The 72,089-nt window shown below is 45.2% G+C and overlaps 3 protein-coding genes across 3 annotated transcripts in view; 2 read left to right on the top strand and 1 right to left on the bottom strand.

Moving 5' to 3' along the window:
* Positions 1–28,829: 28,829 nt before the first annotated feature.
* T265_00021 (hypothetical protein) lies at positions 28,830–51,879 on the bottom strand (the record flags this gene model as incomplete). Its single annotated transcript, XM_009163678.1, has 7 exons — positions 28,830–28,920; positions 32,126–32,239; positions 33,803–34,037; positions 37,353–37,588; positions 46,817–47,053; positions 47,098–47,233; positions 51,071–51,879. The coding sequence occupies 7 exons, from the start codon at positions 51,262–51,264 to the stop codon at positions 28,900–28,902; spliced, it is 1,173 nt and encodes a 390-aa protein (XP_009161942.1).
* Positions 51,880–56,368: 4,489 nt separating this feature from the next.
* On the top strand, positions 56,369–65,838 carry T265_00020 (hypothetical protein; the record flags this gene model as incomplete). Its single annotated transcript, XM_009163677.1, has 5 exons — positions 56,369–56,772; positions 56,895–56,964; positions 65,169–65,342; positions 65,376–65,627; positions 65,665–65,838. The coding sequence occupies 5 exons, from the start codon at positions 56,369–56,371 to the stop codon at positions 65,836–65,838; spliced, it is 1,074 nt and encodes a 357-aa protein (XP_009161941.1).
* A 2,471-nt stretch (positions 65,839–68,309) lies between these two features.
* The window catches only part of T265_12435 (hypothetical protein), a gene marked incomplete at both ends in the record, with an annotated part of 5,701 nt that continues 1,921 nt past the window's right edge, over positions 68,310–72,089 (top strand). Inside the window, 2 exons of the mRNA XM_009163851.1 lie at positions 68,310–68,337; positions 70,981–71,213. Coding sequence (XP_009162115.1) covers positions 68,310–68,337; positions 70,981–71,213 — 261 coding nt within the window. The remainder of the gene's footprint in view (positions 68,338–70,980; positions 71,214–72,089) is intronic.

Below are 72,089 nucleotides of genomic sequence, written 5' to 3'. Positions count from 1 at the left end.
ATGAACCCGATACGATGCGCCTATCAGAAACAGCCACAGATAAGCGCGGAAATGTGTTTCCATTTTAGCGATCAAAGATCTAGTATAAACGCCGTGCTTTCGCAGTTGGGATTATAGACAACTTAGTGGTCAATCTAAATGACCACAATGTGGTTCCGAATGTGAGATGTTATTCCGGTCTACTTATGCGCATCCCTCCACAAGCACGTTCATAAGGCCACCCACAGTGTGGGATGGACAGAGGCTACTCTACAGGTGGTAGTGTGTGCTTTGTTCCACTTTGAAGACTGCGACAGACCAAGTTAGTCACATTTGTGAATTTCGGTTGGACGTATACTTTTTTGGTACAAAAGTATGTAACTCGAACAAGGTTTAATGGGAAAGTATTTTGTAGACGTCTCGGATTACTCATCCTGCCTTAAACGTTCCGGTGTGTGTTCGACCTCAGTCGTAAGAGCGTGCGGATAGCACTAGGGTACGCCAAGTGTGTGCGGTGTCGAAGTTCCTGAAATACGGGAGGTCTCCATGGTTCTACTGATGGTTTCAATCGCTGCAAGGCAAGGGTGCACGACTGCTTTTTTTCGTTTTCTTTAGTGAAGCTGATGTCGTAATGTGGTACTTCAAAGAATTTTTGCGGCTTAAAATGACAAGTGTACTGTCGGTATAACATGTTTTGGTCTATCTCACTAGACGGTTGACTCAAACTGTTCTCTATTGCAGCTGCAGATGTGCCGGAAAAATAAGGTCTTATTCCTTTCAGTTGTATAAGATGTCGGATCTAAACCCCACGTCTTTATCTCATAACTCTCAAAAGATTACGTACTTCGTCTTTAGGAGTGTTAGTGGGGGGAGTACATACAGTGGCCTCTTTCCCTATTCAAGATNGTGCCGGAAAAATAAGGTCTTATTCCTTTCAGTTGTATAAGATGTCGGATCTAAACCCCACGTCTTTATCTCATAACTCTCAAAAGATTACGTACTTCGTCTTTAGGAGTGTTAGTGGGTGGAGTACATACAGTGGCCTCTTTCTCTATTCAAGACCAAATACACGGTCTTTTTGACGAGTGGGACAGTCCAGTCTGGTATTCGTTGGGTATCGTTGACGGCTCAAAATTGGTTTCACCTTTCTCCGGACTCATCAAACTTGTGGTCTACCTGAACCCAGATTGTGTGCCGCAATTCGCCAAATACACCCAATCACATCTAATTTGATTTTGACGAGAAACACATTTGGGTCCCTTGCTTATGATATTGTCTACCCGAATGTGCTACACAAAGGGCGCCTTATTTTGGTCATTTTTTTCTTGGAAATATGGTATTTGCATTCATATCTCATAAAAGCTCTACATCAGCTCGGCGGCCGTCTTCGCATCTTTTTGACTGATCTGAACGATCTTCATTTTCCTTTATGTTTCGTTTCATGGTCTGAGGATCTGGGTCATTCAGTTCAGCCACCAACGGAACTTTCAGTGAGCGACTGATTTCTCAATTCTGAACTGTTTTCAGCTCCGACTGGAATGACTAGATTAACTAACTCTGCGCTTATGCTCCGGGAGGAAACCTAATGAGCCGTTGGAAGTTTCATCTGGTGAGCTTACTAGACGGTATCCCGAATGTGCACCAGAGGTAACCAGCTTGTCTTTTGAGCATAGTAACCTACCAAAGCTAAACAGAAAGCAATAGGAATGACCGATATCCCCGTCTCCGCCGTAATTAAACTTGTATGTGTTCCGCGGTACTGAGCTGAATGGATTTCCTTTTTCAAGGGGAATGAACTGAAGATCACCGTATTTATATACGGTAGTCCTCTCGAAAAAAGGTCACTCATGAAGGAACGGCACAAATGCTCCTCTGGCACCGGCCGACCGTAGGTGCAAAAAGCGATGTAAATAGCTTTAACTTGGATAATGCAATTATGCACTGAGTCTAGCGCCTTAATATCTCAAGTTCCTTTTGTAGTATCCCTCAAGACCTACCTTCATCATCCATGAAAACGAGAACTACCACTGCGACGTTTTTGAAATTTGAATAACCAGCCATTGCTATTGCTAAACTCTTCATATCCAACAGTCCTGGCAACCTCTGCGGCTTTATGCTTGAGCTGTTGACAAGACATCGTCACCAGTATTATGTAACTGAAGCTTTTCTGGACAACCAACATTAGTCAGTGTATATGCTGACCCTGACCTGGCAGCTGAGTATGAAGAAGATTACGAAAGGTTTGGGTGCTGTCAGTACTACTCGCCTTCCAGGATGAGATTGCGTGATCCTCAGTGCGCCTGGTTGGAGACGCCGCAAGGTATGGCTGCCAACTGATGTCGGTGGCGTTCTTGTAATCCAGATTGCCTGGATGGGTGTTTGGAGATGTGAGCACCTCGGAATGACCGTGGTAAGCTAGCATCAATTCCATTCCCTATCCACCTTTATTCTTTTCTTCACAATAAGACTTTCAAATAAATCATGTTTGTACGGCAGCGAAGCATCGGTGTAGAACATGCTGTTGATGATGATGATGACGATGATAGGTGTATATGTTACGCGGGATAATATATTAGGGTGAAGGGTGGTCTCTATTCTCGAAGACGGCATACTAAATCGTGCCTTTTTGAGCATGTGGTTACATATTCACCGGGAGAGCGGCCTTCATTTGGAGAGATCCCTCTTCAAGTAGCACTTTGCATCAATATGGTTCGGTATGTTTTCTAATGACCCTCGCACTTTGTATATGTAGCGTGGGAGGTGATGCAACCATACGTCATGCATTAAAGGGTGATGAGCTGAACAGATTGAGAAACGCTGGCTTACACGATGACACAGAAATTCCGCTATAAATAGAAAGAATGCATTAGGTAACTCGCCTACGAAATTAGCCGCGCTTCTCGTGCTAGGTTTGATTTACCTTTGGTATTCACATGATCAGTTTTACGCAGTTGTGATGGTTACCAAAATGGGCTGATTTACCTGTTTCATCATGGATGAGGAAAAAAGCTGGTGTGCCTTCATGAGGACACTGGCCTCCCTTTGAAGGGGGTCCATTTTAGAGTGACCAATGTAGTACTCGGAGAACACTTAGCCAGAGTTTGTGTTTGGATACCCTAACAACTTTGAAAACGAACTTGTGCGTGCCGCGGGTAGTCATGTGCCCACTTGATACCCCAATATAAGAAAACCCAAAATACAAATTTTTGGAGTAGAGGTGGGACCTCGAGAACACCCAAAGTGATCTTTTTTGAGAATTGTTGTCTCAAGGGGTAGCAAGTTGTGCCAAATCTCTCGGGACCAGAGGAAAGTGGCGTTAACAGGTGGGGGGGGGGGCTACCGTACATTAGGTATTTGACGGATGATGACGCTGAGCCGTGTATGACACCGGGGGATATGCTAGACTAAGTTTCTGTGTTACAGCAATCTTCAGCGGCTGAGGTATGAATTGTGCAAAAGCTGTCCAAGTCTGATGAAAGTGGCCTCAGTAAAGACCACATTATTTGGCCTATGAAGCCTAGTTCAGTGATGGACTCCCTCACAGAAGAGACCAACTCTCAGGATCAACCTTTTTCTGCCGCTTTTGAATAGGTTTAAAGAGAGAATACAAATGTACATTTGTATCCTTTTGAGGAACCAAAACTTTTGGAGAGATTACTTGTGACCGATCCTGGTCGGTCGACTCTTCCTAGAATAAGAATGGGTAGTAAAGTTGCTCCCACTTACAGAGACTTTCAAAGATGATCTCTGTCGACAATTTTCCTTTTCTGTGTGAGGCCCAGCCACTGAAGGGCTCACAAAGGACCAGACACGGTTGCTCTCATCTGGAGGATGGTATTTCATTTGTTAGATTCTTACAACAGAACGGAGTCTCAGTATGGTCAACACTAGCCAGCAACAGCTGACGAAATCCGTGTTGCTATGACAGCATCTTATCTACTGAGTTTGACAATAAACCACGTGGTCCATATGGCAGTCACAATACCGTAATGGGTTATCTAATATTAGTTGTTGATGCGTTGTCAGGCCTGCGTTTGACGTAGTGCTGTGCTATTGTGAGAGTAGTCCCATTCATCTTATAGACGTAACACACTACTTATATGGTTGCTCAAATCTCATCAACAACCCACGACCGGTTTCGCTTTTCTTAAGGCTCATCAGGTAGGTACACTCCCAGAACTTTCTTCAACCTTATGTTTTACTTGAACGCAAATTGTACGAAATCTGACTAATACATTCATCTGCTTACCATTTTGGTTTTAACGGGAGTCTCAACTGGAACCCAGTTGTATCCCTTGTTTACGATATTCTAATTCAACTGAATATGCTGCACCAGATCGCCTCATATTTGATTTGGTAGGATATTCGAGACGTCGCAGTATAATAGCACATTCGGTTGAAGAAGAACATTGTAACTGAGGGGTTTAGCTGGGTTTTAGATGAGTCCCTCGAAAACCAAACTGTTATGCAGATGGGTGTATTAGTCAAGATCCTATTCACATTTGACATAGACCAGTTCATTAGCAGGGAACCCGCCTTATGTTGGCTCATAGAGGATTTTCGACTCGAGATGTATCCCGGAAAGTGAAAATGCCTAAAATTCCAAAATAATCAGGATGGATTTCAGCACAATCGGAAAGTAAGATTGCATTATCCATGATGCGTACAATAGTCGAAGTATGGACCTATACCGTTTCTGAGTAAGCAGTATCGGTCAATGGGTAGAATATACAAGATATTATTTTAAAATAAAGTACTGAGGTCCCATAGAGGGTGGTACTTCTTCGGAGGGATTGATCAATAGACCGTATTTTTCGTGGAATAATGTTATATGTTTACCGAGGATGCAGCCTCTGCTTAGAAGAGCATCAGTTGAAGACACTACTGCATGACACTTCGTATCGCTATAACGGGCGTGTTTCCTCAACAATATTTGTTCTGCTTTTTACGTGTTATATATAAAATGGCGAGGCAATAATGCGCTAGGGGGGTGGTGGGATAAAAAAGGCAAAAAATACAAAAAAAAACCTTGGGATTGATTTTGCCGCGTTCCTCACGTTAGGTTTCGCTTACGACAGGCGTGTGTAGAGTCGGGTTTCCACATCACATGGTCTACTAAAATGGATCTTAATGTGTGTACTTAATTGTGAATGGGGAAGAATGCCACTACATTGTCTTCAGGACAGTGGCCTCTTTTGGGTAGGTCTATTTCCGATGGATTACTCTGATGTTAAGTTTTTTTTATGGCTAAAACTCATGTTTGGAGATCTCAGCAGCACTCTCAGTTTGGCGAAAACACTCCCTCCACGAGATGGCAGTGAGTCTGACTTCTTCAGGAAAATCTGCTTTTGTTATCTAGCTTTTTAACAAAGACGTAGTGGGGTCAGGGCCTACAATTTATCCCGGAGTGTCCGGGTGGCTCCTGCGTAGGTTATATATTGTTGCTGATTTTAGAGGGGATGTATGAGCGGAAGAGACAAGGTGCTCAGCCGTCTTTTATCTGTCCAAAGAATTCAATACTATCGAAAAGGATGTTTAACCGGTTCAGTGTCACAAACCACTTGGCTGAATGATGTTTGGAGCACTTCGGTCATTGAAAGTATGAATAACGGGGAGATAAACGATAACTGGTTTCCGGGCAGATCACGTGTTCTAGAAAGACAGCTACTTTCAGACATAATCCGGTTTCCCGAATGCTTCATTTTTCAGACACAAGGTCTAACCGCGGAGCTATTGTTTCTTCTCGTATGTTCCAAATTAGGTGTTTTCGTTTTAGTCAAACTCCGTCATTTTATGCCGACCATCCTTTTTGCCTAGTAGGACTCGCAATCCCGAGTCCGCAAATAGCTGTTACGAGCTGGCCATATATTCCATCAACCTCCTTCTAGTTAAATGCTGAAGTTTGATATTGAAGGATCAGATCAACCAGCTTTGGTTTGAATGAAATACCAGCTACACCGTAACCCGTTGTTAGGTGCAATAACTGACTGTATGAATGTTTAAAGTGGATTACATTTCGACACTGTCAGATTTGCTGCTACGTACAGGGCCCAGTTTGGAATGTCATCCTTTGGATGAAGCCGCGGTGGATAGACTCATGAATGAACTCTTTGAGCCAGCAGACATGGGGGGGGGGTGAACCATTAAACATTTATAAAATGTAGTGAACTTGTCGTGTTGATCAACCTCTTCAACAAGTTACACAGTGATACTGAGTTCGCTATAGAAAAAAGGCAGAAGTTGCTCCTTCTGACTTGCTGATTTCAGGAGGAGGAACTGTTCCCTCAGCAGAACTACCCATCGTAAAATCAACAATTACAAAAAGTCCATCCATTTTAAAAGCTCTGCTACACTAAGATATGAACAATTTCTCATGCGAAAATTGACTTTCGAAAGTTGTTTCAGGTATATTTAGACCTGAGTGAGGATACGCGATTACGCATCCATCGAATGACTTTGTATCCCCATAGCGTTGCACACTTTTAGGGGAATCTTTCTTGCTCAATCAAAATATGGGATTAATTCTTATCGGTATTCGCGCTCCAATGGTAACTAACTTATGAACCATTTTTTCGCATCTGAATACATGGAAACCGAAATACGATGTTTGAAACAGATGTCCACCTAGCATTCATTAGACCCTCTTCAAAAGTGTACAAAATGCAAGAAAATACACTTTAACCTGAGGAAATGAATTGGGAGTATCCAGCTAGTCATTACTATTTAGTTTCACACAAATGTTTATCGGTGCGAGCCAAATGTTGAGGTGAATATCGGTTCTTCTTGGGTACCCTTCAGGTTACTAACATTGAATTCGTGTTGAATCAAGTGGAACTGAAAACAACCGCAACTCGATTGCGTAATTTTCAGAACGTACAAGGAAAACTTATTCCATTTTGGAGAGTTGTAAATAGTGGAATATAATCTGGGCAGCCAAAAGACAGCTTTTGCAGTGTAGCGTAATTCAGTTAGTTCGCTTCATTGACTGACATTTCCTCAGTCTTGCCTGGGATGTTAGTTGTTATCAGTTGGTCTATTCTTAGTGTCTTTCTCATGTCCTGGTTAACCGAGGAACACGGTTGTTTACTACCCGGGTCACATCCGCACTTCAAGTGGACGAAATGCTCCCGCACGTTTCGAGGTACGTAGTGTGGACACACATGGGCATCCCTGATTCAGTAAGGTACGGTATTGCACGCGGTGGAACTGGCCACAGTGGCTGCATTTTCGACATCGCTCTAGTCTCGAACTCGACAAAAGGCATTGAAGTTAATTTTAGTGATACTGTTAGCGAGTGAAATTTCTCGATTTCTCTTCCACGTGTTCGCTGTAACGTATGATAACGTACAAAATATTGAAACTATAAAGTCTGTTGAATGGAACCAAGTGGGATTTGAAGCGATTTGAAAAGGGAGGGGACAATTGTTCACATTCACATCACTCTCGTTTGAACAGTCGTCCTCCTGTCCTGGCGCAATTATTTTGGTGAATTCACACCAAAAAAGCGGGGAGCCACTGGACTTGGGTTCCGCCCTGATTAGAGCTCATCACCAGAATAATTGTGCCAGGACAGGAGGACGACTGTTCAAACGAGAGTGATGTGAATGTGAACAACACACATCTCGCAAACCCCACAAGAGGTGATAATTCTCGCCAAAACTAGGTATTTCAGATAATCCGATTATTACGGAAAATGAACGCCTTTCGCGTTTGTCTCACCAGCCGGTTTAGCTTGTCCAGCGTGGTAATCTGATGTGTCTACCAAAGAGGCTTTACCAAAGACATTGCACGTGCCTGTTCGCAATCTGCTCTTTTTCGCCGATGCTAACAATGACCAGAAATGAACGAAGTAAAAAGTATAGCGCAAGCTGAAACTGGTTTTATCATGGTTTGTGATATGGGGCCTCTTTTGCGCACACAAACACGTACGAAGACACCGTGGATGAGGACAGCTAAACCAGAAAAGTGACACACAGGCACATTGTGTGCACACCCGATTGAATTGAGAACAGTCGGTCGGCGACCAAGAATCAACTTGAACTGCACAGACTAACCAATGGAACATATACTCTGCATTGAAATGTTACGCCTATCTGGTCCACACTGTGAGATAGAGCCTTTTCGTGTCACTGCAGAAATAGGTCATTACATGGCTGCTACAGCAAGACGAACCATCAAGATGCGATGTATGCACGTCTAAGGGCGCTGTAGGTCGTGCGGCAAAGTGATGCTGTAATTTTCTGGCTATACGTGTTCTCACACGCTTCACACGGTAGTTGCGGGTCAGAAAAAGGGTTGAAATGGACCCCAAGATTACTTTTCTTCACGATTGTTTTATAAATCCCTACGTGATAAGAAAATGATAGCTTTCATTCAGTCGGATAGAAAGTTAGAATACAGATCATTATTTCATCGTCCAGACGAATTCGATTGTTAGTTCTACATGAAGCAGAAAAAGTGAGGCGGTCTTTTGAGAATATTGGAAAACTGCTGCCTTACTGAGCGCACTTGTTCTTCAGGGGGTAGAAAGCCCACCAAGAGACGACCTCGTTCAGTTATCGAAGGGACTTACACATCAGATACAGACTTCTAAGAGGAACAGCTGCATTCTTAGAACACTCCTGATTTCCGTCTCTCACCTTCATTTTGTGCAACCTGAGCGATGACAAAACCTTTGCCTAGTGTTTAGTTAAACCAGACGAAATAACACCTAAGAGCAGAACACTCCTATTTATGGTCCGCAACAGCATTCGGCGTGGCGGAAAATTGCTCTGTGGTCCCCTTGAACACGGGCCAACCGCCTAGAGGAAGTTAAAACTCCTCCCCCTCATCTTATTAGAGGAATTACCAGATGCTTCCTGAGATTCGCTGAATGGCTAGGCAGTCAGAAAGTGCAAGGTTAGAAATGTGAAACGAGGACTTATCTTTCTAGGCTAGAGCAGATCTTATATATTCTATCCTATCCTTTCTTGCATTCCAAAGGCATGATTTTCTACTCCGTAAGAAAAACTTCTCAGAGAAGAGGATGTTTTTCCCAGTGCGTACGCTAGCTTACAGTTGAATCAAGTTTATCTGGAAATTCGAAGTTGGACAGAGTCTTCTTATTCGTAACTTATTCCTTGCACTTCATACAAGGAATGGAGACCAGAGCTTCACAAGGAATTTTGAGATCGTACAAGCATGTCACAATAATTTGAATTTGGACGACGGTGACACCGAGCAATAAGTTTGCTGAGATCAAGCGGAAAATTCTATGGAATGATGATGCAGTCGACATCAGTATTCCCACTTTCTGACTTAATGAAATGCATTCTTAATAACGATATTTACTCAACTTAGTTCCCGTCAAAACAACCACCAAAGGTACATGACGTGTATTAACGCCCGAGACCAGGTCAAAACATATACAATGCATCGTTTACAAAGCGCATGCGGCGAAAACATTTTGCAAATTCTGATGCCTTTTGGATGCATTGTTGGAAGCCGGCATTCGGCAGATGCTAAACCATGACTGGCTGTTGGGTCAAGGCTTTCGACCAATCAGAGCTCGCCATGGTGCTGGACTGGCAAGCGGCCCGATCTTTTGGCCAGTGGCGTGCTGGATAGATGGGATTTTTGACTGTAGCACTGCCTATCTGTGAGCAGTAAGGCGGTATTGGTACTGAATTCCACCTAAAAGCTTCCCTGTTACTTCCCAGTTTAGCGCTTTTCCTAACTGGGTTCACAAGAGCGCACTCGACACGATCGATGAACGAAAACTTACCTAGAGTTCATTACAGGTTTTACCTGTTTTGGGCTCATCAGGTAGGCCTAGTCCCCAAATTTCCATCGGTCTCTTTTTCACTTTACCATCGAATCGTGCGTCTGCTTGGCGACTCACTGACCTGCACACCCGGGAGTTTTGATGTCGTGCGGTTCAGTGGCTCTGGTGTATCTGGTGTGCTAGTAGTTTTCAGTCTTTCTTACACCAAGCATTATTTTCATCATTCGGCCACAATTCAGGTCTCATTCCAGGTCGCCGAGCTCAAAAGATTTATCCTAACTGGACGAAAAAGATGCTGATAATCGTCCAATTTATCCATAGCAAATGCAGAGTTCTCTCGGGTTGGCGTTAGTGGATCTTCAAAAACCCTATCGACATGAACCTTGGCTAATGAACAACCTTTAACCGTTTTGTTTCCAGTAGATAAGCAGAAGAGTTCATTTTGGGTGTAGATTGAAGTATATTTTGGCCAGTTTACAGTCGGCGATGTGATCGATTGACTTAATGTCCATACACTTCAGGACAACCAACTGAAGGTCTTATCGGGTTGTCGAGGTGATCATTACAGTGTCAGCAGACATCTGGTAGTTGGAACAAAATCCAATCCATTCCTGTTGCTTGTACTCCTTTGTTATAACCTATCTCAGTAGATTCTTTTTGCTGGTTTGGGTTTTATAGTGGATTTATAATGTGAGGACTGTGTCTGGAACACTAGGCTTTTTTTCACCTAGTGCATGCTGCATTTCTAATCATCTAATAAGCATAGGTGGACCACATTCATTATATTAGGCGCCTTCCTGACTAGGGCCCGTGTGATCCTGCTTGTGATTAGGAACCCTGTAGGACACAACATGCAGCCGATCCCAGTGAGTCCAATTTTGTCGTTTCCCGGGCTGCCTGTCCGTCTAAAGCTCACCTATCGTCGTGTACTGGGTTTAAGTCGGGTGAGGTTTGCAAAGTTCACTAATTTGGTCTCGTTGACGGTGCCTTATTTCGACATGATGCTCACATGTGTTTATTTTAATGCTGTCCAAAAGTGTAGGCACCTTATCCATGATCATCTTCCTCAAGGACATGGGGTTTGTTCTCACCAAGTCCCTACCTTTTCCTTTCCACTCCTTTCTAAAGCGCTCTTTCGCGTGGTTTAAGTATGCATTAATGGTGTATTGATATCACTGATGTTGCTGCTGGTGGTGGTGAATAGGAGTCATTTGGCAGTGCGTCGTATTGCTTCGGTGTTTAGGCCCTGAGCAAAGCATTGCTTGTACTTTTGTGTACCTTAGTGACCAACGAGTGGGCCATTTGGATTCTCATCCCCATTCGATGCATGATTGGCTAGCCCCCTAATTGGTCTGCCCCCGGATGACTTTTACTTTTGATCTCTAACATTTCACCTGTCTGTTCCACCATTGCCATTGCCATTTTCTAGTATGCCTGTCTGATGGTCGGTCTCTTTTGCGTTGCGCGATAAATTTGGTGATCCTTTGCTTGTGGTGGCAGGCGGGGCTCAGTATTCGCACAATGGAACTGAATTTTTGACAGCAATGACTTGCCCCTGTTGGATTAAAGCAATCGGGCAATTGAGTAAAGAGTACCAGTCCAAACTTTCGAGGCCCATTTAGGCGTCTCGGAGTCATAGTGATGCTGGGAGATTATTCCACCAGACTTTTCCGCAAGAGGTATGATTACTTCAGTGGACAATGAAATTCGGTGTGCTTCAAAAATATGTGCGTAGATTAGGATGGTTTCTGGTTTGAGCACATACGCAACGAAATGCAATATTTTGGCACAAAAAGTGTTACTCCGCACGCAGAAGTTTTGCACCTGAAAGCATTGTGCGGCTAATGGGCGCCGGGGCAGGCAGAATGGGTCAGTATTCATGTATTCGTTGATTTTGTCTAGGGTTACTAACGAACACGACAGCAGTCATCTATGCAGCTTGATCTATCAATATTCCCCTCGACTGTTAACCTATTTGGGCATGCAGTTCCCAAGCAAGTTCATCTGCGGGAGAAATTCGCCTGTCTTCGCAGACAAGCTACAATTCCTTCATGAATGCTTGCTTCAAAAAGGTCCCAACTGTAAATCAACATTAGACCGTCTGAATGTATGGACACTTGCCAGACAATACGCTCAAATTAATTATCACTGTCGCTCACAACTGATTAGGAAAATATGAAAGAGTCGAATCAGTGTGAAAAAAGAACAGGCTGTTTTACTGCCATGGACCGATGGGGACTGGTGTAGCTAGAGTCAGCAATAGAACGGCGAGTGAACAACAAAAATTAGACTTCAACAGTAATGGGAACTAAGGCGAAAAAGCTCACGATGAACAGCGGACTAATCAACAAGAGTGGTTAAACCAAAAACACATCTAGTCGCACTCCTTTAAAGCTGAACAAGATTTTATAATTAAAGGACACGACTTTAGGGTTGAAGGTGGATCCCACACAGCTCTCTCGGCAAACTTGGAGCAAGCCTTGAGAACTAACGGCCGGATAGCTTCAACATTTGATTCGACGAACCACCGTACCTGTGCTAAAACTGTCAAACCGAGACAGAAGGATTAGTCAGTCACTGTAATGTCCGCCGGCAGAGGACACATCACAGTGCTGCTGGACAAGCCAGAATACATTCAGAAAGCAAGGAAACTACTGAGTGGCAAACACTTAATGACCTGTCGATCAGGACTGCACTTCGAAACTGGTCAGCCACATCAAAATGACACTCAGAAAATGCGAGCAACGCACGAGGTAACCAGTGAAGAAAGATTTAAATTGAAAGCGTACGACAGCAATGTCACTTAATTCTACAGATACACGAATGAGGGACTCTGCCCCACTACCTTGTACTCCAAGTTACAAAAGACTTATGGAGAAGAGTGAAGCATCTGATTGCTGGATCAGAACACACATTGAACAATGCTTAACAGTTTGGCAAAAAAACTGTAGGTTACTAGAATGGAGGATGGTAAAATAATGCTTTCGTTTAATGTGACTTCTTACACGTCAATCAACCGTACTATTGCTAAAAACGGCAGTGGATTTACTTCTGAACATCCAAGCATGTACGCGTATGCAAGCGCCTGGACACTTGCACGGATGCTCACCTTTAGTCAGTCACTCACTCATGGAACATCTTTTAGACCATGATTTGCGTACTAGCCGGAACAGCTTGTGTGCATACTGAGTTGCACTTGCCTTTTCCGTCTCTTGAGCTTTCTGGTCTCACCAAACCTCTCTATCCATGCATAGTCTACGTTTAAGCTATAGTACAATCCACTGTTCAACCAAATCGTACTCCGAACCAGAAAGAGTAGAATGGCCCGGCATCAAGATGTGATGGTGAGCGTTTTAAGATGAAGTAGTATCCTCGTGCGCGCTCGGAAACACCATAAGTGGAGTTCCCTGTGTCGAGTATAACCGTGGTTATTCCATCCCAGTTGTAGTCAGTCGCCTCCGAGTAGGCCACTTGTAATGCATTGCGGAGTAGGTTCTGGTATGCTTCTATGACTTGTGGCTCACGAAAATTTTCTACTGCTAAATGGGGAGCTCGTTTCTCGGGTTTACCGGGAAAGTTAATTAAAAATGACATCAAAGTTGAATGTGAGGTGAATCGATTTGCATATTCCAAAAAGATCGCTAGGCAAGGATTGAACCTCTGATGGTGACCTGGTCAGTTTGATTTCGAGACTACTCGGCGGTGGACGGACACCAGGTAGCACGATGGTGTCCACTGTATCTAAACACAGCAGTGCTGAGAAACACAGGGCGATCAGTGCAAAGTTGCAAAGTACGTTCACCGCTGCCAATGCATTTTGTGTTCAGACTAAACCTACACCCACGCGCGCTTCTAATGAACTGAGGAGTCCTAACGGTGCCTCGAAATCTCCCACTATCATCCGAGCTTTCGTGGTGGACAAGGGGGTTGTCAATTATCGGTACAGACTACGGTCCAGAACTACAGTTTGCTGGTGTATAAAGAGATTGAATAAACGTCCAGTATTTCAAACTGCATGATTTTATCGAACTAGAAAGCTGGACATTATAGAAGCGACTTTTTGCAGGTATCCAGTCGAACAATGAAGCCTCGGCTACCGAACTTAAGTCCATACCAACATCGGCGTGACCAGCTACAGAGGCTTCAGAATCACTCGTAGTTCGTAGTCTGTAACATTTGGATAAAGAGTGTACCGTGCTTGAATGAGTTTCGCGGATGCAACAGAAGTCGGGCGATTGAGCCCCCAGGGTACGCACAAGAGCAGCTTGTTGACCGATCCGTCTAAGCGTTGTCACGTTCTGAATAGCAAAGGCGGAGCGATAGATGTGAGCGGCTGGTTGTAGTGTACCAATTCCATAGGCGTCTGACTAAAATGCTTACGGCTTGGGTCCACATAAGAATTGTTGTCAAGTGGTACATGACGAAAGTTGAGAAATAACAATGAAGAAAATGGGAGGCGTCAGCAGTCACACGTTCCCCATTATCCACCCTGCTATTTACTGTGAATAAGGTGACTACGCGATGGTCGCTTTGGCGTGGAGGCAGTTTTAACTATGAAGTTCATGGATGTACGTGGGCTGAGATATTTCCAGAGCACCAAAACTTAGACAGAAGGACGATTGTGGTCCTCAGTCAAAGCCTTTGACTCAAAAGCTTGGCCGAAAGACAGGGTAGTCGTTTGCTTGAGATCACTCGAGTAGCCGTAATTTTGGGGAAAATTTTACCATGGTTGTTCCAGCCCCAAACCTTGGGGTTCAGGAGACTGTGTTTATCAGGCATCATTCTATTGACCAACTTGTTAAAAGAATCTCTGTCGATACTGCACGAGCATTCGCTAGTACAGCTTAATGGGGTAAGAAGTTACACAAACCATTCCACCACTATAATATCCGGTCTTTTCGCAACGCTAACTCACTAGGCATCAATGACATCGGCAACGAGCCGTATTCAACCAAAATTTCCACCTCAGCGAACAGGACAACAGATACCATCGGATTTCACCCGAATTTACTCTGGGATCGAGTTACTGGAACCTGGTGTGTTCGCACAGCGATTTCGGTATTAGGCTGAGAACGGGACGGAACAGAACCTGGTGCGCACCTGATGCATGGCACCACAGCTGACTAGAACAACGGCAGTGAATGCGTACGCAACTGGAGCAATCAGACTTAGGATATGGTACACGTCTGTAATATGTTTAGTGCATTTATACGCTGCTGACCGACAAAGTTGTAAATACCGATCAGAAGGATACCTACCTAAGCAAATAGGGTTTTTACGATTCCACGACATGGACACCAGTCTTTGACCCAATGTTCTGTCTGTGTTGACCTCCTGGTAAACGTCATTACCCTGGGATAAAAACTAGATTAACATCCGACCCCACCTGTCATACTGTCATGGTTCCTTGGTCGTTGAGCTCTGATCTCTCACCCGTGAGCAAGTGTCCTGTTTGTCCCATAGTTCCATGGAGAGATAAAGCAGTAAAACCTCATTTATGCGGCTTATTTTTTACGAAGTGAATCAGTGCTTGAGAACGATGCGACTAATTTACTTGCTTCTGGAGTCATTTGTTCTGTTCTTGAAGCTACCACGGTGCAGGGCGTAACGAACGGATAATTATTCGAAGCGTAACTAAGCTCAGATAACAACAACAAGATACGACCACTTATCTGGGTGACATACTTTGACAACAATAATAAAGATACTGTTAATTATTAGGAACTCGGTAAAAATCGAGTTATCGTGGGTTACCCCATTATGTGTAACTTCGTTATGACCTTCAGTCCGTATGTAAACTGTGTGGAGTTCTACCGTGTGCATGCCCAGGCCGAATTATCGATCAAACCAATGCAATGGTGATTAGTAGTGCAGCATTTCAATGTGATGGCCAACTTGTATATCTGTACCAATGGGGCATTTCTGTCGTTGGGGAATGCATGGTTTATTTTGGAAGCCAGGAACTAGTTTCTGTTCGTTTCTATGGGTTTGGATTACCCGATGAAGGTGGGCCATCAGTTACTCGGAAAAGGGCTCCATTGGAACTTATCCGCCAATATATGTTTATCATAAATTTCTATACCTATTGACCTATCGTGGTGGTTCCTTTAGATGAATCCAGCTGATCTCACAATCCTCCAAGCAGACATGAACCAGCACGACTGTTTCGTTTGCAGATACTGCTTCAACACTGTCCCAATGGGAATGTGGCCGCTTGGGTATCTGGGCGTGGAACAGGAAATACTATATAAATTGTAGAAGGTAATGAAATTTCTTGTCTGCTTGAATGGTGAAGAATGGCTTACCAATCTTCACCTTTTTCCTTAAAAATGAGAGCATTTTGATTCGGGAAGCACTTCTTCCACTGAGAATTCCGGTGAACAGTTTTTCACGATTTTCAGACGACCAACTTACCCAGCCTTTCGGTAACAATAGGTGTAAACCTTCTGAACCAAAAGTTTTTGAACTCCGAATACAAATTAGAGGGATCAAAGCGTGCACACGTGTGAACGTTAGTATTTTCTCCGACTATTGCTCAAATCGCGTCATTCTGTCCTGAATTTTGAATAAAAGATGAGTTGAACCGATCATTTTATCGGCTGACACCCGTAATCAGGTCCACACTCCGCACATAAGGCGTTTTGCTACCCAAGACCTAAAGTAGAAGGCTATCAGAATATAACTCTTGGAATGGATCGACTGGCTAGCAAACTCCAAAATTGGCTGGTTAGTAAACGAAAACCTCTTACAAAGATCCTCCTATATTGGGTGGGTGCTGAGTTTTCACGCCTAATGATGCGACACGTACCAATGAAACTAAGTTTCTCACAACTGGATCTAAGTGATCTCACTTTAAATTCTCAGTTTTCGGATGCATATTTGAGCATAAGAACAATATAAGTCGACATAGGCATTCATGGAAATATTCGCAGGTTTGTCGTTAAAGATAGAGCGTAAAACATTATTGGGTACTTGAAGGCTCTGATGTCATCCTCATGATGATATCATCTTCCAGCAAAGTCTCTTATATCCGTAAAAAGAGTCCAACTCGCTAATACAACCGGTAAAAGAAGCACCTTTCGTAGCGTCCACACCACCACATGAATCGATATGACGGGAACGTTTGCGGCAAATTTTCTCGCGCACAAATGTATGTGCCCATAAGGTCTTTAAAGTTAGAACTTTCGGAAAATTTCACGTTTGACATATATTGTTTGTAACCCTATAAAATCATGAAGTAATGATGACATAGAAGGATTGACGAAACAATTGAATTCATGGTGTGTTTGAGTGTAAACTTTCTTCCACCGAACACGACAGTCGTTAAAACAAAGGGAAATTTACTGGTCCAACAATGGAGGCTCACCACGAGAACACACCGTCTGCAACGGGGAAGTAATTACCCTTTACTTCAGCACTTACTTTCTGTCGTCACTTTTATTTCAGTAGTACATGTGCCATTCATTCGTTACAACCTAGCTGGAAGGAACTGGTCACTACGAAGTAGACGTATCACATTAACATGCTAGTGTATGTATATGTATGTATATGTATGTATGTATATGCACATATACGCACAAGGCTCTTGGATTTCCGGAGTATTCACCTTGTTCGAAACTAAGAATTTCAATGCTCTCTGATAAAAGCCGTCGTCAGAATCTGCAGAGAGTTGAAAGTCAGTTAGCCAAGTGCGAACGGTATCACAGATGGCTTGTATTGTGCACCGTTTTCTAAAAACAACTCTGCCGAGAGGACATTTTGGTACCCGTAGGAAGCGCTTCCTTGTGGGAAGGCCTACCCTAATTCCAGACCAGGATAGCATGTGGAATGTGATCATTGAACCTCCAGCCATTGACTAATTTAGTGTGAGAGAACGCTGCTATCTAGAATCCCTTTTTGCTGTAGTGTGTGTCACAGCGATCCATAAAACATGAAGCTACAATAAAGTTCAGTCTCCTGTAGACAGTATTCAACTTTTACAGTATCTAGCTGTACAGCTGGCGTACTGGGCTGGCAACTATGTTGCTCTCCTGACCTCAGCCAGAACACAATCTGAACTCATTATCACCATCACTTGAGTATTCATCAGGCCACGCGTCTGGCCAAAAATAGCTCAGTTTGTAACCATTTGTGCTGTAGTCAACCAGGTATATATTTTTTCTCATGGCGCCCATACACGTACTGGTTTATTTTTCGCTACATTCTGACCCGGTCAAGCACTGTTGCTTTATGCTTGGATGCCGGGTTCTGATGGAGAACAACCAGGGTGTTCGCTCATTATCCGTTCACTTGAATTTAATTTACCATAGGCTGTTGATCTCTCTTCAACTTCGGAGTCATTGCTCATGATCATTCGCTTACTAAAATCGGCGTACCGTTCACTTAGATGCTTCAAATTGTGCACAATTTATTTGCAAGGTTCATCTTCTACCCGTGTCAGCGGCCTAGCATACCCAGTTTTCCTGTCATTCTTACCACACCAGATGAGGTCAAAAACTGTTGGAAGTGTGAAAGTGCAGCAACCAATGATCTCATGGGGTGACTGGATTTGCCAAGTATCAAATGCTACAACAAGTTGATGTGCTGTTGGACAAAATAGTTCACTTTTCTCGGTACTGGCCAGGTCCATTTGACGATCTATCCGTCAAATGATACAGCATCAATGTTCAGCTTATTTATTTCTGGACTGAAACGTAATCAACAGTTCGTCGAACAGAGCTAGGTCCAAACCATTCGGATAATTGAAATCAGAGTTCTGAAGTGGTTCTTGAGAAGAAACTCATATTACAGTTAACATATCTGATAGTTTACCACCCTTTGACGTGAAACATTTTCGCAGACGACAGAAGTTCCATAGAAGGACAGCAAACGTCCTCGAGGAGTGTAGGTGAGTTGTTGTCTCTTGCATCTATGAGAAGATGTCCTGGAAGAATAACCTGGACAGAAAGAATCAAACCACTAATGATGACAACCCAAGCAAAAGTGGTGGAAGTGCTTGGAGAGTGTTTCGCTCCTGATGGCACCATTAAACTGTGCATTTTTTCAGTTATGTCCAGGGTCCAAACTCCTTTGACACAGGCGTTTCGGGCACCAGTTTCCTTCCGGAGTCCCAATGCCTCCGGCTCACTTCGCCCAAATATGTAAATGCCGATATTTGAGTAGTGATAGTGGGTTGTCTCGTCTTCACGTAATGCTATATAGGTAAACCAATTATCATCAGCTGGCTTACGAGCACCTTTCTCCTCTCTACGCTCCGATGCTCACGCTTTATCATCTAGCTTACAAACAGTAGTCTTTCCTTCTGATATTAAGACTTGATTCGACAACCTGTCCCATTTTGGCAAATATACTCATTTGCAGATAAATTTGATTTCTACGTATGGCACAAGTGAATCTCTCGTTTATGGTATTCTTCAACTGAGTGTGCTGCGCAAATGCCGCCTCGAGATATCGCAGTACATTTTCATAGGGTAAACTACTCACAAAGTTGCTGAAAACTCTTCGACAGCCCAGGACCAGTTTCGCCTTTCTTGGAGCTCATCAGGTAGGCGCAGTCCCCAAGTTTCCATCAAACCTATGTTCTATTTGAACACAAATTGGACTGGTTTTGACAAACACACTCATTTGCAAATCGATTTGGTTTTTACGGGAGACTCAACTGAATCTCGTCCCATGGGTAGCTATCTATGATTAGATCGGGAATTGGCGGAACTGTTTTAACGATAATACAGAGCCCGCATATGACCTACACTGACCACGCTATTTGGCCGACCGAGGTGAAACACATCTGCTCAGTGCCTCCACTTTGTTCCGCTGATATGGACATACGTTAGCTGCTGTTACGAGTACAGATAGTGATCGACCAGACAGTTAAATAACCTATTTTTGTAATGTACTAGTCATAAAGTTGCTGAAAATCCATCGACAGCCCACGACCGATTACGCCGTTCTTGGGGCTCACCAGGTAGGCGCAGTCCCCGGATTTCCGTCAACCTTATGTTCTACTTGAAACCAAATTGCACGGAATTAGCGAATATACACTCATTTGCAAACTAATCTGGTTCTTTTGAGAGACTCACCTGGAACCCAGCTGAATCTCTCGTTTATGATGTTCTCAGGCAACCGAATGTGCTGCACCAGGCGACCTCATGTTTTAGTGGCTACGATATTTGAAGTATCGTGATACATGCATATCTTTGTAATGTACTGCTGAGAACATCATAAAAGAGAGATTCAGCTCGGTTCCAGGTGAGTCTCTCGAAAGAACCAAATTAATTTGCAAATGAGTCAATATTCGTTGATCTATTTTTGGTTTCACAATGTGTGCGTCGTCTTTTATGCCCTAGGTCAAGTGAATTTTGTTTCGTTCTGCCTAGGATATCCTCCCGCAGGACTGACACCTGAGTACTATTCAGCCGCATTGAGATAAGGCAGTTCGACCGATGTTTTACCTTTCGGTCCCACTGGCCTCTGTACTCTCACGCGAGCTTCCTGTGTGTACCACACCCGAAAGGAAAACATTCGGGACTCATCCTAGTTGTTTGTCTTACCAATCGGTGAACTATGCGTAACAGGAGCGCAAGTGGTTGTCGTGCAGCTGAATTTAACAGTTCTGCTCTTAAGTGATTATTCCTGCTTTCCATGTCATGATTTCTCCGCCTGAAGTTGAATGTTGTAGATGAAAGATGCTCTTTTAGAGAACTCACGGTTCGCCAGCTCATTTCGACGATGTAGCTACTCAGGAGTCCTACCTACGCAATCCCTTCAGAGTCTGACCTCTTCCAGGAAGTGAACCTACTTCGGGAGCGAGTAGTGTCCTTGATCCATTATCAAGCGCCTGCCTGTTCAGACGTGTTCAAGGTCACATTTCCGTTTCTGCCTTTTGCACATGAGCTTTACTGGCTTTTTCAGGAAGACTTTGAGTATACAGTGAAAAAGCAGTGGTACACTCAAGATCTGCCATTACTTGAAAGGCCACTTGTTTGTACATGTATCCAGCAGCATTTCGTACACGGCCTACTTAATCAGGCAACCGGTAAGCGAACATGCCACGTTGAAGAACTATCACATGAGGAGTGACGCTCACGTATTAGCTTTGTTGAAGAGGAAACTTACTGAATGGACGGTGATAGAGTAGTAGCAACAGCATCAACCCTTTGACTTAGGAACCATTGTTCAACAATTTCAACTGATTTAATTGGGTCTCGTACCTACAGAATTCATGTATGCTTTGGCTTGCTCCTGACAACTCACATTTCCTTCATATGGTTATTGAAGCAGTTGACCAGACCCGTTTTTCCCTTTAGGAAGTTTTTGAACAGTCCAGGAAGGAAAATAATGGTCCACTTGGGAGTGGATTTGGCTTCTTTAGGGATGGGAAATTCCATAGAAGTCTGCCGAGGACTACTCGCTGCGGAAGTCGCTTGTCTTGGGAGGCTTGACGTACTTGGACTCACTTTGGATCAGAGACAGACAGACTAGGGAATATAACTTTTTTTGCTCAAAAATACGGGCTATCGTTTGCCTTACAATGTATAGTTCAGATGTATTGTCACCACTTGACTAGGTTGAACGGATAGCTTTAAGCATAAAACAGACTTAGCCAGTATGGTACTTCCCACAGTCCATAATTTAAAGGTTTGACAAGGTCACGTACGGTCTCCGTTGAAGAGGCCGGTTATAATGCTTGAGCAAGGTATCGTTTGGAAATTTCACAAGTATGCCTAGCACACTTTCACTGCCATACCCCTGGCCCAAGTGCAATTTGCGGACAAACAATTTACGTTCCTCGACGGTCCCGGAGAACCCAAGCCTGGAAACGGCTTGAAAAGCTACTGCTTGAAGAATTTTAGTTGCATGACAGTGAAGCATCAGTGTTGAACACTGATGTTTCACTGCTCAAGCTGTCGGCGACTATGCAAGTGGTTAGGTAAAGCATAATCGTGACCGTCCAGACGTAGCACTCTACTTATAAGGCGGCTCGAAAATCTTCGATAGCCCACTACTAGTTTCTCCCTTCTTGGGGCTCATCAGATAGGTGCAGTCCATTATAATCGAGAGATTCAACTGGATTTACTTGATTCATCTGTTAAAACCGAATTCGTATGCAACTAAGCGTATTTGTCAACGATTTAAGTTGTTCATGACGGTTGTCGGCGTATTCTGTTTTTCCTGTTGACGAGCTTAAATGAAGGTTGCTAGATAATCGATGTTTCGTGTAGGAAACGAGCGATGATGGATTATAGCAATATTTTAAACAGAACCGAATCCACAAAGTAAGATGTGATACACAGAGACATTTCGACCACTACTCCTGCAGGTAACATGCATTTTCATCAGAATTGGCAGACGTAGAAGTTCAAAAGGTTTTGTCACGTATATGGGGAACCTTGAAAAGCGCATGCAGTCGTTCTCCCAGGCGAGGCAACGTGATGACACGCTAATGATGGGTGTATTGTAGTGGAATGGATATCATATTTAGCATTATTTATCACTTTGAATGTACCCGCGGACCCAATTACATTGATCGAAGCATAAGATATCACAGGTCTAGCATTGCCGAACATCTTCCTAGGTAGCTCCAGAGCTCAGGCGCTGGCAACCCCAAAAGTGTGATAAAGGAACACTCGATGGACAGTGGCCACCGTTAAACATCTCAACGTCTTTTAAGGTTATCCTCAAGTCTAAGTACGGCTATATCTTTAAAATCAATGGTTCTTTTAGATAATTCTTTGTGCGAACAAAAACAGCTAACAGTTAATACACTCATTTGCAAATCAATTTGGTTTTCACGAGAAACTCAACTGAATCTCTCGTTTATGATATTCTACAACTGAATGTGCTACACACAGACGGCCTCTGATTCAATTGGCACGATGTTCGAGATATCGCACTATATTTTCATAAACGAGCGATTCAGTTGGGTCTCTCGTGAAAACCAAATTGATTTGCAAATGAGTGTATTTCTCGAAAAGAGTGGAATTTGGGATCAAGTAGATCATGAGATTGACGGACTGCGCCTACCTGATGAGCCCAAAGTGGAAGGGCCAAACCGGTCGTAGGCTGTCGAAGAGTTTTCAGAAACCTTGTGAGTAGTTTCCTTTATGAGAAACCAACGGTTAACATTACGCTAGCTTGACTGATAATCCGATCCCTGGGAATCGTTTCTTCAATAAGCCACTTGTTTCCTACAACGGATTAAACGCCGATATCACTCGTATGCACAAAGGTCTCTGCCTTGAAATGATATAAGAGAGGAGAGGATTTAGAAATTCTCGAACACGAACTTAAGCACCGATGAGGCAAAGGAAACTACAGACAGTTGCGCTGGAACAATTATCCTTTGGCTGTGCCTGCAGTAACAATAACAACATTAGTGGGAACAAGTGCACCGTAGCACAGCCTAGGACTAATGCCTCCTTTCCGGTAACCAGCATTACTAGTTCAGACACTGGGCCAATTAGACCACGCTGTCCCGACAGCACGCCGATTACCACTCCAACCATAGCCTCATTGTCGGCAACCTGAAAACGGGGTAAAGTGCACAACATCCGGACACTTGAACAGACCAGTCTACCCACACGTATTTGGAAATACGCACACTACAACACACGTACAAACGATACGCTTATGTGTACTACCCCTAGGGAAGGCTGTCAAAGCATTAGGCGAGTAGTATTGCTAAAGCGCACTGTATCACTTACCAACAGGTCTGCTACACACCACTCCCGCAGGTTGCGACGCGAGAACTGGTACGACGACCCAAAGACAACAGCGGAATTCGCCTAAGCCAAGCGAAAACAGTCAGTGGAGCTGCGATACTGTCAGTGTGATTCTCGGTTGTGCCCAGTTAACCCACACCTGCGCAATAAACTAGGGCAAAGCCAAATCTTAATGCGGATTTGTGTCTGAAAACACCAAAGTTGCGTTCATGCTATTGGCTGTGTCCTCCATCAGTTAGGTGACATTTTTGGACTATGGTTCGACAAAGACACTGTTGGTGATGCAATCTGGAAAAGGGAAGGGCTTGGGAATGCATCGAGTTGGATGTATTGGATGCAAGCAAGTCCAATGAAGAATAGTACTTGATAGATATTCCATAATGAAACTAAGTTTGAAAGCGGCTTTGCTGTATCCACTATTCAGAGAGGGAGTGACTTTCAGACCAGCTGATCGATGAGGATCCTGATGAGATCATCCGAAGACGGGCTAACCAATGCTTTATAACGGAACGTTTAAAGGGAAAGGAACAAAACTGAATATAAGCAAGGCATATGACACCTTGTAAAGGGTGAGAGATCAACTACAACAGGCTCTCGAAGCAGAGAACTTCGCCTGACTGGTGTTATGTGGGAACGATATTGTAATGGCTGCATAACTTTCATTGTGAAAGAGTATCAGGTGTGTCCTGTTTCCTCTGGTTTAGATACTGAGACATTGTGGACCTAATTAGCAGATGAATTTATGGTTCTTTTCGCTTTTATGCGAGGGAAAACAGAAGGCGTTCACTCCAATCAGGAGTTTACTCACGAAAGAATACCCATTCTTCTGTTTGAAAAACAAAGCCATCTTTCAAAACTTCCCTTATTGTATGTTTGTTCGTGAATATGTCTCGAATTACATAAGGTAGTTCCCATATACTGGCACTTGTTAGTATTTGATGCTATGACATTTAGAAAATTTCCCTCCTATTGTCGCCTAATAGCGATTCGACTCAACTAAAGCCATTTTTGTTGAATGTGCCAAATCCCCTCACTTGTCCCCCCAGTGGACAGACAAGTAAACGGCGTGCCCCCCAGGTGACCATTTTCATAGTAACGTCTTAGGAGAAGTCGGCAACTGATCGTGACCAACCAATGCAGTATAAACACCTCAGGAAGCCAATAGCCGGGCGTGGCTAAAAAGGCGCCTGACATTGCTCAGCAATACTATGATTGAGATATTATTGCCTAATTCCAAAAGCCTTAGGTTCCAGTGTCCCTTAGCTACGGATCGGACCACCAGGTTGTTCGCTTCTAAAGGTTTCCCTCAAAGAAACCTTACCAGCCATTTTCTTTCGGGACTGACCATGATGTTGAAGCTTCGGTGTAATTGAAGCCAACTCAGCCGCAGACGGTAGCTCGGGAAAAGAGCCCATCCTCGAAACCTTAGTTAGACACAAAAGTAACTTATGTACCGAACAGCAGCGGACTTTTAATGTCACCACCTTACTGGATAAAGAGGAGAGAGGTGAAACCGAACTATTGATGGCATCTTTTGACAAGGGACTAAAAACGTACGTCGTAGACACTGAAGCTTTGGGCGAGACAAGGCCGATGGGAAAGGAAAATTGTTGACCTGGGGTCGAACACCTTTTAGTGATCAAAGGACAACCTACAAACTTGGAACTTCAGTCTTCAGTTCACTACTTCAAAGACCGTTAATAAGCCATCAGTGAAAAATATTGATAATTCGATTGAGAATCGCAAAAAGGGAGTTTATGCGTTTTTTTGCATTCATAGTTTATCATCCTGAAGAGGAAAAGAGCGAGTTTAGTACACAGTTGATACGCATGAGTGACAATTTTTATCAACAAGAAGATTCCAGCGCTGGAGCCACTCAGGCTCCACAAACTAGGAAGGTGATCCTTCGGAATTGGATCACTCAAGCTGACCATAATTGCTACACGATTTACTCTTAGAAGGAGCGCGATTGCCACATGAACCCATTTCGGAAGCAGACACGCATATCTTGTTAACTAAGTAAACCGACTTCGAACATGTTCTCCCAGCCAAAGTAACAAGGCAGCGATCATACTTTGGTTTACATCACATTGAGAAAACAACGCCAAATGGATAATCTATGAGGTTCAGTGTAAGAAGCCAGAGATGCTTGGCAATTTGGCAAGTTTTTAGGAGGCTCTGGCAAACTCAACTACCTTGGTGTCATTGGAAGAACAGTGGAATATAGGGGAACCCCACAGGTGTTGAGTTTTGCTGAGTAATGATAATAATAGTAGTAATAATAAACAGCTCGCGTGAGCTGGAGTGAATGGTGGACCAGAGGAACTGAGAACTTCGTCGGGCCTACAAGTGAAGTCAGTTTATGTTGAATAGCCGAGAAACAGTGCACACTGCTGGTGATTCCCAGCAAGAACGAGAAAACTGCTTTTCAGCATAGAGTGGCTTTCCTTACAAGGCAAGATCTCCATTAAAAATTCCAAAAGCCTCACACTACCAACAATCTATAAGTAGCTCAGAGGAAGATAAAATTCATCCGAGTGAGCCCATCTGGGGGGGCGTTCCTCGAGGAGCCAGTTAACACTTGTGACTAAGTGATGTGGATCCCGTATTTAAAAGATGAGCGGTGCTGCACCTACAATGTTGATCAGCCACTCGTGGCCGAACGGTGAGTTGTTCAAACCACTAACCGCAGGTAGCGAGTTCGAAACTCCCTGCACACTGCTGATGACTCAGTAAGGACGGAACAGTTGTCCGGTGCCCCTCGGCTTTTTCAGCATTGATTGGCTTCACTTACAGGATGAAATCTGCGTTAAGATTCCCAAATTTCCTCACACTACTAACAACAATAATAATAACTGTTCGGTTCATAGCTGCTATGCCACCTGAATGGAATGGTTGTCGAGGCCTGGACAGCAGCAGTCGAGAAGTCGAAGTTGGATTCGTACCACCGACCAGGTAGCAATTTCGCATCCTAACCACTGAGCTATCGCGCGCCGGGTGCATGATGGTAAGGTCTGGATCACATTTATTCCGTTTCCACCAAGACCTAGAGTGTTCAACAGTCGATGCCGATCGGGCTGCTAAAAAGATGTAGCCTAATTAGGAAGCCAAGCAACCGCCAATGAAACACCAGATGAGGCGTTGTAAACATGTTGGATACCATGAATCCATTGAGGGTGGAAAAGTTGACCAAATGATTGTCGTTTACGTAGCGTTGTCCTAAGCCGAACCTTCCTAAGGACGTGACGCTTGGAGAGGGTTAAAGCGACAGTTTTTGCGTTTTAGTTGTCAACACTCATGACGACTTTGCGGTTGCCCAATCTTTTTAGCTCATCATCTTTGACGCATATCCCATGAGGTGGGAGCGGTTGGGTTCAATGGAGAGCCTTTTAGCTAAGCCACCACAATCCTGGAGGATATTCGCTCCCAAAAGACTAGGGCGTCGTGAGTGCTCTTACCTATGGTAACATCAGCATCATGCAGATCCAATTTGCCGTTTAGGTCACTACAGTGCGGTCAGTAGACCCCCATTCCTGATAGTTTGCTGTTTTGTGAATCGATACCAGAAATCGGCGCCCCTGAAAGGCATGCAATATCAGCTAGTCGATTAAGGAAGCTTGGTACGGCGAGACTAACTTTTCACGCTAAGCAGCTTGCAAACACTCCGGCAGGCTATCTGCAGTGCGTTCCAGATTTCTTGGGGGAAAGAAGGCCTGGCTTGCACACATCAAGACTACTGAGTGAGTGTCGCCTACAGGGGACTCCGTAACACGAACGAAACTCCACATGCACGACATATTCATTGAGTAACATAGGGTTTGTGTATTAGTGACGTCCCAAGCGCCACAGGGTTCGTTTCCGACGGGCAACCAAGTGCAGACTTCACGATGTGCGGAGAACCCTCGGAAAGGCCGCCGGGGCATGGATGGATCTCATCAGTCCGTCAGAGCTGGCGTTTGTTCGAGTTCTCTTGCACATTTAAGTGCGATCCGCAAGACGGCAGGGTTCAATTTTTGCCGGTGGCTGACACTCGGTTTGTATACCAATTCTGTAGTGCTAAGAACTGACCAGGAGACCATGTTCTACCCCTGGTACGTGAAACCCCTTTATGGCGAAATAACACTAGCTGAACTGTGATGCCGCCACCGGGGTCTGTAGTATTTTGTAGGAAACCCGGTGGCCAGCCGAGAATCCACCACGCGCTGACCCCGTTGACCCATGTTATCAAGCCCCACCATGGCCTAGACCACCGCACCACGATGAGGGAAGGGATTTTGTGACAGCCGTAGATACCGGTAGACGATTTTTGTGACCTTACTAGAACAGTAAATCACGGGGAACGACCGTTCAGCCTTACGTATCGGCCAAGGCTTGCATTGCTGACATTGAGCAAGTCTCACCTCTGTGGCTTTGGTGTTGGTTATTAGGAAATCTGAGGTCTGAAAATCGTGGCTGAGCCGACATGCGTGGTAGTGAATATCATTTCAACAGTGGGTGGTCAAGTGAACCCACTATCTGAGAAATGATCTGACAACTGATGAAGCTACCCAGGCAAAAAAGGAAAACGTATCCGGTGGCCCAACAATTAGGGATGTAGGAATAACAATATGCTTCATGCATACTACGGGTATTACGCTGTGGTCCTCCCAATTCGTTTCGTCTCGCCAATCAAACACATTCACTTGGCACTTCTCGAAGACAAAAAAATTCACTAATCGTTAACTTATGTTTTCCTTTCTGGTGCGAAGTGATGGATATATTTGATAAGAGACAGGTTAGTGTACCATAGAAAGTGCGATGACTGCACTTCGTGTAAGTCCTCATCGTGCGGAACTTGTTGTTCGATCGATTCCCCGCTCTAAAACTCGGGTACCACTCTGTAACTATTGCCATTCTCCCAACAACTATCTGCGATTTTAATCGATTTAAAAAGATATGTTGAACTACGAAGGCACATTTATTAATGTATTCGGACTGGAGCATTGGTCCAGGCATTTGTAATCCACAGAGGTTGATCAATTGGTTTTCACTCTACAGTCAAACAACTGACGAAAGGTGGAACCCAGGTGGACAGTTTACCCCGTGTTGAGAGCATTCACTTATGAACATCGGATGGGCAACCCAGGTACGGGACCGATAACTTTTGGTCCAAAATAAGGACTCCTTACGATGATCAAACTATAAGATAATGGATGAAATGACAGCGCATAGATAGGTTCGACTTCGAGCAATGTTTCGGCTGTAAGATGCACAAGGAGGTAGGAAACTGAGCGTGCGGGTGTCCTCACCGTGAAGGCAACAGCTCATCAGGATTGACTTCGATGGGTTACCTTATTACTAAGCCCCCCCTCCGTAAGGAAAAAACACGGTATCATTCAAAGCTTATTTTCGATTTAGTGAATTAACAACGGCAGTGCCAAACGGGGTGTTCAAACCTCAAGCTTTGACGGCGTTGATCTGAAAAGAGAAAGAAACAACTCACATTAGATGCATAAGACTGACAATTATTTCATAGAGGGTACGAAAAGGTACACAAGACCTGCGTGTAGAAGCCTTAGGTTCAAAGTTAGAAGAACAGTAAGCACGAAGCAGACAGTGGCGACTTATCAGGCTGTCGACGGTGGTCTATTAAGTTGGGTTTGCCACCTCACCATCTGGGGACAACCAAACAGACAGTTCAAGGTCAAGTGAAACAGAAGACGAGGTGGACTGGTTTTAAGATCACGGGAGGGGTGGTGCAGCACTAGCTTCAATTTCGCGGAAGTCCCTAGAGTATCCCACGCTCAGTGTCCATTGGGCGATTCTACTTCAACTAGCTTCATAGTGGCGGTATCACACAAGTTCGCTATGGAAAGGAAAACGAAAGCCAGGTTTTCTGGAGTGTATGTTGACTAAGTCAAAATTTCTCGGACGACCTGCTCTCGTATCAGACGCATTACCTCCACCAATCAACACAAAATAACACTGGCCTCAACGAAGGTTTTAGCCTGGCAAGGTCTTTTAGGAAAAACCACAAGGTGCCATTCAATGAACGCTATGGACGAATGCCAACTCTTTTGGGATGGGCCCTCGATTACACATAGGAACTTGTAAGTTATTTCGGACCAACATTCTGAAGTATTTACCTGTGACCTGACCTGTCTGATTTATTTGTATCTATCTGGAACAAGGAGACTGTCCCAGACAACCAAGAGGAATCGGTTGTAGTGTCCATTTTTAGAAAAGGAGCTCATGGTGGTAAATACAGAGGGATCAACTTGACTGGTAATACTGAAACTCATGCGTCACCCATCGCCTTACGATGACCTGTGGAGCTCGACAGCAGGTGGGACTCCAGCCTGGTAGTCTTACGTATATATATATATATATATAATACCCCAGTCTGGTAGGGATTAAACTGACCAGAATAATCACCACACTCGGGTGCTAGAACCACCCCACACACAAACAGCCCACAATTTTAGTATTCCTGGATTTCCAAGGGGCGTTTGACACAGCTGACCTAACATACTTGCTTAGCAAGACGTTTGTCAGCACCGGTCTGTCCTCCTTGACACGTTTGCCCATTAAGGAATGCCTCGGAAGTTTGGACATAATACGTTCTTTGTATTCACAGACTTTCAGGCGTCTGAAAGTATATGAGCTCTTCAAGAGCTTCCGCACACAAAGCTGTGGTCGACAAGGATGTCTACTCTATCCATTCGTATTAAATTTCGTGATCGACGAGATAATAAGGCGAACGCAGTATATGAGCTCTTCAAGAGCTTCCGCACGCAAAGCTGTGGTCGACAAGGATGTCTACCCTATCCATTCGTATTAAATTTCGTGATCAACGGGATAGTAAGGCGAACGTTGGGAGGTTTTCAGAAAGGTGTTCAGTCAACGAAAACCTTGATGTGGAATATGCAGACGACATCGAGTTTGTCCTCGAGGAAGGGAAGAAGACCAAGATGAACGGATCAAAATCCTCTAACAGACGCTTCGCACTCACAAAGCGTAAGGTCATTATTCTTGATATGCAGTCACTGAACATGCTATTTAAAGACCAAGCAGTCGTACTCTAAGTTGTGGAGTGCTTTACGTATTTTAGAAATTGTTGGGACAGTCAGTGCACGAATCTCCAAGACCAGGGTCGGGTTTGCTAATTTGAGACAAAAATGGTGGCGAAGTGGCATATCCCTGAGCTGGGATACGGTGTTGAGATGAGGGCTATGCGGGCGGCCGAATCCAGACATCATCAGGCCTTTGACAACCGTTGTCTTAGGACACAGCTCATGTTGACAACCGTTGTCTTAGGACCACAGCTCATGTAGTCTGGTGCCAGCGAATCCGCGGAGAAAACGAAAGTTCAGTTGTTTCACGCGGACTTTAATTGAAGAATGTGTCCAGCACTTAAAGTTGCGATGGTTAGGCTATGTATTACGCACGGCGAACCATGGTTTTTCGAAGAGAGTGTTGTTTCCCTTGCCCGAATGGGAGTTGCAGCAACAGAGAGGTAGTCAACCTCTGACCTGACAGAGGGACATCAAACAGATCACGAAAAGCCTGGGTACTGTCGGTGCAATTGGCCTTCCAGGATAGGCCCCGTGTGATCCTCCCAGTGCATAGTCCGAAACACTGAAACATATGGCTGTTGATCGTTCGTGTTGCTAGTTTCTGATCTAAATTGATGGTGGGAGGACTTCGGAACGACTGTGGTCGCATCCCTGTCCACTTTTATAGATATTGTGGAGTGGGGTAACTAAGCCTCAACATATAGAGCACTTGTCATCTGAGTATATTGGCACAGTAGCAGAAATACAAACAATGACAAAGAAAAGGATTTAAGCGTTCAGTCGATGGACTTTTTAGCCCACTGGTCAGTCATTTAGCCTGCCTCTTATACTCGGTCTTCGTACTGCATCAATCATTGCAAGATCCATTCTATCGCCGTCTCTCTGCGCTGATTCTAGGTTATGTAGATATTGTTTTCGTAGAGGAGCAAACTACTCGCGGGCAGATTTCTAGTTCGATGGATCACGTGTTTCACGAGGACGAATTAATGGTTTCAGTGGGTCGTACTTTGGAAACCCGATATCGTTTGGAAAAGGTAGCGAACATAGTCGTAGGTGGCTGGGACAGCGGAAACCCGCGAACGTCCTATAGGCGTATGTGACAATGAATTGAAAGTCTAAAGGTATCCAGCTCTCATTGAAGCAAGTGTTTCTAGCAAGACCAGACGTGTTTCATGAAGCTGTAGGATGGACATGAAAGCTTTTTGTGAGGAGTAACGCGTTTTCACCACTGTCAGGATTGAGGCAAACAAAGATACTACTACCCATTCAAAATCACTGTGGGTTCCCGACAAAACTTAGGAACCACAGGGCTGCAGCTTTTATGACATTCAAGATGTTTCTTCTGCAAAACACTAAAAGGGTGTTGTCATCTACTGCGAGATCGCGGTATCGGACCGTTCAGTGAACTACTAAACTTTCAGTACTTTGAAGCTAGCCCGGCGAGACAAATCGGTTCCCAAACGAAGGGTTGTATGATAGGAGAGATACCTGATTGCAGGACTCACTAAAACAGATCAAACAATGAGAATGGAATATTTACTGGAGTGGTAAGTTATGATACAGAAACACTGCAGCGTAGATGGCCAGTAAAAACAATGGCTGCTTACCACGTCGTCAATCTTCAAAATGCTACGGACAGTTTCCGCTGCCAGCGACACGACCGAGTGACTAACTAGAACCGGTTGCATGACATCCTGGGAAAGAATATCTGCCACAGCACCCTAAAATAAGCAAAGCAGATAATGAACAGCGCTTGTAGTGCAGATTAAATGATCGATGGGCATACGTTATACCTAACTGTTGCCCCTACTCCACTGCCTTCGTGCCGGAAAAAGACCCGCCAACAAAGAACACAAGTTTCATTGCAAACAAGCAGGTGCAAAAGTTACAACGGTCTCGAGCTGTTTTCGACACTGATCCAGGCTGCCTGATAGGCATTTAGTGAATGCCCATCAATACCGACCGTGCTTCTACGAAATACCCCAACACTTATCATAGTCCGTCGTGCTTCCGTTGCGTGCTTGAACACTCACAAGCTTTTGCTGAATTGAGTGATTGACTGGCTTGGATGCTTGCCGGCCTCCCCATTGATGGAGGAGGTACTCAATAGGTTTGGGCATTCTGGGGTTATTATCAGGAATCTTCTTGACAATAGTGTTCAGCAGATGGGTAAAGCACTTGGGGGCCTGTCAGAGGAACTGCTGAAAAAGTCTTCTCATGGAGATAATCATAGTCTGTATCTTGGTCTGAAGTACTGTGAGAAATTTGATGAAATATGGAGCCTTCTCAAAGTTTCATGATAAAATCTGAAACTATGTGAAAAAATGTATGAAAAAGCAAGTACCTCGCTCGAGAACACCAGAAGTCGGGGTAAAGTTAATTGCTTTGCATTCCACCCAAAGACTCCTGAACTTCAGCGTAGAAAAAAGTTGCTCGGTGATTACCGTAGGAACACTACCCTAACGTTTTCTGGCGCAGAATTAGGCCAGCATGCACACTGCGGCGCGTATATATCTTTCTTGGTCTACACCAACAAACGTCAGACTTAATCAAGTCTTTTGGGTTGAGGCGATGGACGGTTGACTGCAAGCAGTTGGATAAAAATCAAACTGACAAACAGCAAGCAAAGAAAAATCAAAGTAATTGTACACCCATGGCACTCTTTCGATGGGCAGCACATGGTTAAGCCGGGGGAAGCATTAGAGCTGATCTGTTGTCATGTTGCGCAAGGGGGGATAACTTAGAATTAGAGTGATTCAACTAACTACTGAAGGTTTAGTAAGTAGCTGGAAGTTTCAGCTAATCTGCAACTGCAAGCAGGGACGACCGAACGAGGTAAGCCGGCGGTACACAAAGGCCAAGTGATACAACCAAACCAGGGGCAGTCTTCGAGCCGAACTTCGGGCATGACCGTAGTAACACTGAAGGTTCCAGGATACAATCAATCGTAAAACCAAAGTTGATTAAACGAATGTCAGGTAACCAGTCATTTACCAACCCAGCCAAGAGCTTTAAGTCGCAGCGACATCAACTTTTAAGCAGGATAATGAGCGTATCTTTTTCGGTTGTGCACTTTATGCATCTTCTAACTACGAAGTTATCGTAACTAAGAAACAACCAGGATTTGACTTTGCTGGTTGGAGGCAATAGTGAAATGGTCGGTCATGGCTGATCGAAAAGTATGCTATGCAGGGGGGTTGACATCAGATACAAATACATGATATAAGTAGAAAGCTCTGAACCGCAGTGGTTATGGCACATAGCAGTCATAACAGTCAACTCACCATGCGGACATCAATTCCTGCGTTGACTTGCCCACGAGCATGGAGCGCACGAAGTTCCGTAACAGTCTGTATTGGATTTAAACCAGCGTTTTCAGCCAGTGTGTACGGTACCACTTCAAAGGCATCAGCGAAGGCACGAAAGCAATACTGGTCTAATCCGGGAGTGGTATTGGCTAGCAGAGCCAACTTCTGGGCCACTTCAATTTCTGGAGCTCCACCACCAGCAACCAGTGCACTGGAACATAAAATGTACTTGAACAACTCTCGGGGCAAGACCCAACTTCAATGAACGAGCAAACAAAAAATAAAAAACACGGAGGAAAAAACACGACTGAGCAATACACTTTTTCCAGAAAGTAATCAATCATGCGATTATCTGTCCAGCATCTGAAGACTGTAAGATCGGGAGTGAGTCGTTACACTCAAATACATTAGAAAGCTCATTGATAAACGTACTATTTCCGTCAATACCACACCACCTTTGCTAAACCGGTAAGCAAAATGAAAACATGAAGTTGCTGCGTCCTATAGGGTTGTTTAAACATCACGACTGGGGACTAGTCGATTTCCACTAGATCCTTATCAGCGGGATGAAAGGAGCGAGTTTGTCTACGTTTGACGAGGTTAATTGAGCTGGTTAGATGACGAAGACTCGGAGCTGTTCTGCCGAACTGCGCCATCTGCTGTGGCTAGCAGGCAACGTCTAACGGTCTTACATTGGATTATTCGGAATGTTTTTTTCTTTAGATTATACCAACAAAATGTAGGAAAGCACCAAATTCCGACTTCCCCCTGAAGTATTATGTTCTATTCTGAGGCCAGAAGGGCGGCGCGTGTAGGATTCAACATTAGGACGTACCACTCCACATAAAAACTGTGTAAGAGATTTCCGGAAGGTTTTTCCGAACAAGCTAATGAGTGGTCTCCAAATGAGGCTTTCCCTTAGCACAAGTAAGGAAGAACACAAATATCAGTTTCGATCCATGGAAACCTCTGGATTTAGTCGAGGAACACGGTTGCAAGACGTGGTTGCCTGTCACTTCCGCTTTAGACAAACCACTAGAATTGCTGAAAAAGTAGCAACCGGTTTCGTCGCCTAAGAAAACCTAGACAGTGATAAGCAGATGCTTTATGAGGTGCTGTTATTGTATTCCCCTTATGTGGGAGTCGCATGAAGACCACTTTCTTGTTCACTGTAGGAGCTTTTTATGCAAGAAGTGTCTCTTCAAGATAAGTGACTTGAAATAAGCGCTTCGCATTAAAGCACCTTTGACTTCACTCATTTCACTTCTTACTGTGACCGCCGTGTAACTCCTGGACACTGCCTCAGAAAGCACGAGGTTGCGCTAATGCACGAAACTATCGTCTGCTTTAAGTCTTGTTGTGAAAAGTGCTGCGCCGTATGGAGTCATTGTTTTGGCCGTTCAAGAAACACTTATAGAAAGGATGGAGCTACATTTACTTCGATCGTGGTTATGTTTTGACATGTTCAATGAAACGCACTCATCCATGCCACTAGAGTCGTTGTCAGAGTGCTTCGAGTAGCAGGTAATACTACGTGTGATCCGGTTGACTGTTATACCATAAATATGTCACGATACAGTAAGCCTAGAGAGGACTTCATTGCTGTTCCGTCTTCTTGACGGCAAATAGCATCGTGAAACTTGAACCACGCGTTTTTAGTGCAAAATAAGTGATTCAGTGCTCAGCGGAGAGGCCTTCATCAGCCTTATCAGCATAGACGAATTGATGCAACCAGCCAGTGGCTCCTCTTAACGGTACATTCGTGAATAAAGATAGCATGTCCAGAGACAATATTATCTTGTGAGTGACGCTGGACGAGTCACTTGTACTGACAAATTGGAAGATATCTGCTAACTTCGTTGGTCAACTGTTTGCTAGTTCGTTCTATAATTTCTGCCCATCAAAGTGAAAAATGTACAAAAATAAGCTATTCATCAACTTGTCTTTTATCAAATACAGTTGAACAAGGTCCCTACTCAAAAGCACCAAACCCGTTAGCTGAAGGACGCGGGTGCATTAACAAAACAGTAGAATGCGTTGAATGAGTACGGGCAAGAGGACTGTGTTCACGACTCTGACATCATGATGAAAACATCTTCACAATGTTTGCGCTTTTCCAGAGGGATTCAGTAATGTTGACTACAATGATATGGACGAGTTTTCCGTAAATCGGATACCGAACAGTCCAAACTAGCCCTCGAAAGATGGGGAACCTAGACCTCAACAGTCTATTCAGAAGGATTGAACTTTTGTCTCCTGGCAATCTAGAGAACCGGATATTGGACCGGAAACTGACGACCAACGTGTTTAGACCTTGTTTCTACAGAAGGTGGTCATAAAGTGAGAGAACTAACCGACTAAGACTGACGCGCTGGAGTAGTTGGTCAAAGGAGTTGAACACGGTGTCGACTGTTGAAGGTTCAAGTGTACAGTCATAAATCCGGCCAAATTTACATTGTTGCTGCAAGGTTCTTAAGGAATACAGCGTACTCCAGCTGCACATACTCATCCATCTGTGACATCTGAAATCCCGTCTCGGCATAGAATATTGTAGACCAAGCCAAGCTGATGGACGCCTCGTTTAATGGCAGCTCCGTTCGACGACTATGGCAACCTAGTGAGGGGTTGGAGTGAGTAACTTCCTCAAAGGTTTAGTATTCAGCCCATGGAGTACGTGTCCGTTATAGACCACGGTGCTGGATGCGGATGACAATTTTGATATACGGCGACAGTGGTGTCAGACCGCCTCACTAAAGATTCCATCTTTCAAACATCAGTGTTCGGCTGCCTTCACGTTTCGCGCATCCTTTCACTGCGGTGGACAGGTCTCGCATCCACAAAGCGGCAGAGGATTAATAAAGGCTCGATTGACCTGAGTAATCTCGACCTACGTCACGGAGCATTCTCCAGCTTTAAAATGTTTTTGCACGAAGCTGAAAGAACACCCGATCATCAGTGGAGTGGATATCCACACACTTGGACGAATCGACTGTCTTAACCCAGCAGTGGCACCGACTAAACTCACAGAACAATGACCAATTATTAATCAGTTACACTCAGTAGCGTGGAAGAGAATAGCGTCATATTGAACAGTACTCCTAAAGTTGGTTGGCATATGGCTTCTATCGGTTTCATAAGGGGTTGGTAATAAATCATGGGGTTTTATGGACATGATCTTAAAGAGGAGAGTTTTCAGCAACCTTGTGAGTAGTTTCCTTTAAGAGAATAACCTAGCACACTAAACTTGGCAGTGTGACTCAGCTAATCAATCATGATCAGTGAGTGCCCCGAGGAAGTTGGGAAGAGCACAAAGGTAAGGCGCAACAATTGAAGACTGATGATCAAGAAAATAGTACTAGCAATCAAGCTACCGGAAAATGATGACTTGAAGAAAAGTTAAAGTAAAAGACTAAAGCGAGTAGGAACATACTGACGGGGAGAAGGTAAATGCAAGGACTTCGAATAACTGAAGTCACAGGAGCCAACATACGACGATGTGGGGCAAAGTTAAAGTACTCGAGCTCACCCTTTCTTGACTAAGCAGCGGATGACACAGAGTGCATCGTGCAGCGATCGTTCTGCTTCGTCCAACATCAGCTTGTTTGAGCCTCGAACAAGGATGGACACAGTACGACCCTTATTTTGAATCCCAGTGATACGAACACATCGAGCGGTTGCTTCAGATTCTTCAACCAAGTTTGCCGAACCCAAATATTCTGGGTTGAAATGATCCAGACTGGCGATTGGTGTGCAGTGTAAGGTCTGGCGTAAAATCAGAGAAGTCAAATTACAGAGCATAAAAATGCGTCCGGGTTCACCGTGTTTTCCAATAATTACACAAGAACGCCTATTAAGTCACGCGGACTACAAAGGTGATTAGCATACTCGACATCAAAAAGTAACTACTTCATAGTGGCTTACTATTAATTCCCAGCTACCATGCAACCCACTGGAAGAAAGAGGACTGAACGGATGCCAGGTTGCTAATGGAGATATAAACGCATTTGAACCAGACCTTCCAGCCAAGAGTTCATGCAGCAATATCGAATTGATTCTGTCAAAAATTCGTCATTATTCTAAGCAGAGGTGAACTGCCGGTGTGATGGTATATACTAGTGACGAAAGGTGCGAATGATATATGGTTAAAGGTAGTTTTAGACATCGACTCGACATCTTACCGAAGGCTGATTTGGAAAAGACTGATGCGTTCCACAGAGTTTGTTTGTTCATGTTAAATATTCAAACATCGAATGAAGCCCAGGAATAAGTCCGAACAACTGAGGTTTTTGCTTTGGTATCAGACAGCTTGTAACCACCCTGTTCGTTTTTCGCAACAGATAATTCCACATTCGAAGGCGTCCTCATTTTCAACGATTGTCCACGAATTCAGAGCGCAATAAAACATTTTAACGATGTACTCATGGGGAAAAAGAACGTTGATACATTAACCCTTTGGCTGAGACTGTCACTGAAACCCGCATGGGAATTGCGAACAGTTCTCGAACGCGGAAAAGGTGTACTTTCGTGGCCTCATCAAGTTGATTTACTCGTCAAAGAGGGATATCTGTCTTCCGATGGCTGCTAGTTACCTGTTACCGAACCATCTACAAGATCACTGCAAAGGATTACGGCCACCAACGGACGAGAGTTCACAGTAAGCATCGTTTTCTGTGAGTGATGAGGCAGATAGGAAAATGGTGTGAGGGAAAGGCGTTTTACACCAAGTCCCATGTTCGTATTCACCCAGAGAATATGATAATCACAGGTGACTTTCATTGCAATGATCACTTAGATGCTCTGTGTGCTGTGACTACTGCTTTGGGTTGATGGTTCTTAGTTGAGAGTCGCTGTAGTTTTCAAGATTCAGAGAAAAACGGACAACGCAATACGGAGCTACCCGCCCAGATACAGCAGCTGAGTACTCTAGATTGAAAATGTGGATTTGGCGCAAAAATTGGGTACCCTGTTCCTTGAAAGTAGATTCTCGTGTAGGCTACCACCAGTAAGAATATTTCAACTCATCTACACGAAGTTCCTGAGTCTGTCGACGATATTTTGAAGTAGATCATCTATTAATATCCGGACATTCACTTAGCGGGCAAGTCTACTTTGCGCACGACCGGGCTCGTTTTCGAAGGGTAATGGTGCAAATCGTATTTATGTTTGCAAAACGAGGTCAATCAAGAACTGAGGTTACAATTGTTAAAGAAACATTCTGACCAAGAAGCTCAACACCCAGGCGATATTTCATTCATAAATTTCGTCTCGATTTGAATTGGGAAAGCCGTGCTAAGCAGTGCCATGACTAGCTTTAGACATTTATAGCAGACTGGTAGAGATAGCGAACAATATGAGATCTAGGTAGATGAAACAGGTTCCGGTACGGTAACCAGAAGTGCGAAAGACCTGAACGGTTCAAGGCGATCATTGAATTTCCCTAAAAAGAATTTGGCAGGACACTCCCACAATACCAGAAACACAAAGTACGCCAGTCCCTCTCCTCAGTATCAGCAACACACCAGCGGTATTATTCTACTAAGTTGCAGTACGGAAGGGCGATCAGGCGAAATAGATGACCTGAGGGTCACTGGTCGGGATAGGCTCCGGTAGTAACAGATACAGCCCATCGACAGCAGTCAGCATACAACCAGCTCAATTTACTTAGATAAAGATCTCTGATTAAGAGAAGAACGAAAACGGAAAGAGGTCTAGTGCCAGTCCTCCACAGACATCCAATGTGCCTACATTAAATATTAGCTAGGATTAGGCAGGAAATAATAGTGTGAATAAGGTGTCCAGGCTGATGTCATCACGCGCAGTAGGAGACAACTCTTACTGGTGTAGCGTTTGTGTGGTGGCTAAGTTACTGCTGGGACGCCCAAGCCTGGAAAGACAATTAGAGTCATCAACCAACACGTTTATCGCAAATGTCCAACCCCAAAATGGCGTCAGATTGGTAAATTCTAGGAAACCAGTAACAACATATTTCACCCTTAAACCAATAAATACCTTCGTCTGCGCTGTTTACTCTGGCAGAAACTTAATGATTCACAATCGGAGGCGGACTTCCAAGGACCGGAGGGTGTGAAGCCCCAAGGTTTGGAAACAGAGGATTGTTAAACCAACTTAACTGATGTGTATTACATATTGCCCACAATGGCAGATTCCTGATCAGGCGCGTTGACACTTAAAACGGCGCTTTGTTCTATTTAGACTTATCAACAAAATTCGACGTGCTGGTTACACAATCGGTTGTGCTTCGCGCGTGTGCACTGCAAACTTGAAAGGCAACAGGATAAGAGGGATTACCTGCTGAAATGTCCGAAATGAAAGAAGAGGATGCTCGTTTGATTAGCACAATCCAAGAAGCTCGGACTATCCCAAGAGTTCAATGACACAAGAATCACATCACTGCCCAAGGGAAAGCGAAGCCGACAGGGAAGGGACAACTAATTAGGCATCAGCCTTCGTATCGCAAAGTCTTGGCATGCATCCTGATGAACCGCTGAACGCTGATACTCTGAAGGTGTCTGAAGCAGGTGATTAGCCTTATCTTTACAGCAAGCCTGCTGAAAGAGGCACCTCACAATACGATTACTTGTAGTGCAGAAGCTCACTTCTATTTGCTTGACCGCTCTTTTTCGGCTCTGCCTCGATGGTTGTGCCTTGAAGAACAGAGATCAAGCTAATGAAACCACGGAATCATGGCAGCACTCAAACGCAATAACCACGTGGAGGTGGCAGCTTTTGATATGATGATTTCGTACTACGAGACGGTGCTAACAGCCATCCAACTAATGATTCACCACCCGGCCTTTCATTCCAACATAAATGGCACGTCAATGTTACGACAGCTTACGCGCGGGATCCTGCTGACAGGTGAAGCAATTAATGGATGACGTCAGCATTTTGGTGTGAAAAGAAACTAGTTCTGGTGCTAATCTTTATGCCGCCATATTTAGGTCGGACTCTGGGTACTTTCCCGTTGACCTTAGTCTCTGCCTTACACCGGTAGCTGAGGCTTGCACGTGCCACCACAGTAGTATAATTACTATCGAGTGGCGACTACGGATCTAATACTAGCAATGGAGGATCCGTTACGGATGGAAAGCAATCAATCACATGGGTATGTATGAGGTAAACTTGGCAAGACAACCTTTATACAAAGTGATAGAGGACCGAAAGAGGAACAGGCAGCCAAGTAACTCTGTTTTGGCTGGATTGATGTTCCTTTTTGCCTCCTTTTTAGTGTGGATTAACGAGGAAGACCGATCCAAGACAGGACGACCGTTCAAACAAGAGCGAAGTCGATGGAAACAGAAATCGTTGAACTGTTGAAGCACGTTTTTGGTGATCATCAGTTTCGAGACTCTTGTGCTTGTACTTTTGCTAGATGGGATCGCAATCGTAGCTGTTTATGCTGTGGCAAATGTGCGCACCGATGTTTTGGCAAACCGATAGACGTTTCCTCAAACATCCAGGTCCTACTGATTCAAACCATAATTTCAGCACCGCGAAGGACATTATGAACGATGCCCATGATTGGATTCAACGTGGGTGGTACCTTAACAACACCCTACCTAAAGTATTCGTCACGATATTAGGATGCGAATACTGTCTACAGTGAGCAGCGGTACACCTTTCCTCAAATAATTCTGTCAAGAAGCAGGCCAAACGCGTAGCAGCACCACACGACGCAGCGAATGCCAGCTTACATATTCCGATCCACGCAGGTGACGCTGAACAATCCGGCGAGTGGACCTGCGTTGTGAATAAGACGAACACGGTTGCTATGCACAATAAGAACTCACGATATGGTGAAGGTAAATATCAATAAAGTCTCGTGTTTAAAAAAAGAGTGGATAATAACAGAACTGTGAGTTCTGTTGCATGATGAACTGACAGAGTGGTGAGTCAAAGTGACAGACTAACCGAAAGTTTGGCGGTTACCGGCCATTTCGTAGTTACAGAGGGGTCATGACATGAAAAAGATCAGCACCTGCTTCCGTAGGGAATGCTTGCGAAATTAAATTACCTTTGTTAAGTAGGACTACTTCCATCTCTGAAATAAAGCAACTTCCTTGCTTCACTTTAAGGCAATCTGAGACAAGATGGGCCAGCTTTAGAAACGTCCCGAATACAGGCTACTCACGCGTGGCGACCGATCGCTAGATCTGCACAGATAGCGTTGATGCAATGACGAGCTTTGTAGAATTCGGGGAGGTTAAGTTGTTGCAGTTCGCCGTTGACCGCACCATACATGTTTTTGGTTGTCCTCCGAAAAAACGTCACCACTGACGTGGTTTAGAGGGCCAAAGCTTGTATGGCAACCTCGGCACCGCGTCTTCGCAACAGATTTCAAACCGCTGCAGAAGTCACTGGTGTAAGAGTCGGGGTGGGATTAGTGGATTGTGACGTCCCAGGCATCACCGTTGGACAGCGAACTCGGAGATGTCGGTGGTAAAAGACATTCAGGTTTTGGCTATTCTCTGCTGCTTGAGGCAAGGTTTCGCAGGCCTAAGTCAGAAGTGGCTGGATTCCCGCGTAGAATAGTCCAGGTACTTCTCCATGAAGTGTATAAAAGCATGCCCAGCAATCTCCACAAGCCGAATCTCTTCCCAAACCTGCCGATTGGGCAGAGTGGCGGGATCGATGCACACGAAGCCAGTAACCGGTTCCATTACTTGACAGGCTACGCGGACATGACCGTGGAGATTAAGACAATAAATAAAACCGTCCAGCTGTAACACCCTTCTGGTGCCTGGCTGTCATGTCACCCGAGAGCACGAGGGTTGAGATAGTACCAGGTTTCCCAAGCCCCCCCAAAAAAAGAAATCTAGACGCAGAGGTCGGGTTTGAACCAAGGATCCTGCGGTTAGTGAACTTGCGCTCCCTCAAATTTTGAGATGTTCCCCATTCTCTGAATCGTATAGCAGTGGTACCCTTCCGGTGTCTATCTACTGTCAGGTTGCCCAAGTCTAGACAGGAGCTGCCGAGATGCTGAGGTTGGGTTTGAACCACGGACCTTCCGGTCCGTCAGCTGTCACCTTAACCACTGAGGTACTTCGGGCTCTAACATCCTCTGAGTTCTGTGCAGCAGGGTAGAGTGTCTAGTACACTTCCCATTTATTCCGATTCCCACCAAACTGAACGATGTCATCAACCTATCCCAAATTAGATATAAAGGCTTGGGGATTGGACACCAGAGTATTTTAACAATGCCCCCTCAAGTGACTAATCGACAGTGAAGTTGATGAGTACCGGTCGTATGAGAGATAGGATATCGAACCCTCTTCGCCGCGTACTGAGAAGCAAAATTCACTGGTGGGTAATAGATCTTAAGGGATGTACCAGATTAACCGTTGCACGGGATTCCGTCAGCCAAAAAAATTGTCCAGGGTGCCTCACGTTTAATCTAATCAAACAGCTTGAAAGTTTACGGAGCGTGCTGCAGGAATTCGAGTCGAGGTTCTTATGTTTGCCGAAAAGAATATTTGGTGAGGTTTCTCACGGAATGGGTTTGGCCTTGTGTGTACCTCCTGCTGGAAGAAAGCGTTGCAGCACAAGGGAAGCAAATATTTTAACATCAATTCAAAATCATCTCGCGGGAATTATGCTGGACTGTTTCACTGCTTTTTGAGGGGATCGACTGTAAAATTGAAGTGCCTCAATCTTAGAGAACACATTCAACTTCCCAGATTAAAAGTGCATGAAGTGGCGAGATGCACGATTCACAGATATCGACTATATTCCGTCTTTTTGGGAGCTTTTCTGTTCTTTATAATTTGACGGTTGCAGTTGTCTCCGAATCAATTGGCGTCGTAATATGGCTTCATCACCACCATCATCACCAGCAAGGGGGCGAAATGGCCCAAGTGGTTAGAGCGCGAATTTACTGACCGGAAGGTCCGTGGTTCGAATCCGATCTCCGCCACTCGCTTCCCCTGTCTAGGCTTGGGCAACCTGGCAGTATCCCAGCCCTCGTGCTTCCTTCGGGTGGCATGGCAGCTAGGCACCGGAGAGGTGCTACAGCTGAACGCTTTCTTTCATCACTAGCAATAAGGCATCACTAGTACATACTAGCACTACCGCCGTAGGTGGTTTTGGAGTCCGGGGCCCATCTGCTACAACTTTCTTCACCGAGGTTTAGGAGAAAATAAGAGAATTAGGTTCACTGATTGGAGGCGATGACTCAGTCTGCTCACTGATAACAAATCGATTTCTGTCTAGTATGAAGCGAAATAATCGTTCAGCTGTAACATCATCATCATCACCGACAGCATGACATCAGTCTTCAACACCGATGCTCTACTGCCGTACCACCATGATTTATTTGGAAGCCTTATTGTAGAGAAAAGAGTAAAGGTCGACGGAAAAGGGACTTAGTGCTAGCTTACCATAATCATTACGAGATGGTTACACCTCCACTCACTCAGGCGATTTAGATAGAAACTGACAACAAGAACGCCACTGACATCAGTTAGCAACCATATCTTGTAGTGTCTCCAACCAGGCACAGTGAGGATCACGCGGCCCCATTCTGGAAGGCGAGTAGCACCGACAGCACCCAAGCTTTTCGTGATTCCCTTCATACTCCTCTGCCAAGTCAAGGGTTGGCCAGCTCTGAGTTGGGCATGGAAAACAGCACTCTCTTCGGGAAACGATGGTTCGGCATACGTAACACATGTCCCAACCAACGCAGCTTCTGGTGCTGGACACATTCTTCAATGGAAGTACCCGTTGCATAACCAAAAACGCGATTTCTAACTGCCTCGTTACGGATTCGCAGCCACCAAACCACACGAGCTATGGTTCTGAGACAACGATTGTCGAACACCTGAAAACGTCTCAGTTCCGCTGCTTGAATAGGCCAAGTCTCACAGCCATACTCAGCCGTAACACCCTTTTCGGTGCCTAGCTGCGATGCCACCCGAGGGAAGCACGAGGGCTAGGATACTGTCGGGTTGCCGAAGACTAGACAGGAGAAGTCGAGACGAAGTCAGATTCGAACCACGGACCTTCCGTCATGGACTGACCGCCTCTTGGTCGTCTCCATCCGATGCAGGGCTGGGCGAAGAAGGCTTTATGAAGTAGATGATCCTCTGGCACACGAAGTGGATGGTCTAACCAGCACACCCTGTGGAGTGTAACCGAGGAAGAGTGAACCTTCCCCCATACCATCTGGTATTTCAGCATTACTGACTCCATGCAACCACCAGACCCGTGTAATGCCTCGGAGGAAGCGAGTCAATGTACGCATCTGCCACGTTCCTGACCCATGAAATAAGAACAGACGACGGCGCCGTACACTTTACCCTTGAGAGCCAAGCTGAAGTCAGGCCGACACCACAAACGTCGTTCTGGCCTTCCCAAATGGGGAGAGTACATCGTTCACCAGTCCGTCGGGCTTGGTAGTTGTGTGGAAAATTCCATCCACAGCCTCATTTTCTTGTCAAGGTTGTTGACTTTTCCCTTTGCAACAAAGGTTGTAAAGACCGAAAGGTTCCTGACATCACGCGTACGGGGCGAAAGCATTTTCCGAAATGACCAACTTTCGAAGCGGATTCCACGTCTGATGCCATGCCCAATCGGTGACACAGCATCTCAGGGCATGTGATGTAGTCCTTGTGCGCAAATCAGACTTTCTGGAAACATGAATGTTCCCATATACCTGATCTTTGCGATGCCGTTGGATAGAACCTATCTAGTTCACAATGGCCTGCTATAGTTTTCAAAGCTGTCCACTGGTCGCTCATCGAAGCCCATTGGTAATCTGGACGGACAGAGCTTTTAGCGTCCGAACTAGCAGTTATAGCTAAAATGTTTTGGTCATCCCGGCGACCGAGTAATGCAATGTTGATGGAACTTGGAGGACATGTCTCATCTGCGGCAAGACCAGAGCGCGGCACCATTTTCGCGGCGCCAACGCAATTCAGACCGACCAAGAATATGAAGCGTGTTATTGCTTGGTCCACTAATCCGAGAATTCTAGCAGCCGCTATCATCAAAATGTCGCGTCTCGAATTCTTGTTGGCCACCTGTTGCAACTGTTTATAGAAATTGTCCCTTATGGTTCGGTGTGATACTGACGTGGTGAGGCAAACGGCTACCACAGTAAAGTTCAAGGGGGTCCCTTTGAAATGAACTAATACATGCTTTGTGGCTATCGGGTCGTAGGATGACTGCGTTACAAGCATGGTCAATTCAGATAATCTCAACAACGTGGAGACCTGATTGACTCACTGGTCCGTTAAACTGGGAGCGCCCGAGCCAGGAATCTGGACTCGATGTGTATCAAAAACCACCAGATATCCGATCGATAGTCGAGGAGTTTTCGTAACCAGACAATTCGGCTGGCGGTAGTGGACAAATTGCATTCATTCCACTAACCAATGGAGAGGTTTCCTCAAGTGACTCCAGTCGCTAGGTCAGAGGGTGCATTGCCTTCCGGGGACGCCATAGCATTTTAATTGGCAGTGCGCCCTCAGCCTTTGCAAAAAAACAAGCGCAGTTAGCAAGGTGGTGAAAACACAGAACAGGTGATCAGCACCGCTAGCATGAGCAGTGAATTTCGAAAGCGATATCCCAGTCAACCGTAAGTGATGTATCTTCCCGCTATCATTAGACAAACACCCAATTGATTGCCAACCACAGTGCGGGGTCTGACAGTTAAGTTTCGCCATCCTAGCTAAGGCTGGAAGGCAAACACACAAGAGTTGATGCCGATAGTGATGGGAGCTTTTGTTCCTCAAAAGATTGACACTAATGAATAACAACATATCAGTGCTGAATACTGATGTATCACTACCCAACAATCACAGTTGATCTGGGAGTATTGTGGTGATAACATCAATTTCTTTTGAAGACGCGGTGCAGCTGGCTGTGAAAATGTGAACGGTGAAATGGCTGAATGTACATCGTTATGACAGTTGGAAGGAAACAAAAAACCGCAACATCCAGATGAGAACAAACAAGAGATCAACAAATTACCTTGCAGATAAATTCAACTTCAGTCCGCTCAATGTCTTTGACAACCATGATGTTCATTTTTGAGAAGTAGTGGAGGGCTAAATCGTTGACCGCATCACGAAGAATACTCTTCTGAATGAGAAGTACGTTACAACCGGCCTTTTTGACAGCCTTCACTATATTCAGAATATACTGTCGCTCTTCTTTCATGATTCTGTCCATTTGCGTGTAGTCGGTAACAATAACGGTATTTTCCATCTATCAGAAAAGAGGTGGTCAATAAATGGGCGAAATCTGCTTACATCTGTCTTTGGTGGCGATACACAAAACTGTATCAGACCGATTTTGGCCTTCTCCACTCGCTTCACGCCACAACCGGGGGCTACTCTTTGGGTCAGGATGAGCCCGTCTACCAATTCTGTATCTTCCACAGTACCACTACAAAAGATATGGTGGAAAAATTTAGTGAAATGTGAACCGGAACAAATACAAATGGTCAAAGCCTAAATATGAGACAGGAGCAAAACAGAATTAGCGGAGCCGATCGCTTCTCAGTCTCTTCCGGTCTGGTTATCTTTATGCTCATGAGCAGTTCAGTCCAGTCATATGTAGAACGTCGGCACAAGCTCGCTTTCATAAGTTTGTAGACAAGAAAACACAAGACAAGAAAACATGGAAACTGTCGAGTTGTTCACAACACAGCTTCTTATACGTAGAGAAATCGATCCAATTATGCGATGTTCTTTAGAGTCAAAAATTAAATCACGGCTGCGGCATTCGTGAACACCCACGCCAGCAGCCCACAAAAGGCAGAACTGAAGTATCGCCACACTGAGGAATTTGGCCTACGCATTACGTTTTACACATGATATATTCCGCCAGGAAAAATGAGAAAGTACTTGGAAATTCAGAAGAATATGGGCCTTCAAAGGGGTGACCTGCTTACTGCGAAAGGATTAAGAGGTCAATTGGTCTGGTAATAGGACTATCGCGGAGAGACAAGACCTTATCGGGGCGGAAGGACTTGTGAACCTCGGACCTACTCAGTTCAACTTCATGGTTCTTAAGTAGAATCCACGGGGATTTTTTACCGGTTTGGCCAGTGGACAAAGGTCTGACAGTACCCTGATCTTCAGGCTGGAGACCTCAGTTCATCAGAGGCGTCTTCGGGCGCAAAGGGTAATTATGACGGTGGACAATTTTTCCAACTCTGTGCCCACCAGCAGCTGCTTATCAGTAGTACCGTGTCTAAATACACCGTCGGCAATAAGAATTTGAGGTTCTCAAGGAAGATTTCGTCTTGTGAATAAAGCCAATCTATGCTGAGAAACACCGTACAGCTGTTTCAGCCATATCGTAAACACTGCGAAGCTCACGAAACCCCAGGAAGTCTACGACCCACAACCTTCCAGTTAGTAGCTTTGGCACTTCATCGTTCATCAATGATCGGCTGATCAGCACTGCGATTAGCTCGCATTTAGACAGAATATAGCACCGCTCATCCTTCAGCTGCTCCAGTAAATGTTTTGGGCAACATGACAGGATCTCAGCCCTCGTGCTACTTTCGGGCGACGTGGCAGGTGGACACCAAAAGGTGTTACTGATGAACAATTGTTATCACATGGCATTGGGAGCCAATTCGGTGAGCATACAGCACAGGAAGACGATAGCTTAAGATGCAGCCGGACGGCATAAAATTAGCCAGATATACAAAAGCCTCAGGAGGTACAACCTACAGAGCTTAGTCGGAAAGTCCGCCTACCACTAGTCAAGCAGATAGGAACACACAAGCTGCGATGACTGGTCGCGCCTAGCAACTCTGATGCGCCATCTTGAAGTAGGTCTAAATTCTACTGTCCATTCACTTTCTACACCACTCCTGGATGGTCCCCAGGTGGGATCAGTATATCCCATGACCTCATTCAGCATCAACACAACATCAATGTCCAACATTGATGCTTCACCGCCGTACAATCATAAGTTAATTGAAAGTCCTGTTGTGAAGAAAGGAATAGAAGTTGATGGGAGACGACTCAGCGCTGGCTTACCAGAATAATTCTGAGGTGTCTACACCGCTCATTCATTCGATTAGGAAAGGAACTGACGGCAAAAAATACAAGACTAACATCAACGTTTTGTAGCACAGGGGGTGACCAAGTGGACCCCATCCTAGAAGGCGAGTTGTACCCACAGTACCCTGACTTTTCGTAATCTCTTTCCTACCTCTCTGTCAAGTCAAAGTGCAACCGCTCTTCCTGCGCCACTTTGAATTCGGCACGGAAAACAGCACTCTTTTTGGTATGCGCAATAAATGTCTGAACCACCACAGCTTTTGGTACAAGACACATCCTTTGACTAAATTCATTGCTGCAAATATTCGTTTCTCAATTATTCCATTGAGGATTCGACGGTACCAGACTACACGAATTACGGTCCTGAGATCACGGTGACCGAAGACTTGAGCAGATCTCATTCCGCCATAGGCAGGAGCCACGTCTTACAACTCGTAGCTGCAGCATGATGTTCAAATTAACAAACGCGACCCGAGCCTTAGAAATTTGTTATCAACATCATTTGTCACACTAAAGGGGGCGAGATGACTCAAGTGGTTAGAGCGCAAATTTACAGACCGAAAGGTCCGTGGTTCGAACTCGAACTCTGCCTCTCGACTTCCCCTGTCTAGGCTTGGACAACCTAGCAGTATCTCAGTCCCCGTGCTTCCTTCGGGCAGCATGGCAGCTAGGCACCGGGTGCTATAGCTGGGCGATTTTTGTCGCACTATAATCAGGCCTAATACTACTTCTAATATACTTAAAGCACTCCACAGATTTGAATATCCTTTCTTGGATTATAAGTGGAGTGGTAAGTGCTAAGCGCTTGCGGAAGGACGCAGTGACTTTGGTCCATTCATCCAAAAACACCTGTGCAATCTCCCCTTTGAAGACGAGAATAGTGTCGTCTACATATTCCATATCGATGTTTTCGATTGGCAGCCATCTGAAAACTAGGGTATTGGGGATCTCGCAGCGTTAATTTCATTATCTTGTTGATCTCAATATTGCAGAAGTATGGAGAGTCGGCATCAGTGCCGGGCATCACATTGTGTAAAAAAAATCGTTCAGCTGTAACACCTTTTCGGGACCACTGCCATGCCACCCCAAGGCTGCACGAGGGCTGGGATACTGCCAGGTTGCCCAAGCCTAGGTATGAGAAGTCGAGAGGCAGAGGTCGAGTTCGAACCACGGACCTTCCAGTCCGTAAATTCGCGCTCTAACCACTTGGGTCATTGGACAGTGTGCAGAAGCTTCTGAAGAAGTTTTCGTATGTTCTCATGCACCCACAAACCTGAGGACACAGAGGACTAATCATACTCACAAATTCATCCAACCAACACCGTCTTCAAGAAAGTAAGGGTCCAGTTGGTAACGGTCTAAGGATTGAGTTCTTCCTAGGTTCGTCCCTGGTTCTCCGTCTCATATTTCTGTAGATTTGACACCTGTGTACATGGTTTTCAACCGTTTCAATCCGCTGTCACAAACACTTTTGCCATGTATGTCGATCACTGGACGAAAACGATGCGCCTTTTAGTTGAGCGGTAACTGAGAAAAACCCTACACAAATTGGAGCTCTGCGACTGACGATCAAAATCCAGGGTACTCCCGGCGCCTCCCACGTAGATTTCACTAATTGGACCATTCCATTAACCAACTGCCCCATTCAATGCGTCTTCTGACTAACACGGAGAAACAAAGGACACTATATTAAAGACCACAAACGGACATTTTTGGACACTCATCTACCGGCTCAGGTTTTCTTGCCATGGTTTTAACACCCTGAATTGCTCATTTTGTGCGCAAAACCCATAACCCCATTGCAATATTCTCCCACCAATTAGGAGTGCGGACTTCCCAGCCACTATCCGTATGGATGCTGTCGAATAAGAGGTTTCCTTGTCGCGAAAATCGACAACCTTTTGAAATTCAAAAATTCACAGGAGTCTATGCGAGTCCAGCTTCTCCGACATTTCCCAGTTTACGTGTGTGCATCTACCGATCCATCGATTTTGCGACGAAGACAAACGGCAGAGCCAACTACGGGAAACACAACCGACTACGGTAACACAAGACCAACACAGATACTTTGGGTTCAGAGAGAGGCACCAGTGTCAACACTAACGATGATGACCAGAGACTAAAGAGCTGCCAAAGGACACATCAGCCAGCATAACGAAGTGGTGAAGTATAATGGGAAACAAAGGTGGAGTTAAGTACTCACCCCAACTTTTTAACAACACGAACATCGTCAAGGGTAACCGTGTGAGGGGAACTGGGATCCACGGCCTCAAGCACCGCCTTTACGGCTATCGGCGCGAGCGCGCCCGAATGTTGAGACACTACTTTAGAATTCAGGGAGGTCGTCGCAATTTTGATTAGTTGCTGCATGTCATCCAGTTTGACTGGCACTGCCATGTTGTCGATGATTGCACAGGCCTCCACAGCAGCCCGCTGAAATGCGTCGGAAATCGTGGTAGGATGGATACCCTTGTTCAAAAGCTTGGAACATGCATCAAGAAGGCTTCCGGCTAACACGACGACAGTGGTTGTGCCATCACCCGTCTCAATGTCTTGCGCTTTGGAAAGTTCGACGAGCTGCAAAAGAACAGGAATAAGAAACCAGAGTGTTCTACCATTTTTGCAGCCGGGTGCAACAATTTCATCTGCCTTAGGATCGTCGCCCCATCATTTGTCACTGTCACGTCCCCTTTCGGCTCTTGTATCTAAGAAATGAAAACAGGAGAAGCGAACAAACCATCTTGTCCATTCCTTTTGGCCCAAGACTAGTACGAATTGCATCGGCAACGGCTGCAGAGAATTTAGCGTATTAACGTAGGGATCACACCTTTTGCAGCAGTTATATTGCTAGATCTTATCGCCGCTGGCTTCCCGCGATCAGTGTATTGATTTTCCTTATGTCCACTCCCCACATTACCAGCGGATTTAGCGGAAGTCTGCGCCACCCTTGTCATCACGACGGAATACGAAAGTCCCGCACAATAATCAACGCACCCTCTCTTCACTATGGTGCAAACAAACAATGATGCAGGTTCGGTGCTCAGCTTTTTGCCTTCAGTTCAATTCCTAAATATGGTGCCGACGGTAGCCGTAATAACATGTTAAACTTTCCGCCATATGCACTCTTGAGGGTCTCAAGTTAACCCAAACATGGGGGAATCTGAAACTTCCTCCTCTGATGTGCGAAGGCTGAGCGTTTGCCATTGGGGGACAACAGTGACTAGGTATACACTCGATTGGGGATGGGTAGGCATAGGGTCTTAAATTCAATTCCCGAATTTATGGGCCGACTATCAAAACCGAACTGGAACGAAACAAAATAGTAATTGTGGGCGGCATTGGACAGAAGAGGATTAGTGACTGGCCAGACGGTTGTCAGGATAGTAGATACGTATGAAAAGTATCTGGATATTTTACTGTCTTTTTCGTCCACGCTGGCTTTCGATGGATTGGGATGAATTCTTCCCGACAAATATCCATCGTGTCTGTGGCATCTCTTATCAAAACCTATTGACTGCACTTCACCTTGTTTCTCCTGTCAAACGTTCTCACTCCAATATTTCTGGCTACGATAAGTTATTAAAAACCTTGGATGCAAAAATACACTGGGCTAGCAGAGAATATCGGAAACCTCAGGATTTCTCATTACCAATTCATATCAATAAACTCTAATGACGGATAATCCTTGCGGATATCTCTCGAACGCCGAGAAGAGAGCACCGTCATCAGAGCCCCTCCCAATTCCAAATCACTCAGCCGGCTGTTCCGTAGGCATTGTATCCCAAACAAACACTCTATTGCCTGTTTGCGCTTCACAGATGTTGGCTTCACCACTGATTCTGTCAATATTGCGGAACATCTGAACGCTGCAGCTGCTACCTACCCATTCCTCCCAACTCCATACCCTTTCTCACTGCTGCATCTCTCCAAACTCTTAATGGTCAGGGTAGCCAACCGACTCTCAGTAATATAACCATCTCCCAAGCTGATATTTCACCCCTTCTTCTAAAATTAAGAACTCTGTTATGCCAGGGGCCGACGGTCTTTCGCCGCGTGTGTTGAGACAATAGGGCAAAAACACTGGAATATTTGTAGTAAATCTTTTGCCCACTTAATAAACTATGGAATCATCCCATCCCAGTGGAAGAAATCTATAATCCACTAGCACTTCAAATCTGGTTCTAGGAAAACTCCTTCCAACTACAGGGAAATCAACCGCACCTCCCTCCTAATGAAAGCCCTTGAGCCCCTGATCAAAGGTCCATTGAACAAGTCTCTCCTGGCTACTAATGCCATAGATGACCGGCAGTTTGGATTCCTGTTCCAAAGATCCGTAAGTGGCTGCCAGCTCCACTTGTTTGAGACCAGGACAGCAGTCTACGACGCTGGATACTCCATTGTACTAATCTACCTGGACACTCAAAAAGCCATTGACCAGGTACCCCATGCCTCCCTGCTGCACAAACTTGGTACCGTTGACATCACTGGAATCTTATTTCAGTGGTTCGCCTCCTACTTATCGGATAAAACGCAAAAACGCATATCGGGGACACAAAATCATCCCCACTATCGATCACTAGTGAAGTCATCCAAGCATGTGTACCAGTCCCACCCTTTTCTTACTGTACATCAAAGACGTCTTCAGCGCCATATCCCATGGTAAGGCTTTCCTCTCCATGGACGACATAAAAATCGCACATACATCCCCCCCTTTGTGCCAGCTCTTGCCTTTCACCAGATTAAGCGAGACTTAGACTCACTGACCCGCTGGACAAATGATTCTGGCTTAAGCTCCTCCTCCACAAAATCCCACATAACTTCCTACCGCTGCTCTCACCCGGCTGACGCTTTCACAATTAAAGGAAATCCTATCACCCATTCCACGGAGATAAAAGATTCCAACCTAAGATATTTCTGCACTTTTGGCTTAATCAATCAGGTGCAGTTTCAAGCTGCCAGAGCACGAAGGCTCAGTTTTTTAATACTGCGCTCCTGTCACCCTCCTGACACAATGGTTGCAGTTTTTAAGTTACGCGTAAGACCAATCGTGAAAGTCTGTCTCACATTCTCCTCACTGTAAACCCAAAGTTGCAGACTCACAAATGAAACTTTCCAACGCTCATTCACGAAAAAGCTGTTCCCTCGGTCCAACCCCTCTCTTATCCTTCCCGCCGTCAAACCCTGGAACTCGAATCACCATGGCTCAGGGAACTGAAGTTAAACCTAGCTCTCTTGCACCATCTCCTGCACAAAAACGCGTTTATAGCAGAGGCTAGACCAAATATAATCTCACAATCTCGCTACAGACTCCGTAACTCCTGCAACCTCTTAGCGTGTCCGCCAGCTCGTACAAACCTGCGCCACTACTTCTTTCTTGTTTATTAAGCTCGCATCTGGAACAGCCTTTCTGAGCAGCTGCGAAGCATCACGCATCACCATACTTTTTGCCAGTCCGTGGACTAATTCCCTACCTGTGAAACTTCTGTCGCCTTACCTTACCCAACTACCCCTGACCTGCCCTACGAATCGGGTCCAGTGCGCATTTGAGTTAAGTGACGATACAGTTAGTGGGCAAGAAAAAAATCCTGTTATCACTTCTTCTTATCCTCATGACTCGCTTTAAGCTAATGTAGGACTTAAATGCCTACTTGATCTAAATGTGCTGTGTTAATGGCCTGGTTGTTTTTCTTTTTTCTTTTTCCCCAACAAACTTACATCTCGTTTTAATCTACTCCCTAACTTGGATTTCTTTATCAACTCTGGCCCAGCCTAACTCTAACTGATAAAAACCAAACCAAAATCAGCTTTTTCTCTTCATTAACATAGCGCATCCTGCGCTTTCATATATACCCGTCTGATGATTTGCCCCACCAAACACACACACAACACATGATACGGTAGCTCACACCAACGCTCCGACGACGTTCACCAAGCTGCACCCGCCGTGAATATCACCATTCCATTCCCACTGTCTCATTGGCAGCTGCCAGTTCACTTCTACGTGACTCGTCTTTACCAACGTCCGTATACCGTATTCTATACAGTTCGTGTTCCTGCTTGTGTGTTGCCATCAATCACTCACTCTTTCAAAGACCTATTATACCCGATTTCAAAACGGCGACACCAATGAGTCTCTGCAGTTTCGCGGAGCACCATGTTTCTCTGATTCCCGTTAAAGACTATCTGCTCTCAACCTCGTCATCAGCACTTATAATTTTTGTGACCCTAGCAATGGGTCCAAGAGCCCAAGGCCATGAGGCTTAACGGTAGTTTCAGGTTTTAGTTCAACCTGACCGGCTGGATGACGCCAACTCTGCTGCTTTAACTGGTCCAGGGTTCAGGTCACCCACTTTTCACCGTTAAACTTCTCTTGTCATGTATCAGAGAGGAGGCCTCTTTTTAGCCCTCCCCCGCTGTTGTTTTGTGTCCAAAACCTTCAAATCCTAACGATCTGAACGTGCTCGATACTCCCTTCAATGATGCATGGTAACTGTACTTCCCTGCCCGGCCAGTTTAGCGGTGATCATGCCTACTTCGTATAATACCTACCCCAATTGATGCTGTCCATTTTTGTAACACCCTGTGTCCGAAATTCCTGCCGGTCATGCTTTCATTCCGACTGTAACATCATCATACCTGACGACGTGCCACCCATAACCTGGGAAGTAAATATTATCATTAACATCATACGGACAGGTTTACCCAAGCTAAGGATGGAGGACCTATATCGAATGCCATATTCTTTGACTTCTCGAAAACATTCGACGGAGCCTCACAAGTCCCACCGCTCCAAAAACTGAGGTATTACGGGACACAAGGGAGATTCTACGCGGGATTATGGCGTTCTTATCGGAAAATCATTTCGAGTGAAAGTGAGCTCGTCCTAATTCTTGCTCATACTCTGTTTGAACAAAGTTTTGCAAACAGGTTCTTCATCGTTGACCCAGCGAACACACGGCGGGGACATAGTAAAAAAATTTCAAGCTCAGAGCACACATTCAATAGACAAAATTTCTTCTCATTTTGGGTAGTAGCTGCGTGGAATGACCTTCCTCCAACGATTGTCCACGCTCCTTCTATGAACAAGTTCAAAGCACTATTAGAAATTTATTTATGCGACTCCTCGCGCTGGCGAGCATACTGCCCCGCGCTGAGAACATAAAGAGCAGTGTTACACCCTTTTTTCATTTGTGCCTTTCAGGTGAACGACAGCCACTGACCGACAAGAACAAAACCGACCCGGGAAACTTGGGCAAAAGCCTCGATCCTGTGTATCAATCCGTGAATCCGTGATGCTCTTCCTTGGGAAAGTTCTCCATGGGAGTTCCTCAAGGCTCCGTTTTGGGACCATCGCTGCATCTTATCTACTTCAACAACTATCCAGGCGCTCTTTTAAACGCTCGCTTCAAACGTGTCATTTGGACTGCACCATGAGAAATCGGCCCAAAGGGCATTCACCGTTCTATGGATGAGTAAGTGCACCTTCTCTCGCATCACTAGAATGGACTTCGAATTACACTACGGGCCCCACGTAGTACCCACCATTAAGTGTGTCAACCAAGTTTTCTGCTCAGGACGCAAGGACGCGAACTTCATTCAGCATGCTCAGCGAGCTGCTACAAAAATGGTTGCTGATGTAAAACCTGTGGACCATGAATTGTCTTGTGGTGCTTTCCATCTTTCCCCGGAGAATCATCACCTACGAGGAGGCCCAATTCTTACTTATGCCCCGTTCAAACAAGGTTTTGCCTCCATGTTTTTCATCGTTGAAACGTCGAACGCACGGCAAGGACATGGAAAGGGGATTTTCAAGCTCCAGGCGCACAGTTTTAATGGGCAAAAAATTTCATTTTGGGTGGTTGTTGCGTGGAATAACCTTCTTCTGATGGCTGTGCAGCTCATCTAGTACTAATTTAAAAAAATTATTGGACGCATTTTTATGTGAGTCCTTGGCCTGGGAAACCCACCGCCTCGCACTGGGAACTCAAAGAGCACTGCTAAGCCCTTTTTCCGCTTGTGCCACTCAGTTCACCGGTAGCCGATAATATACAGGAACAAAATCTACCTGAGAAACTTGGTCGAAACATTCGATCGTGTGTATCAATCCGTGCTCAGTATGCCGGTGCATTGAATGCTTCGAATGATGCTTTTTGCAGAACCACGAGAAGGGAAGCCAAAAAACGACTTAGAAGCTATATATGAAGGCGATTACCGGTAAACTCGGCTGCGCTGACCATTGTCGTCTTCCTGGGACCCCGAGATCCGTGCTCAGTATGCCGGTGCATTGAATGCTTCGAATGATGCTTTTTGCAGAACCACGAGAAGGGAAGCCAAAAAACGACTTAGAAGCTATATATGAAGGCGATTACCGGTAAACTCGGCTGCGCTGACCATTGTCGTCTTCCTGGATGGGGACCCCGAGACGGACGACATCAATGACTGGAGACATTCCCGGACATGGCCTCCAGTAGCATTTGTGCATCCAAGCCATTGCATCTAATGCATTGCTGCATTCCGAACCCTTCCACCTTAAAAGTCTACTGACAAACCTGTATTACCGCACTAATTTATCAACTGCCACATCCATTGCGCAGTTACTTATCCCGTCTCCCAAAATCATCGGTGAGGGGAATTGTGACGACAAGTACGCGGTTCTTACAGACGGCCGATTGCCGGAGTTACATCATGAGACTCAGCCCAAACTCGAGAGTTTTCATCATTACATACCAGCGCTCTATTTGCGCCGCTGTTTGCAGCAATACTTCGAGGTAGATGTGGGTGGAAGAGAGCAAGGACATCCTGTACCTTACGGAGTGCAGCGTGCTTAGTCGGGAGATTGTGGACCTGCTTTATCGAGTGAAATAGGTAACAACTCCATGATGAGCCCTCTGCTTGGGTAATTAGGGGACTAGATACTTTAACTGTCTCTTTATTGTTTATCGCAATAACTTTCACGGTAAATGGAATGTCCTGCTATTTTCTAGCCTCCATCTATTTTCACGGTGTCGGTTGAGGTGATTTTTGGCTTAAACGTTAGTTTGTGTTTATTTGTTATGTTTTTGAAGTGGTCGCAATTTGAGTGGCCAGTTTGAACTGTCGAAGGTCGAGTGACGAAGTACAGGGATGTCGACTGTGATGTAAGGATGTTGGACAACTAGAGGCCTTGGCCTCGATGATGCGTTTGAATTTTGAGACAACGGCAGGAAAAACAGTTCGTAGTCCACTTTATTCGGCAGACTCTACTTCCGTGACACGATTTCTCTCCATCCTGGCTGTAATTGCTCCAACCATTTTGTTGCCATCAATCCTACATCACGGCTTGGTTTCCTGGTTTCCCTTGGTTATTTATGCAACCCTGGTACTAAACTAAAAACGCCTGCAGTTCTACAGCAGCTAAATTGTTCCGTGTTGACCCACTTCATGACCGTAAACTACAGAGGCGCAAAACGCACTTTACCCAGTCACCGCAAACGTCTGCCGCTGTGCTTTCCAGAGGCCGAAGAATGGTGGGGGAATACTAACGCGGCACTGCCTTAGCCAGTTCCAATGCATATGGGCGGTTATTTTTTAGATATTCTCCACTGAAGTTTCTTGCCTTCCCTGGCCATTGGCATGAACGCCGGAATGCAGATTGGAAGGAATCGTGCAAGAACGCAGGCGGAGAATCGGTGGATTAATAGTGGTGAACCGTTAGACGGCAAACACGTACGATGCCACCGTTGCACCTCCATACTCTGGGTTGTGGATAGTCTAGTAAAAAACGCTGTTTTTGGTAGCCGATTTTAGTGATGGTGGGCAGAGAACCTAGAACGGCTTGATGGTGCTACATGAAGTGTGGCATTTTCACATTATGATGGAGAGAATGACAGTTTAGCTGGGGGGTCTCGGCGTTCCGCCGAATCACTGCTGTCTGTCCGAAACCACCGGTAATGCTTGGTTAAATGAGGGCTGGTGGGCATCGGTATGGGAAGCGTAGAGAGAAGTGGAAGGCTATTCATCTCCCTTTATCCATGTGCGGACAGTAGTAGCCATTCGCTAGAACCATTGTGGGGAATCCCATTCTTTTTATGCTGAAAAGATTGGGTAAAGTTGACCTGGAGCAACCATATATAGGAATTATTAGCCAGAGCTTTGCGGTAGAGGCCGGATAATAAAGAAACCGTAAATTCTTCAAGTCTCCCCTGAGCCGCCCCTAGTGGTCGATGGGGTAATAACGATCAGGGTAGGCTTGAACCGCTAGCTTAAGACAAATAAAAGTCCCGCGCTTTTATAAACCCTACGAATTGAGGGAAAGCTTTGGTGATTTGTAAGGCATCTGCTCTTATGAAGCGTTGAAGAGGGGGCACAAAGGCTCTATGTTACAAAGCAACAAAGTAACTCGCTCTATGAAGAGCACCAGGCTACCTCACTAAGCTTTCGTTTTCAGTGCTGTCGGATTCGTGATTTGGTGAACCAACGGTCGGACACAACTACGGTTGTGCATCAGCAGGCAAGTACACCTACCAGATATTTAAGTGTGTAGAAGGAAATTAAGGCCGGTTAAAATGTTCAATCAACCTGCGTAAGCAAACAACAAGCAGACACCAAATAGGACTTGCTGCGAATACAACAGTTATGCCAGTTAATAGTACAGCGGTGAATTTGGGATTGAGACATGTTACGTAGTTTTGTTTCTTAAAACTACTGGTTCTGTTCGGTTCCTAAGATTGTTTGAATGTAGTCTTCCTATTTTTTGCACTTTGCAGCAAAACGACGTGGTTTTTATTTTACCATTATCTTAGATTTTCGTTCTGATCGGTTTGGTGATTGTAGGAGATCACCGTTTAGGGAGCAGGCGTTGGTGTTCTCGAAGAGTTGGGTGTTGTATTCCGCCAAACGAAGGGCCCGTTTAAACTTAGCATTGGATGAGACGAAAGCGCATATCAAATACCTTAATAAGCTGTTTAAAACAATTGGTCTGGTTGCTCTTTGAGTTGCAGGTGTTCCACCGTTTTTTGAACCACAGTAAACAGTGAACACAGATGTGGCCTTGCAACCAACACTTTCAGCACACGTTTGTTTTTCGGTAGTCTCTTTCGCAATCCTGCCATTGAAGCCCCTACCTTAAGGAAACACTTAATTTTTGGGTCACTTGCGGTCAGCTCATTTGGATCCTTGCTCTCAAGCTGCTGACAACCCTGTTACCTAGCGACGCTCGTACTGACATTGTGTTGGAGGCAACACCGTCCACGACCACAGTAATTTTCCGTGGCAGGCTGATTCCGCCATTTGGGTCTCAGTATAATAGTCTAGAGGTTGAACCCAGGATAAAATATTTGCTATGTACTTATTCACTTTATACAGATCGTTTGCTGTAACTTCCGACTAGCGAAGACTAATGAAGCGGTGCATGCCGCATTGGTGGATGTATTTTCAGGGAAAAATCCGCTGACAGATTCCCAGTAAAAAGGATCACTCAGTGCCTCTCGGTTTTTCGACTCACAGAATATCACAGCGGAATCCCCTTTGTAAGGGAATAAGGTTTCGTCGCAGCAAAACTAGTTAAAATAAGGAACCATTGCTACACGGCGGTAGATCACTGATGACTCAAACTGTAGTAGTGTTGGCTGTATTCTTTTGTGATTACGTTTCACGCATGGCTCCGTGGTATGTAACAAATTTGGCTCGTGACGTTACCATATTTTGCAGACCAGTCTTCTTGGGCTTCTTAAAATCTTGCGATTGAAAACACTGTTTTTCTTATCTCATGGACTACCTTAAGGCTACATTTCAGGTGACGTAGCCACGGCAAACATGTCCCCATTTACGAGGGCCCCGCTTTAAGCGTGCTGATCATGTTACCCGTAGGCTGCCTAAACTTTCCAAATGATTATTTTGGAGGCAGAGACAAGAGAACAAACAGGTTAGCAGGAAAGGTAAATTGAAAACGGGGGAGAAAGCTGCAAAGCATCGTAAAACACCCATCGCTTCAAGGGAGCATTGATATTTATGAAAAAATCAGTTTGTAGCCACCTGCACCAATGCACAGTCGTCTTTCGAATAGGGTTTTAAAGTGCTTCACTATAACAAAAAACAGTTAGTCTTTAAAAATATATCTCGCGGATTACAGACATTTGCAGCGGCCGAAACGGGTTTGCAAAGTTAAGTTAAGTACGAGCCTTCAGCTACGCGCACTACTGCGCAGGGCATCGTTTGCTGATTACAACGCAGTTATCATAACTTCACACAGAGATTGAAATCTGGAGACACGCTAAGCAGCTGAAAAAAGTTGAATGCAAAGACACAAAAACTCAACAGTTGGTGTGCGCCATTTTCTCAGTATCGTCCATTCGGTTCTAAAGTAAGGGTTACCTTCCAAACAACTCTATGTGTATAGATAGTACCCAAAACGAGGCCATCCAAATATTCAAGCCTAAAGTAAATTGCAAGTGCCCCTTCCTGTTAGTAAGCGTTAGTATTTTCACCCATGTGGGAATCGTTGTGGGACAAACGTGAACTCATGCACCGAGTACTGGCGAGCGTTTTTACGCCGAACTCATTTATTCGCCTTACAAATCTTTTAATTCGGTAGCAGATTTCTTGAGATCTTATCCATAGATTTGTCTCAACACTAACTGGTGGCTCATGCAATCAAACGCTTTCGAATAATACGGAAAGCTTGAGAAGTGTAAATGCCAAGAAAATGCGAATAATGTTGGCGTTGACACGCAACCGCCCTTTTCACAAATAGGCTGCACTTACCTTGAAGTCACCCGTCATCCATGAGGTTCTTTGATTCTGATGATATCATTGTGCGCAAAGAGCAGTGGGTGCCACTGATGATAATAATAGTAAGCCGTCTAACGAATGTAGGGTTTGTACCGAACAACCGCCCACTGGATTCGATACGGAACCGTTTTGAACGCGCCAACGTAAAACTCCTGATAGATACGCCAAAATCACTGGACTACTTGCCCCCAATTATGAGCCGCATCAGATGCAGTGTCGGCAGTTGCGATAGTGGAGGTAGGAAAAATGGTCTGTAGCACCGCTTAGTGCCATAAAAGCAATATTTTTCAGTGCTCTAAGTGTATAAAATGTACAAAACAACAAACTGTTAATTTCACATTGACAGCTTGTAAGCTGCAGATTCCACCGTACATGAGGCGGGCGAGTGGTCTTGGAAGTAAATTGTCAAGTCGTCTCAACTTCTGGGACCGCAAATATATACAAGTATGAGTATTGGAACAGCAAGCGTCCGATCAATTAGACTTCAAGTTACCTCATCAGCTCATACTGCTTCTGATGTCGGGCACCACATGAGGCATCGGATGCAAGCCAGCTGACCTTAGAGGGACAGTTTTCTTTTTCTATCCTCTTGATACGTTTTGTTCGAACCCAGATCTATATTGACACATGTCTCGCTAGGGGGATCCTGGAGGGTGACGGCTGTTTTAGACACAGTATACCAAATCTGTATTTATACATCTTCCATCATTTTGGCCCACCCAAGTCCAGGATGCCTGAGGTTGCAGCGTTGTTGTGTTTTGAAACCAATAAGTTGAGATAAGTCTGTGTTGACTCTTACAGATTCTGATGCAAGCCACCGAGTGCTCCAAGATGGATGACATATGTTGTGGGAAATGCACACACCCTACTACCAGGAAGTGAGACTCCTTTTTATTCAATAGCCTTCGGCATTTAGGAGCCAGCCGTTTTCGAGCAGCAACAGACATCAGGCGGTTTTCCAACCGACCAACGTTGGCAATCGAAATATAAGTTACCGAGACAAGAAATTCCTCCTTCACGGATTTCCAAGCCGCTACCAGCACACTCGGATGGGCTGAGGAAGCAAGTCAACCCTGTGACAGACAAAACAACGCTGTTGGAAACATGAAAACTACAAATGTCTTTAATCAGTGGGCTGCGTGGGATAAAACCTTTCGTCACCGACACCCAACGTCCCCGATTCACCATCTTGATGGGATATCGGAGATTGCGGTTGGTGGTTTCAGGACAAAAATTTTATGGTTGGTCTTTTTGGCCCTCTTTGGGGTGAAGGATGACGTCAGCTTCATGTGAATTACACAAATGAATGCTACTGCTCGACCTTCTCTGGCGAACTGACGTGTACATTTGGTTTGTGTGCTCACATTGGTGCAGGCTGCGCTTTCTGGAATGCTGTTTCATATCGGGAAGACTGGCGAATGGAAGCCAAACAGATGGCAGCTATTGCCTTTGAGTAATTCATGCCCTAGTGTTGATGGAGTACGTGACACTTCTTGATGTGACCAGGTTATTACTTGAAATTTAGTCTCGCTTTTGCTACAGCAGTGTGGGAAGTCCTTTCGGGTCCCAGAGCAACGCTCCAAAATGAATGTCTACGCAGGTTTCAAGCGCACAATAAAAATTTGTTGTTTGAAGCTGTTCAGATACTATATCCCTACGTTCTCAACAACTTTTGCAAAGAAGAAGACCACTTGACAACCAAGTAACAGGCTTTACCTTTACACGAATGAAACAGTGGGTGTAGGAGAATTCCTTGAAAGTTTCATACTTCCGGAGGCTTTGTATGCGGGTTGGTTGAGAGCAAAATACGACTCAGTTTGAATCATTACTTGAGAATGACATCGTTCCAGCGCGGCCCTACGTGGTTCCGGCTCTAAAATGAGCGCTTCATGAAGCGGGCCGTAGAATCTTTTTGTCGCCACTGGCATATCTCCAGTGATATTTCAGGGCGCCAATGGCTTACTGTGCACTGCGGGCCAGCGAAACCATAGGAATTTCCTGCCGGAACATACCTGACCCTAAGAGGGCCCAAAAATCTAGCAATATCTTGTTCCAGCTGGGCGACTGACTCTTCCTAATGGAAGCAGACGGCACTTGGTTGTAGTGCATATGAGCGAGGTTCGTTCACTGTTCGGTATGAGGGACGTAGTTGCATCCTCCAAGTTAGCTGGGCCTCGTGGACCGCAGACTGCACGTTAGTCTTGCATGTCTGTGGGGTTCCTTCGGCCCTGTATCACAAGCAACACCTAGCCAGCCGAGCACTTTAAACGGAAGGCTTGAGATCCCCCTGAATGAACTCAATCAACGGGTAGAAGTCATATAATCTATGGTAAAATTTGCGTTTCTCGCAAATTTGATGGGATGGTGCGAAGTGTAAAGACCTCGCGTTCTCAAAAACTCGTAAGGACTATTAGTGTTCCCATTATGACAACTCTCAGCCAAGCTTATCAATGTATCAGGTCACAGGCATCCGTCTCCTTGGGCTGAGGGTGCCGTATGCAAATTTTTATTCTGGGGCTACCTCCCCGCATATTTTTTCTCAACATGTATATTTTAGGCTGTATCAACTCCCACGAATTATTACTTCCGCCGAACTCTGGCAAGGTTCATCCATTCTAGCCGAATAGTATTATACGGCACGCTGGAAATATTGCATTCCGTTGCCCGCTTTTCTAATTTGAGGTGTCCATCGACCTTAAAATAGTGGCTGGCTCACTCAAACCAAGACAATAATCATAAACCTATTGAGCGAGAACGTTAGAAACGTCATAGTTCCCGAGAATTAATTTTACACTCCAGATGCCGATCAGCAACCAGATTATTGAACGTCAGAATCTCAAATTGTCCTGAAGTACACCAAAACCGCGCGAATCAATCTCTAGCGTTGTTGGTTCGGTTGCCTAATGATGGCATGAACAGTCTTTTGATTGGTCAAATTAACCGGACGCTTCCGCGTCGTCGATCGGGAAAAACAATCATGGCCAAGTTTGGTAGAAACTAACTGGCAATTTTTGGTACCATTCAGTCCATAAAATTTTTTCGACCATGTCGGTGTCAACAATTCAGACCTTACAGTTAATTAGATGTAGACAAAATTAACATTTTCATACTACAGTATGGTATAATTTCTTTGCTGGATTCTACTCATCCTTGGTGTACGAAGACTGATTATAAGGGCTGAGTAGGAACGTTCTGTCCAACGACTCCGCCAGGTTTAGCATTAGTATCTGAACTCACCGAGCCAGTTCTTTTAAACTTTTCTACCATGCTCTGACTGCTTCAGAATTAAAGTGTTGACATTTTCGTGCAGCTCAGTGTTTAACCAGGGGATTCTGAAGGCGGAAGCTGAACGGTCCTTGCAGTCCACTGCAAATGTTGTGTTTGAGTGGGCTGCTCTTTTTGGCTGAAGCTGCTGGTCAGTTTTGACTTTGACCATTCGACCAATGAGCGATCAGTCCTCCCGGAATCCTGCGGTCTGTTCAGTTGGGCCGAACGCAGAGTAGCCGTTGGGTTTTTCGCTCTACATGGCCAAGAAGAATTATGACGCGCTCTTCAAACTGTTGTTAATAGGTGATTCTGGCGTGGGCAAGACATGTCTTTTGTTTCGTTATGTGGAGGATACATTCTCTTCATCTTTTATATCTACAATTGGAATAGATTTCAAAATCAAAACCATAGAATTAGAGGGGAAGAAAATCAAACTTCAGGTAGCGCTGTGACTTATCTCATACCCCTACCAGATATGGGATACTGCCGGCCAAGAACGCTTTCAAACAATAACGGCCTCGTATTATAGAGGCGCTATGGGTATTATGTTGGTTTATGATATCACAAGCCGGAGGACATTTGATAATATCAGTCGATGGATGGGCAATATTCAATCGCTTGCATCGCACGACGTCGAAAAGCTCGTTGTTGCAAACAAATGCGATATGGATGATCGGAGAGTCGTTTCAACGGACGAGGCTTCTCGTATGTGTAACGAATATGGGGTAAGCGTAAACAGCCCGTAATTCATTGCTACCGCAGGTCAGCCTCCTGGAGACAAGCGCAAAGACAGGGCAAAATGTGGACAAAGCGTTTGAAACGTTGACCCTTGCTATTTTACGGAAGTCTCCTCGCGAGCCCGAAAATACAGCGATGTCACTAGGAAGTCGCCTTGCAGAACCAGTTGAGAAAACACCTTCCTCTTCCTGCTGTTAACTGTCGAACTGCTCGAGTATCAGCTGTTCAGCTGCAGTGTTCCACGGTCTCATTAAGATTGTTAAAGCTATGCTTATATGATGAAGTTGGCGATTATGCTTTGGTGAAAGACTTTTTGGGATCATAGCTGTGAGTTTTCTTTGAGAATGTCAGGTCCTCCTTTCCTTCACAAGGTAAAGTATTTTTCTAAATTCTATATGCTTTGATTTGTGATCATAATTTCATGTAACGGTGTTTGGCTGCCAGACATCGACTCACGTCATGACCGCGTTTGTTGGGAGCCGTTTATCCTAGTCTCATGTTTTGTTTCCTCCCTTATTTTCACCATGTACATCGCTTCCCTTTCGGATTAATTTCTGACCCCTAATTCCGTTGAGTCACCAGTGCATCGCTTTTCACATTTCATACTTGCATCGCGGACCGTAGACTCATGTAAATATGAACGCTGTTTTACTACCATGGTATTCTCTGTTCGCGCATAAATTCCGTTGAACTGATTCTCATTTGGTGTTCTTTCGAGGTATTCCTGGCAAACCTGGCAAATTTTCTGACATTTTGTTCCCCCCAGTCATCACGTCTTTCGGCGGTTGTACCTTTCTGGCACGTAACCGCCGTACATCAAGGGGCAGAATGACCGAACTTCGGCGTTATGGTGACAAACTAATAGTATCCTCATTTGAATAACTTGAATTTGAAAGCAAAAAGTCGGATGAGAAGCAAAACAGCGTATATTATGCGTATATAAAACCTACGTTGACTGGCACCATACTGTGTTAACTAGTGGGACGTTCCTGTGCGGTACGTGTCAGTAGCTGAATTTCAGGGTCCGCTCGAAGGCAGGTCGGTCTGTTTCAGACAACCAGCGTTCAAAGCCTTTGGAACACGCGAGCGTCCCATTGCACTTTTTATGTGCAGGAGACCAGTATAGTTGGTGATGGATTTACGCAACATATGTTTGCTGTCGCGGGAAATATCTCCAGAACCGCTACGCATCTCTTCGTATAAAGGGTGTGCAGTTCAATACTTTCGGTCTAATCGAGGACATACCGGCACCGACCATCTGTGACGAACGGCTCTAGGAAACCCATAGCTACCTGCAACAGCGAAAGTCTACAGATGAGGCCGAAGAAGTGCATGCTGACCTTAGTGGTCCAACCCGGTGAAAAAACGGCCTGAAAAGAAAAACTGCTAGGGTTCAAAATACTTGGTGCGGAGGAAACCGCGGGGGTGGGTACATTCAGAAGGGGCTCGGCTTCGGCTGGTATGATCCATATACCTTAGTCGTGGCTCCTTGAGGAGGTTCGCATTATTAGACTCCCGGGAAATGGACCGCAGGCTTTGTGCTCAGCTGAGTACTGTCAACGTCAGAACACGCGAAAACGAGCAACGCAACTCAATGGATATGTTATCTAAGTTGATGCCACAGCTAGTTACGCAGCCTTCTTGTGGTTTCGAGGGCGTTTTTACGTTGTGATTTTAATTTTTTTAAATCTTTCAAAACACTTAATTGAGTCCGTTACCGGAATGGTAGTAATGTTCACGAACCTTCTGTGAGACGCTCTGCCCCATGCAATCGTTGACCCGATCAGGTTTTGTGGAGAGTTTGGGAATACAAGGGGTTAAGGGAGGCGGCTGTATATTAACCATGATCTCACGCTCGGAGATGTTTGTGTTGGCAGTAATCATGCGATCCAGAGTGTGGTCTCTTCGGTGTTTGTCGGATCGATGAAGGTGACTTTTGGGTGGCGCACGATGCTGTAAACGTGGTCTCTGCTTTGTAGAATGGAACAGAGACCTTCGAAATGTCTCAGCTAGTCGACGCGCCTCATCAGTCTGAATGAAAACTTGAGAATAGGTGCAACTCGGTTGTGGAGAAAGCCTCCGTGTCTGCTGGCACGGAGAGACGCTTGGCGTATCGTACGGATGCTTGGCGTATCATACGTCATTGCATCACTGGCGTTCGAAAGGTAGTCACCGAGTAAACGGAGAGATCCTTAGAATAGAAGTTCAGTGCTTGACGATTGTATATCAGTTTTGAGCAATACGTGGGTGCCAATTCGGACCAAAGGCAGGTCTTCTACAGAATGTTCCTTGTCCACAGTACCCAATGCGGCCCCGACTTGGCGACCCACCGTGGCGTAACGTCCTGTTCTGTGGGTGGCAAAATAAAGATAATCGTTCAACTGTGGCACCCTTTCGGTGTCTAGCTGCCATACCACCCGAAGGAAGCACGAGCACTGGGATACTGCCAGGTTGCCCAACCCTAGATAGAAGTCGAGATATAGATGTTGGGTTCGAACTGCGGACCTTCTGGTCAGTAGATTCGCGCCCTAACCAATGAGCGGTGCTGATAGCGTGTTAGCACCCTGGTGTTCGCAATATATCCACGAAACAACCGCTCGTAGATTTTGGCCTGCAAACCGTAATAACGGTCGTTGGGCAACCTCGTGGGGCAGCCCAGTTTTCGGCGAATGTCTGACAGCTTCGACGCTAACGCCAGTAAGTGAGATTGCGTTGGATCAATGGGCGAACGGGTCAACCATGTCAGGTGCACACTTTTTTCAGATTACGACATAGAATCCGAGCTGTCAAGATTAAGAAATTAATCGGAAAATGGGCACCTGGGGCCTTGATGTGACGTCGCACTTTCGCTTGCCGGCAGTTCTGATCTTTTTGCACACCAGGCCCGACACACGTGTCGGAGACGAGCTTGGTGGTAGCGTGGATGTCAGGATGGGCGATTTTATGCTGCTCGTCGAAGACGAGGTGGCAAGGTGCTGTTGGAACAGCTGGTCAACGCGACTCAACGACGTTAGCAAAGGCATATCGACGGGTTTAAGTGTCTGCAGGGGGCAAAATGAACGGAGCCGAATGTCCGCGTGTGCGGTGGCAACGGCGTTGAGATGAACCACCGGTTTGATTGTGGGCGTTGAGGAAACCCTTTATAGGGCGTCCACTGCAATGTTATCTTTATCCGAATGTTATCTACCGAATAACAACAGGATTGGGTGACGAAATCCCCGGGGCGACTGCTGTTTCAGACGGCGTCAGAAGGCGTCGATGATAACTATGTGATTAACGTAACTAGCTAGCTTGCTGCATTTGAGTGACGAACGACGGACAGTTGAGTAGATGTAAGCTTGCTATATTCCAATTCGGCGAAAAAGCCGTATGGAAAATGCCAACGATTTTCAGTCAACTGCTGTAGAACCGCTTCTATGGCAACGTCTGGGGCGCTTCGGAATCAAAGTGATGAAGGCTAACTTGTATTTTTCCGAATGCTGTTACGGCACGCAATTCCACGTCGCTGTTTGTACGTTCATGGTGTAGGACGCCGAGGGGTAGCGTTACAGCTCGGTAGAGATAGACGGTAACTGCTACTGTGCCCAAAAATTGCTCTCGACCTCAAGTGCGATTGGATGAACAGAGTCGCGAATGAAGAACATCTAATCGGCCTGCGGCCGAATATCGTGCTGACCAGTATGTTGGCCTGAGAAACTAACAAAGCATTGGTCGAATGCACACTCATGCTTGGCCGAAAAAGGCCGCGAAAAGGCGGTGAAACATGTCCTCTTTCATCTGGCGACTGTTAGTGGATTCCAACGTTCGATCATCGCCATACGTTCGCAATGTAGCGGGAGTCAGCTACCCCATGCCCAGATGCCAAGTAACAAAGAAGGCACCGATTCGTACTCCGATCTGTTGTTAGCGGAAGGCTTGCAAGGTGCAGACTGACTTGCTCGTCATCATGCACAGCATGACGTCAGTGTTCAACACTGATGGTTCGCTACCTTACTGACTTGCTAACATTAAGTAAAGGTGGTTTCTACCGAATCGAGTGCTATAGAATCTTCCGATCTTCCTGGTTGGGGGTTCACCTGATTCTACTTACATGTGGTTCGCACCCCGCAGATCTCAGTGGTTATCATACTGTAATTTCATAGTCGTACTTCCTAGCTGAAGTTTGTCCGTTATATGCTGGGCTCATTTTAGGTGAAATTTGTAGTGGACTTGGGGCGATTCCAGTGATGGTGTCTTTGGTATTTTGCTCATTTGCCGTTCCAGGGTACAGACACTGCTCCTTGTGCTTTTCACTAGAACACTGTCCCTCACGGTTGTATGACGGGTAAGGACCTCTGTGTACTACTGGTGTACTTCTGTCGATGAACCTTAATCATTTGAACTTCTTTCGAAATATTTTACCTACGGTCTGCTGAGCCAACCCTCCTCCATGGGTGTTATCGGTATCCGGAACGTTCTGTCACAACGTATTCACAAATATCTTGTGGGTCAGACTTTTGATTCCAAGGCTCAAGCTTTGGTATCTCAAACAAACTCCTTTTGGCGAGGGCAACTGGGAAGTAACATTCACCTTTACTGCTGTCCATTCACTAACTCTTCCCCGCATGTCCCTCACCCAAGTCTTTCTGATTCATTTAGCTTTCAATTATGTAACTTTTTCTCCGTATCTAAGCTTCTGCTCAGTAGGATATATTAAACTCAGCCCTCATTAAGCTCGAGGGATCTGCCCCACAGTGCTGCTTTCAACGTCCATACTCTGTCAAATTCAGCAACAGGTATCTCTTGCTGAAATCTTACTTTCTTTTTATCTCTGCGTGTGTTGTTTCCGAAACATGCATAGAGTACCCCACTTCGGTCGTACACCTCAGTTTGCTCTGGATGTGCTCGAATGTTTCACATTCCACTCTTCTGGTATATAGTGATCCTAAAGCAATGACTGGGGCTATCTGAGTTGTGGGGGTTGCACTCATACCCGGGACTGAAAACGCTTTCTAGATTGCTTCCCGGTAAACAGTCGTCTTTGCGCTGTACGGTTGTATGGTCCCATTACGACCAATGCGGGTCGATGCGGCAAACTTGTCGTAGCAGCACACCTGGCAGACTGCAGTTCTGAATCTGAGAACGGTGACATCTGTCAAGACTGCTTTGATCAGCAAGAACAACGGATATAGTCATCCTCTTGGATGACTAAGCTCCTGAAGAAGCGCAGTTGGGTGATTAGGTTGGAGTCGATACCCATCATCATCACTGTCAGCTGTAATAACCGCGTACTCGTCGTACAGTAGTTGTAGCTGCCGCAGTTTCGTTCACCGATGTTTTTTTTTTTTGGGGGGGGGGGAGGTAGCTGCGCATTGCAGGCGGGAGTCGATACCCACCGCACGAATAATACCGAGCAACTTTACTTGTTTATTGAAGGTCGTCTGTTCTTGTCTAGTATGAAGATTCAGCACAGGCCTTCACACCGAGTTATCTGGAGGCCGCCAACTGCAAGCCAGTCATGGACTCAGTTGCATCCTGTGGCTATCAGTTACCGATGGAGAGTCTCATGCTTGCAGACCAATCAAGTGACGCAGGTAAATTTGTTTATCTGGACAGTTCTAGTGGATTGGCTGAAGGCGCAATTACTTCTCAAATATTTTGCTAACCTTCGATACCTATGGCACCGGTGTGACGTCAGTCTGTTTGTCGAGGGCACACCGTACTGACGGCTTTCGTATGTCCTGTGTGCGTAGAGGCAACCTTTAGTCAGTTTGGGTTGCAGGGCAACAGAGTACGGTGTGCCCTCGACAAATAGACTGACGTCACACCGGTGCCATAGGTATCGAAGGTTGGCAAAAGATTTGAGAAGTAATTGCGCCTTCAGCCAATCCACTAGAACTGTCCAGATAAACAAATTTACCTGCGTCACTTGATTGGTCTGCAAGCATGAGACTCTCCATCGGTAACTGATAGACCATGGTGGGCACAGAGTGACGCGTTTGCATGTGCCTTTTGGAATTGGTGCCAGATAGACACAGATGATTGCCTACACACTGTTGTGAATTTCAAACTCCACTGTCATCATCGTTTCATTGCCGGTCTAAAATATCGATCGCGCAAACAACTTTTGTCCCAATCAAGTTTACCAACCCGAGCTTCACCATATCCAGCTAATGCCACGTAAGTCCTATTCCCCATCCTCAGAAGCCCCTACAATCGTCCATAAAAGTAATCTACCTCTGCCGCACAACTATTAGGTTGGGCGTATACAGCTGGTTCTAAGAGGTGTCTTTTCCCTGTTTTCTAGACGTTACATGCACTATTCAGCCATACATCCCTAATCGCGGTCGTCATCGACATTAATACGCCATTAGTGAACATCGGTGCTTAACTGCGGTCACCCGGGTTCTGCTGTCGTACTCAGAGCTATTCCAGTGTGAACTTATTCTGACAGCATCAATATTCGAGGG

The sequence above is a fragment of the Opisthorchis viverrini genome (assembly GCF_000715545.1).
Source record: "Opisthorchis viverrini unplaced genomic scaffold opera_v5_1, whole genome shotgun sequence".
Taxonomy (NCBI): Eukaryota; Metazoa; Platyhelminthes; class Trematoda; order Opisthorchiida; family Opisthorchiidae; genus Opisthorchis; species Opisthorchis viverrini.
This window is presented reverse-complemented; position numbering and strand designations above follow the sequence as displayed.